Here is a 72,089-nt window from a genome sequence, read left to right on the forward strand (position 1 = left end):
ATATCTCACATTATCAATGTCATTCTACAATGTACTTTTAGTAATAAGCGGTTGGTATTTGTAAAGGAAATCTTTAATTGTGTATGGAACTATTTGGATGTAAATGATTTATATATATCACTGAACTGTGGCTTTTTATACCTTTGTACTTGTTAATTTGTGTAACAGTTAGTTAGAAGAAGTTGGTGGGTTATGGCAAGAGTTGTTGTGAAGTGACTGTCTTGAAGCTGATATGAAATTGTTGTGCTGAAATGAATGCATTGTATCGGAATGGAAACAATTTGTGACATATTACTAAAGTATGAGATGAATAAAATAACAGGAAGAATAAAATTTCATCATGCAGTAGTGTCCTTATTTTACAAGCAGACTTGATCATAATCCTAGATGTGACAATTACTGTTTCTGTGAGCCATGATTTTCAATGAGTCACAAATTCGACAAAATGCAGCCAGAAGCAGGTATTGAGTGACTGTCCTCCTTGCCTATTTATTAGCTGTGCATATCTAGGGATGTAAGCTAGAAAAGCGAACATGCTCTGAACTTTTACTTTTGATTGTTTTATATGACAGTAGAGGGGAGGGCCTCTTCATATTCCACAAGTCAAATCAGGAGAGAGATGGGAAGTCTTAGAAATTCTGTCCCCAGTACTGGTTCACTGACATCATTATGAAAAATTGCCAAGAGAACATGCCCTCTATGCCATAGTCCAAGGTTCAATATGTGGTTCCCTACATTGCAATGTGTGAATCATTCACCAAATGGAGTTGCTGGAGGTGAAGTTTTTCCATTGATGGTAGTTCACATGGGATAGGACTCATCTCAGACCCAGCCTCAGCAAGAAAATATTGGATCCAAGTGTGATCCAGGACAGAGTCTACTGCAAGAGAACAGTGTGCAATGAGATTGGCTCCTATATCAATGCCGTAGGTGACTTAATTGGTGCAATGATCTGTATTGTTTATCACATATGGGTGCTCACAATGTGCTGTGCAGTTACATGCTCCATCATCAAATTAACCTGAATCCAACAGAGACGTGGTCATATCTTCTTGTAGGTGAGTGATGTGCTGTTGTTAGTTGGCTGTGTATTTGTTTTGGCTGGCTGGTCGCAGTCCGGGCAGGTGCAGGTGACATCATCCTGATGATGTCCGTGCATGCTCAGAATTGTTCTGCTGCCTGCTGCTGAGCACCGTAGCATGGTTCCCCACTGAGGGAGGACTCATCACTGTTTTTCAGTGAATTAACACATTGTTCTTCTCTAATGGCTCATCTCACATGAGATCTTTTCTAGTTGGAGCTGGGCAACTGTATGATCCACAGTGTCCATAGGGTCTGATCTGGCATAATTATTGTGTTGACCGATGTTTGGAGACATCCTCAGAGTTGCAAAGGCATCTTGGTGGCTAAACACTCATTTTAAATAACCAGATTCAACTGTTGTTCCAGCATTCAGACTAGATGCTAAATGAGCACTACCTTTGCTGCATTGTTTTTGTTGGTAGCCAGGGGTAACAAAATATCATCACTAATGAGGTTGATGCTCACCAACTCAGCACAGTAATGTGATGAACATGGAGCTATCATCAGAAATGCCGTGATTGTGAGCACACATTTGATTATAGAAAACCACATAGCTGGTTGTTTTGGCCAGAATGGTGGTAATGAGTCAAAATTCTGGTATGCATGTGGCACCACAGCTACATGTAGAGCATCAGTGGATGAGCTCTTGTGTGATGGGTCCAGCTTGGTGTTGTAAACAAATTCAGCAGAACTGTACTCAACATGGTAGGTGCAACACAACTGAGTGAAGTCATCTCTGTCTGTCCTTGAAAGTTTGTTGAAAGGCATTTTGCTGGTATGTAAATCAGATGCATTCATCACCAAAGTCACTCAGAAGATCGGTAGTCAGTACCCATCATTCAGATTCATGTAGGTCATTGTTGACACCAGTAGCACTGCACAAGAAAATGTCACATTTGCATTTAACCCAAGGCAAGGGTTGTCACCACTGATGCAAAACACTGACGCAAACTGTCGCAGATTTGCTTGTCCTCTGGCACTCAGTATGCAACATGGCTGCATTGTTGTTGCAGCAAGATGAGTCAAGGAATGTGAAATAATCCATAGCTGATAGCATCGTCTGATTCTGCTTCAACAACGAATAGTAGAAGCAGGTTAAATAATGGACATTGTGAATACTGTGAATATATACTTTATTAGCAGGCAGAGATGCATCAGAGAACATGCATACACCACAATAGCTCAGGAGAGAGTAGTTCAAATATTGTCCTGTGGCAGAGCCTTAGTGCTGGCCAGAAAGTTCCCTTACACTGCATCACAAGATTGGTGCTAGATCTCCATAAACATAAAGAAAACAAATAGTATAGACTTCAGCATATGGAGGGAAAACAACTCTGTCACATTAAGCATAGATGATAAATCTATAGACTGTGTAATAAACACAAAGTTTTTAGGGATGAACATTGATTGTCAGCTAGCATGGAATGAGCACACAAAGATGCTGGCAAAAAGAATGTCATCAGCATGTTATGCTGTTAGGGCACTAGCATCAGTTTGTAACAGCTAATGTATTGTCGTGGCATACTGTGCCTACATGCACTCCATTCTTAGCTGTGAGATTCTTTTCTGAGGGGTCAAAGGCACAAAACATGAACACAGTTTTGAAAAGCCTGTAAGAATAATAACTGGAAGATGTAATTGGGCCCATTAACAAATCTATTTATAAAAATTGCATATCTTTTGATGCACCAATAGAGGACATCCATAAATCTGTGGTGCATATCAGGGAAAACATTATGGAGTAGTTCAGTAATAGTTCTACATTATAGTTATGGAACACAATCCAGGCTATTTGCCTGGGAAAAACAAATAAAAAACTCAAGACAGCATTTTTATATCTGGGGATAAAATTGGATAATAAATGAAAGAGATTACTAAAATATACCTGTTTAAAAAGGCAGGTAAAATGTTATGCATAAATAATACATATTACGCAATTAACTTAGAGGACTTGGAGTAGTGGGTGATAATGAAAGGGGATACTAAATTACCTTTCACATTTCAATCCATGATCATGGCTTTCTGTTTTCACAAGGAAGTCATGGTGTCTAGATGTAAACTGCATGATAGTAGTGTCTGCTGACTCAGGTAGAGTGAGCATAATTGAATATGGTAGGAATGGAGTCTGGTGTTGATGCAGTCATCAGCGGCTGTCCTTGGTGTATGCAGCAATGAACAAAACTGTGCTTTATATTACAAGCTACTTGTAACAAATTGTGTGTAAACCAAGGAACATTGTACAGCAGGGACTTACCAAATGAGCAGTGCAGCTGTTATGACACTGACTTCATATTTGGGAGGATGGAGTTGCTCTGTCTCGCCATCCTGATTTGGGGTTTCTATTGCTTTCCTAGATCACCAAGGCAAATGCTGTGATGGTTCCTTAATCAAGAACATGGCCAACCATTTGTCCTATCCTCGTAAGGCATGTTGTGTATTGTATAACATTATGGATATGATACTGGCAGTTTCAGTAAAACTTTCTAGTTCATCTTTGCAGTCTGTTCAAACTGTTCACACAATATTTTCACGCAATATTTTGACACCCTATAAGTTCTGTAGACAAGAAATATAATATGGATTTTACAGCTTATCAAAAATTATCGTCAGTGTAGACTTACAACAAAATTTGCAACTACACAATTATAAAAAAAAAACATAAATTTTGAAACAGGCAAAATTCATATTACACGTAAACAAACATCTGGGTGCTAATGAAATAGCCATGTTAATTTCAATAACAACCCAAAGGCAAAGGTTACAAATTGTGAAGGAATATTAAATTACTAATTGAATTAGCTGTTGGAGCTTTGTGTTTCATCTGAAAACTTAGGAGACGGAGAGATTGCAATGCTTCCTAATTTTTGTCAGTTCTATCCCAAATAGAAAATAGCCAAATTTGAAGTATAAAGTAGGGTCATAATTTTGAATTCAAAAGCATAGTTGATTCTCAAAACTTTTCAAACCAAAATTACTTTTATTGTTTGTAAATCATGATAAGGAACATAAAGCATATCTAACCTATTCAAAGAAAATACAAAACTGCAAAACACCTGTTTGACAATCAGAGTGGAAAATATGCCCAGATCAAATTAAGTTTACCACTGACAACATAGTATAAACATCACATTACCATAAAAAATTATCAGTAGTTGGTGTGAGTGTTGTTCTCAACTTTCATATTTCATATTTTTCTAGTTTTTAAAATGACACTAACCTGTCTCAAAAATGTATAAACAAAAACCAGAATAACAGTTCCAGCCTGAACCTGGAGGTTCTGTGAGGTCTTTGACATATCAATGCAAATGATGCAAGTGGTTGTCAGAGATGCACAAAAGCGGATGTGCGTTAAAGGGTTGCTCTATAAACTGTTGTCACTAATATATGTGAATATTGCAATCAGTTGTGAAAGTGTATCAGAACCTATAGTTAAACCATCTGGTGGAAAATGACATCAGGGCCAAGACTATTTATTTGAACACAAACGTCAACTTAAACCTACTACCAGAACATATTTTTACAAGCTTGCACAAGAAGAAGAAGCAGCAGCCTGGGAGACTATTGTCAAAACTTAATCAACAAAAAACTTAGTACCATTTATTCAGCTATGCCTTCTTCACTTTGTCCAAAGTTTGATGCTTTAGAGCAGAAGACGAGTACTGGAATCTGGTCATATCCAAGAGATATTTGGACAGGCAGATGAAGTGACGTAAGAATTGTATATTTTAACCTGTTGATTTGAATTTTATTATCTTGGCAAATCCCATGTCATTCTGAGAAGTTCCTTAGATGACTAAAGATATTATAAATAAAAAATAAAATAAATAAACCCACTGGTAGAACTTGGAGAGCATGATGACTTTTGTGTGTCAGTATACCAGTTCCTACAAAACATCCTCCTGAAACCTAATGTAATTGTCATGAATTGTTTTGAAACAGATTTGGTGTACATATTAAACAGAAGATTGTGAAAGAGAATTCACAAAAATTTATGATTTTCAGGAGTGTCCACTACAGTGGACACTGGGCCTTGTTGACATATAAGTAAAATCAGACAATGGAAAATCCAGGATGGAATAATGTAAATATTATGAAAATGGCAGTCTGCTATTCACCATAAAGTGGAGATGTTAAGCAATGGACAGATACAGCAAAAAGGCTATTAAACATGTAAGCTTTTGCCAGGACGGCCTTCTTCTGAAATAGACAACGTGCACACATACATTCATGCAAATTCAGCTTACACACATGACCACTGTCTCTAGCCATCGAGCCCAGACTGCTAGCAACTGTACATGATGGGATAAGCAGTCTGGGAGGTGGGGGTAAGGAGGAGGCTGGAGTAGGGAGGGGAAGGGAGAGAAGGGTATGGGTGGTGCGGGATAGTAAAGTGCTGCTTGAGGGAGCATACAGGGGGCGAGGTGTAGAGAGGGTAGGGCAACTAGGTGCAGTTGAGAGGATAGACAGAGGGTGGGGAGGGGGGGGGGAGCATGGATTGGGAAAGGAGAGGAAAACAGACTGTGTGTGCACTTGTGGAGTAGAAGGCTGTGGAGTGGGAACAGGGAAGTGGATAGGTGGGTGAAGGACAATGACTAATGAACAATCAGGTCAACAGGTCAAGAGGGTTACAGGAACATAGGATACATGATGTCCGTTCTAAAATTCCAGAACTTTGTCCACAAAATTTTTCTATGCTTACCTTTTACGTATTGTGCATGGTCTCCTTCGAAATACTCTCCTTCACAACTGATACACCATTCCCAACGCCGTTTCCACTTCCACAAGCAGTCTTGGGATGCCTCTTGTTGGATTGCAGGAATTTTCTTTTGTTTCTTTTATCTTGTCTATCATTACAAATCTTCACCATTTCAATGGGGTTTTCAACTTTGGAAATAAAAAAAAAAGTCTGTAGGGGCCAGGTCTGGAGAGTATGGAGGATGAGGCAGCAGAGTGATTTCGTTTTTTGTGCAACAGTCATGCACCAACAGAGTTGAATGTGCAGGTGTGTTACCATGATGCAAGAACCATGAACTATCTCACCACATTTGAGGTCATTTTCTTCTTTTCTCGTAGGCATCGCAACGCATCTCAATAAGACCATCAATTAAGAGTTTCTCCGTGTGTCATGAATTCATGATGAACTAATCCTTCAAAGTCAAAGAAAATATCAGCATGGCTTTGACATTTGACCTGACCTGATGAGCTTTTTCTTCTGGTCTTGGAAAATCTTTCCCGGCCCATTGTGAAGATTGAACCCTGGTCTCAGCATCATAACTATAGGCGCTCATCTCATCACCAGTTATGATTCTCTTACGGAACAGCTCATTCTCATCTGTGCGCTCTAAAAGCTCTTCACAGATTGTGAGGTAAAGGTCTTGACTTAGGAGCCATGAGACGAACATGGCGGCAACATGATGCATTCCGAGATGCTGTGTCAGGATTTCATGACATGAGCCAACTGAAATGTTACATTCTTCTGCAGTCTCTTGGACAGTCAGTCTTCAATTGGCATGCACAATTTCATTGACGTTCCTGTAATGAGTGTCCTCGGTAGATGTCGAAGGCATCCTAAATGAGGGTCATCTTTAACTTCCATCTGGCCATTTTTAAACCATGTGGGCCATTTGTAAAACCAAGTACAGCTTAAGTACCCAACACTGTAGGCTTCCTGCATCATTTGGTGTATCTCTGTAAAGGTTTTCTTGAGTTTTGTGCAAAATTTAATGCAGACACATTGCTCCTCTAACTCTGCCATCTCAAAATTCACAAATTATGTGACACAATGTTCTACTCAATATAGCACTGAACAATAACTAACAGACAGACAACAATGAAATTTCCGGCAGTTACACATTAAACACAGGCTTGTGCAGGGATGCCAATCACATTTCGCTCCAACACACCATTGGCACGAAATTACAAATGTTACAGAATTTTTTGAACAGATCTCATATTGCAGGAAGACTTCCCACCTGCACAATTCAGAAAAGATTGTGTCAGTAGGAAGGATCCAGATGGAACAGATTGTGAGGCAGTCATTGAAATGAAGAATGTTATGTTGGACAGCATGCACATCAATGGGGTGGTCCAGTTATTTCTTTGCCACAGTTTGTCAGCAGCCATCCATCTGGTCAGTCAGCTTGTTGGTTGTCATTGCCAGCTAGAATGAAGCACAGTGGTTGCAGATTAGCTTGTAGATCACATGAATGATTTCACAGGTAGCACTGCCTTTGATGAGATGGGTGATGCTTGTGACAGGACTGGAGTAGGTGGTGGTGGGAGGATGTGTGCAACCACTGTGCTTTGTTCTACATGGGCATGACAACCAATAAGCTGTCTGTCCCCAAGAATGGCCACTGACAAACTGTGGCCAAGAAAACACTGGCCACCCAGTTGCTGAGTAAGCAGCCCAACACAACTTTCTTCATTTTAATGACTGCTTTACAGTCTGTGCCATCTTGGTTCTCCCTACCAACACCGGCTTTTTTTAATTGCACAGGTGGAACTCTCCCTGCAATACTGATGTCGTATGTTCCCGTAACCCTCCTGGCCTCAACCTATGTTGGTCATTGTCCTTCACCCGCCTATCCTCTTCACTATTTCCTTTCCATAGCCTTCTGTTCCCACATACCCACAATCTGTTTACTTTTCTCCTCCCCCCCACCCCCTCCCCCTGCCCACTGTCTAACCTTTTGACTGTACCTAGCAGCCCTACCCTCTCTCCACCTCATCCCTGTATGCTCCCACAAAAAGCACTTCACTGTCCCCCATCTGTACCCCCTCTACCACCCCCTCCCCGCTGCTGCCTCCTCCTTACCCCCAACACTCACACTGCTTCTCCCATTGCAAGCCATTGCTTGCAGTCTGGTGTTGGCAGCCAGAGACAGCGGTCATGTGTGTGAGGTGCATTTGCATGAATGTGTGTGTGTATGTTGTCTATTTTAGAAGATGGCCTTCTGGCTGAAAGCTTATGTATTTGTAGTCTTTTCGTTGTTTCTATCTGCGACTCAACATTTCGGCTATATGGTGAGTAACAGTCTATCCTTTTTATGACATACGAGTACACATTACAAAGAAAGTGAAAAATGTAAAAAAACATAATTTTATTGATAGTTTTCTTAACAAAATATAGTTCACTTGTATCATACACTGTTTGTAATTTTTTTTTTAAAAAAAAAGAACATAAATTGTGATAATTTTATTTCTGGTGACACACAGAGACGCAGTTGTTCTGTGTTGTTAGACACAGGAAAGCTGAACAGCCTTGGCACCTTACTTTGGTTTTCATCATATAGCCAGTGTTGTTGCACCTCGTGCTATTTTTAAACTCAAGTCATTTCTGGCAAATGGGTTACAGTAGGTGAGCATGATTATAATGCCAATAATCTTCACCTTTTAAGAGCTGGAATGTCACAATAAATTTTTTTCAATCTTGACATGTGTAATTCATCTCAGGTGAATAATGATATTTGGTCAAATGGAGAATTATATGTTTCCACTGAGTGACGAAATCACATGATACTTAAATAAATACACATCTCATATTCATGTAGTTCTTTTATAATGCTGATTAATTTTGTTTTTTTGTTTCCATGAGTAAAAAGAATCTCTGGCAATTTTGTTACTTCATTTGCTTCTTATTGCTTGAATTGTTGAGATGAACTGTCCATGAAAGTGTTCTGAAATAGTAGGAAAATAAATGTATCTCTTCATTTCAGTACCATAACATGCTAACTAAAGGTTGATTTTTCTATAGCTCATGTAGTTGATCAGATGGTGAGTTTTTGGGAGAAAAGTTAGCTGGCTTGATCACAATTTGCACAGCTGCATTGTGGCTATCTCATTGAGATGACTGTCATTTATGTTTATTACATTGAACTGCTTGTTTCATCTTAATGTAGTCCAATCCGTCAGTGAATAGAGGTTTACATGCCCATAATTTTGAAATTTCATGGTTGTAAAATTTTCATCTAAGCCAGTTAATTCTAAAACAAATATTTCATGTTCACATTTTTGATGATGTCAAAAGGGGGGGAGGGCAGAGAGAGAGAGAGAGATTCAAGAATAGTAGAATTTAGTATTATTGTTGTGGAAAGCTCTGTACAGTTTTCTCTCTCACCAATGTAGCAGCTGTTTTTATGTGGTCTGAAACCACACTTCATTATTGACATAGGACATTCTTTAAGCTAAAAGATTTTTGTAATTACGTTGATACCCAGACTGCATATAAGCAATATTACAGAGCTGAGTCCTCATGTACTTCTTCAGAATGTTGTTCCTCTTTAAAAAATGCTCTGAAATTCTTAGATAGAAATCAAGATATTGCAGGATACTCTTCTTTGGCTTATCATTCCTAATTCTGTCAGTCCTGTGCTGAATCCAACTGTTTGCAATTCCTAGATCTATGAAGTGAAAAATAGTTTTTACATCCACTTTCTGGTTCTGGTGCAGATCCTGTAAACACACATTTCCTGTCAATTAGGTATGTGCCACCCATATTTTTATTGTAGTAGCTGATTACTGCTGGACAGGGAACCTGAATGATCTCCCATCTTTCTTTGGCCACCTTTTGCACTGATTCACAGTTTGCTTCCCAGTCTTAGTCGATCCATTTATGATTGGTGTTTGAGCATACAAATTTTCCAATAGAAATTTGGGTAATAGGAAATTAGTTTGTCTTTGTCACTGTCAACAGATCCATGTCCCTAATTTGCAAGAATCAAGTCTGTTGTCAGATGGACTGCCCTGGGTACTCTTGACTTTATTATTGTTCCAATGGCAAGCAAAGGTTTTTTTCCCCCAGCCAATGAGCCCAGTAAAGAAATGGAGGTAAAATATCTATCAAAGAACACATGTGTTCCTTCTGTATGACTCTGGTAAAGCCTATGGACTGCTGAGGTAAATTCAGGCATTTCCTTAAAAAAGGCCAAGTCAAACTGTTGCTGAAAATAGTCCATGATCTGCTTCTCATTGTGTTTTGCAGCCTGTGTGGGTGAGAAGAAAACCTAGAGTCCATCAGACCTGAAATCTGGAAAAATAGCATGGGGAAAAAATCTGAAATCACAGGGACAGTAGAAAATTACTTACAAGAAGGCATCACACTTACCTTTCACTTTCCTCCCAGTGCATCTTGTGATTGTGCAAAGAAGTATCATCACTGAGCATCGATGATCTGTATCCTTTAAGAAAATGATTGTATTAACATAGAACCTATTTTGCTTACAAAAAATAATAATAATGTGTCACATAATACCATTTAGCAACATTCACAGCAAGAAGTGTGTTGGATATCGCCACTGATGCCTCAGAACCAGTGTTTGAAAATGTGACACAACGTCTCAGTGTCCATTACAGTGGACATTCTTACTCTATAACCACAATTAAAGAAACATTTAGTACTACCAAAACTTATCACATAGCAAAGCCACATGAACAACACATATAGATATTGTCTACAATAGATAGATATTTTCATGAAATAAGTTTCCAAGAATACATAACAATGAAATAGTATTCACCTGTCATAATAACATGTCATAAAAAAGTGGTACTTGGCACCAATGGATGATAGTGACTGTCTCACTCCCCAGATAACTGCTTCATCCTGTCAATTCAAATGGACCACTCCTTATAATGGACACAGGTATTCAGGGCATGGTCAACTATTCTTTTAAACTTAAACCTGCATGCTCCTGCCCTCTGTTGAAAATTTTCAAGTTCCTCTTTGATGTATGACACTAATGATTTTTTTCTAGTTTATTGACCATATATACCTTTCTGCTTGTTTTAGTTTTCTTTTATACTTTGGTAATCATTGTTGCTACAACTGTTTCATGGTCACTGGTACCAGTTCTGATGTGGACATTGTCAAAGAGGTCACGTCCATTCATTGCCATTAGATCCAATATATTACTATCATGAGTGGGGTTCCAAGCTATTTATTCAGAGAAGGCATTTATTAATGTTTCTGAGGATGTCTTATCAAGTCCCCTGCTAACAAAACTGTTATTTTCCCAGTTGTTTGATGGATGATTGAAGTCTCCATCAGTTATAACATTACAATTGGGGACTCTGTGTACAAGCAAACTGAGGTTTTTCCTAAAGTTTTTGTTACATCATGAGATGAATCTGGTGGGTGACAAAAAGGCCAGTTACGATATTATGTCCACCCCTGATACTGAATCCTGCACAATCAATCTCACATGCAGCTTTAATTTCTCTCTTGGTGGATTTTGTGTGTCTTATCTACTGGGACAAATATATCACCTCAATTTCCCATAGCTTACCCTTTCGACATACACTTAAATTTTTCCCAAAAATCTCACTGCTATCAGTTTCAGGTTTCAACCAGCTTTCTGACCTAGTATTAAGTGAGCTTCACTGACTCTTATGAGCACTTCAAACTCAGGCACTTTGTAAGAAAAAATGTTTATTGTACAAGGAATTTTGGTTTCGTATTTAGTATCCAAATTTATTCAGTTTCAATTATCTCTACCTGATTTTCTTGTTTCTGCTTCATTGCCTTTCACCAACCCTGGACCTTCAATCCATCCACATGACTGCCTCAAATACCATCCTATGCCTACTTTTACACTTTCTTTAGTAGCTAACATGCTCAGGTTTGTCATCCTTGTTCAAATTTTTCCTTCTTCCAAATCCCATTACTCATTGCAAATGCTTGAACTCCATGTTCTTCTCCTCATATTCTGCACCTTGTAACAGCCCCAGGGTGGGTTCCTCCCTTCCAAACTATCAACACCTGTTTCGCTATTAATGAATTGCTTGATATATTTTCATTTTCATTCAACAGGCTAAGGGAATAGAAGTGATGGCTAAATAGAAGTATATTATCTGGGTACAAAGAGCATGAAAACATTGCTCATTTGAATAAATAGCCAAATAGAAAGCTCATATTTTATGAAGTAACTGATGCAAACTTGGACCATCAGTAACAAGAGGTTAACGTTAAAAATGTATACCTTGAGACGATGATGCCAAAGCATCTGTAATCACTTATTAAATGTACTCCACGCCAAACTAATTCGAAGTGTAAAATAAAAGTTGTCAACTCTCAAATTTCTTAATCTGACTCATTAGCTCTAATATCACTGTAGGATGTGAGTATACTTCAGTTTTCATATCCTTCCCAACTCCCCCATCATCATCATCATCATCATCGTCATCATCACCACCACCGTCTCATGTACAAATTAGGATTTACCAGTCCCATCTACTTATAGATTTATCAAAGTCCTCCCACTTGGTTTTGGTTCTCCTTATTTTTCCTTGTCCTGTACTTGTGTGGTAGTTTTGGTACTTTTGTCATTCTGTAGATATGTTCTTTCCATTTCCTTCCATAATCTTCATTTTTTTTTTTTTCATTTGGAGATAATCCTAATTATGTTATTTGTTTTTCACATTTGATCTTGTTTTGTGAGAAGTCTCATTTCTGCACTCTTGATGCTTAGTGTGTCTTTTTCTGTTGTTAACTGGTCTCCAGCTCCACCTGGGGATGATGATATTTTGTGAAATTTCAGAAGTTTCTTTTCTTAATCTCCTGTGTAAGGTTCTTTTCATATTACCTTTCACTGAGATAAAATCCTCTTTCTTATACTGAAATTAGTCTGTCTTCGTGTGATATATTGCATCTTAAGTATTTAAATTTCCACCACGCATTACTAATTTAAACAGCAAAATGCCACTGTGTCCCAAATCTCAACTAAATGAAGGCAGTGACAAACCTCTTCCACTGTCCCTCCCTACACTTCTCATCATTTCCCGACACAACGTAAACCAATTCCCACTTCTGATTCATAAACCTGTAGTCAAATTTAATCATCCTATGATATGTAGCCCCTCTACTGCTTATCTCCTATAACTCAATCCTCCATTACCCAACTTTAATCTGCCATTTCGTAAAAAACCTAATGTCCATAAAAAGAACTTCACAACCTTTCTATAAGTCTTTATATAGCTCGTGACACTCATATTACCCCCTTCCCATAGAGCCATTCATCCATCCATCTACAGTTACCACGAGCAATTAATCATTTGTCACCATTGTACAGACACCTCCCTCTATTAATTTGTTTGCTGTGAACCAGTTGGATGCTTATTCAAATATAATCAGCATCTTATCTACTATAGCTGTTTTGGAAATTGATTGAAAAGTTTACAATATGTGCAGATACTACATTTCGAAAGCAATCCTTAGTAAGGGCATTTAATGCAAGAGAAGTAGGTAGAACATGAAACTTCATAGGAAAGTTAGTTAGTAACATATTCCATCATTTTGCATGATAGATTGTAATGATGTGGAACACGTCATTATACATTCACATCGCAAATTAATTTGTTCATTTTTTCAAACACCGCCTTAACGTAGAGTAATGAATGTCATTTTTCCTTCTGGTATTGTAATCATGTGTCTCATTTTTCCTCCTGAGTTGTAATGGATTATTTACAACAAACTTCATGAGGGAATAAATATAATGTGAAGCAGTAGTCAGAATGCCCAACTCCTTAAACAGATATCTACAAGGTGACTGTGGTTGAGCACCACATATTATTCTCACAGCATCTTTTTTCATAATGAAGACATTCTTACTTACTGAAGAATCACCCCAGAACTTTATCCCATGTGACAGTATTGAATAAATATATCCAGAATATGTCAACTTACTTATTTCTCTCACCCCAAGATTTGCAGTGATTCTTAGTGCAAATGTGGCTGAACTAAATTGTTTTAAAAGTTCCAAAATGTGTTTTTCTCCAGTATAAATTCTCATCAATATGGACTCCTAAGCACTTTTACTTACTTTACTTTTACTTACAAAAGCTAGTATTTCTCTTACTTTGTTAAGGTCTGAAGTTATGTGGAAAAAAAAGAGGCTTCTCCTATATTTTACTGTTTCCTTAATTTTAATAAATGTATTTAGTTGTTACTGGAAACAATGAAATTGGGAAACATACGTATGTACTAGTTTGGTTCGTGTTAATTTTACGTTTTGTTTTTACTAAATGAAAATTTGACCTGGGCACAGTTTCCTTCAGCAATTCATCCTTGTCTATAGGTTGTAGTGCACAAGTTCAAATAAGGCCACCTACTTTGTACACATGTTCTGATACTAAGTAGGCTGCTTCTCTTACACAGCATTACACTATCTGCAACTAATTCCATTTCTTAATTTATTTACTGTAGTAAGTTTCAAGGAAGGCCTGAAAACTGGAACCAGTCTATATATCTTGTCTCATTAGCTCCTCAGAAACTCAATATCGGCACTGAATTCACTTTATTACCACCCTCTCTACTACATAGTATGATGTCTGTTTTTCCAGAAGCTTCATGTATCTGATACTAATTCAAAATATAACTAAAAGTTATTAAAAATATTTATGACAGAAGAGCATTGCCATACCAAGTAGTATTGTCACTAATTTTTCAGCTGTTGCACAAATCTTTTTCTAACAGTAATATATCTTGAGCTTGGAATTTTTATTAAAAACATTTTTGTAAAGTTAAGGTGCATTTCACTGACAGAAATTTCAAAGTCAACATTTCTTCACAACGGACATGTATTTATTGCATTTCCAGTAACAACAATAATCTCTCTCTCTCTCTCTCTCTCTCTCTCTCTCTCTCTCTCTCTCTCTCTCTCTCTGTGCACCTGCAAGCATGCATTACTTCTTCTGTTTTCAAGCTTACAAGAAATCGAAATGCTGTTTGCGATAAAGGGGAAAAACATTTCAAAAAAATAAAATAATTTCTGTAGTGTTTTGTAATTTTTATAACAACGTTTCTCACCACATTTTATAGTTTATGTTTAACAAATATAAATAAATAAAAACACCGGTGACAATGAAATGTGAAATGACTGAAGTGAAAAATACAACTAAGATAAAAGAATTGTGAATATGAAATGGATTGCGACTGTGAAATGAATTAGGAGTGAAATGAATAATGACTGTGAAATTAATAATGATAAATGGATGTGAAATCCAACTGTGAAATGAATTATGATTATTAACAGAAATATGAGAACGTATTAGTGGTTCTATGGCATGACAAAAATAAAATACAGATGAAAATATCCAACTCAGTTTACAAATTTTCTCTAAAGTAGTTGCCATTTCACTTTAGTATTACACACTGAAATAGAAGGTCACAATAAATTGTTTCTGCATCCAGAACAATGCCACTGAAACGGAAGTTGTAAGACTCTCCCATTTCTTTGTACAATAGCTTAGAAAATTTTCTTTGGAGTTTAACACATAAAGAGAAAGATTGAGTCTTTTTAAAGTACATCTCTGTACATTCAATATGCGAAAAAGTTTGTAATGTACTGTACAGAAAGTGTCATGACAACATAAGTTTTTGTGTATATACAGTACTTCACATACTATTTCTGTCTGCACTCTCAACACAGAGCTGATCTTATCACATTATAATCACTGCTACGATCAGAGGTTTTCAGAATAATGAAGAATAGCATTTGTGACTAAGGACAAAAGTGAGATTGCTGAATCAGTCTTTTAATTTTTTGGTGACCTATATACACCCATAAACAGAACAGCTTGTGACATACGGTCAAACAAGAAGTACACAAAAGGATGGTTGCACACGAATTTTGTTGGATTAAGAGGCCTTGCTGAACGGAAGAGGAATATGGCTGTTGCAGCAGCAGCTTCCGTTCCTTCTTCATTCACTTCTATCTTTGCTTGGTGTATGGCACTATTAAAGAACACTTCAGGTTTACCAGTAAACCCTGAATAATCAGCAGTTTTCTCAAAAGCATCACCTGCTCCAAGGGCTTTAAAAACCTGCAAAAAAATAAAAATAAAAATGAATAACCTCCACTGCATCTGCTCTTTACACACACCTAGAAATATATCAGTGGTTAATGCTGAAATATTAAAGCACTTAAACAGAAATAATTGCATGTAAGAATAATGTATACTGGGTACCTAAAGTACATAATAGACTATTTTTATTCAAGAGCTCCAATGCAGTACAGAAATGTTTATTCTGGAATAACAACTTTAACATGCTTGTAAGCTCAATCTGCTGCCTATCAATCTCTTATTTTCAAAAGACATAAAATATTTTCAAATTCCTGATAATTTCTGTTGTTTGGTTTAGCAGTATCTACATCTACGTCAACACTCCGCATGCCACTATTACAGTACACGGCAGAGGGCATCTGTTCATTTCACAAACTGAGAGAGGGAAAAACGACTATCTATATACCTCCATACAAGCTCTAATTTCTTCTCTTATCTTTGTGGTCCATATGTGAGATGGTCATTGGTGGCAGTAGAATTGTTCTGCGGTCAGCAGCAAATGCCAATTCTCTAAATTTTTATCATTAATATTTCTCTAAAACAATGTCACCTTCTCTCAGGGATTCCCATGTGAGTTTATGATGCATCTCTGTAATACTGATGTGTTGATCAAACCTACCAATAACAAATCCAGCAGCATGCCTCTGAACTGGTTTGTCTTCCTTTAATCTGACCTGGTGGGGATCTCAAACACTCTCCAATGAACATTTACTATCCACGTGAAAGTACTGGGTTCTATTAGTTAAGAAGCCTTCGAGCCACTCACATATCTAAGGATCTATTCTGTGTGCTCATACCTTTGCTTTCCAGAAATATAGGAATATGAAATCGATCTGTTGCCCTACATCCTTGCTTTACAGGTTATAGTGCGAGAAAAGGGAAGCTGAGTTCCGCATGAGTGACAGTTTCTAACGTCATGATGGTTTGTGGACAGAAGCTTTTATGTCTCAAAGAAACTTATTAGATTTGAGCTTAGAATATTTGAAGAATTCTGCAGCAAACCAAAAATGATATTGGTCTGTAATGTGTGGGCCCAGTCTTTTACCCTTCTTATACAAAAGAGACACCAGTACCATTTTCCAGTTATTACAAATTTGCGAGAGATTCATTACAAGTGCAAGTAAGAGGCCAATGCCAAAGAATCCTCTCTGTAAAACCAAAGTGGAATTACATCCAGACCTGCCAACTTACTCATTTACAACCCTTTCAGTCGATTGTCTGCATGATCCCGCCAATGAATATTTTATTTTTTTAATGTGGCATTTAAAACTTCAGATTTTTCTTTCCTTTCTTCACTACTGCACCAGACTGGTCACTGGGTGATTAAATATAAGCCTTCAGCATACTTAGTGATTTTGCACAGGACCACAATTTTCTTGTGTTCTTGGCAAGGTCATTTGCTAAACAATAGTGGCAGTAGTTGTATGCTTTGTGGATCAACATTTTTATACAAACACAAGTTTCAACTAACTTTTGTCTGTTGATGTTTCTGCGTTCTTTTTTAAACAGTTATAATTAAAGTTAAATTTATGACAACACAGCAACATATTCTTACCTGCTGCATTTCAATTCGGCTTTCCACAGTGAATTTTGGTATTTCAACTTCCACAGTCTGTGGGTACATGGCATCTTGTTCTGTGATTTCCCTCAGGCTGTCCACATCCAGCTGCTTAATTATTGCATCCACACCATTGCTCTTTAGAAATGGTGGCAGGAGAATGAACATACTAATATCCTCTCCTTTGTATGGCAGTTCCAGCACATGGGCTCCTAGCCTTTCAGAAATCACTAGAAAAAAAAAAAGCTAGATAAATATATTTTCACATGGGGCATTTCCGAAAAGTCATGTGATGAAGCTATGGTACAACATGAACAGCATTTATTTTTTTATGTCACAGCTATAACATATATTTCTGGAAACAAAACAATTTCTCAGATGTTGACTGTATCATTCTTACATTTTTGGAATGAATTTAGTGCCTCGAATAAAGAGAGTACATGTATAAACAGAGAATAACTTACTGTAGTTAAATGTTCCTTTTTGTTTCATCATCTCAACCAAAGCCTGTTTTGAATGTGAGATATGAAAGACTTCTTTGTGGGTGTTTTCAGGCTGGAATTGTGACTGCCATTTTCCTTTGAAATATGCAGCATTCACCTAGAATGCAATTAAACATTTACTTAAATGCAGAACTATGTCTTAAAAATTTATCTTATTTTTTAATTGCTACTGGTGTACATATTTCAGAATTAATTTCCAAACTTATATAAGATATTATAGTACATTATTTTCACTTTCAACTCTTCAAAAGTAAACAATTTATGTTTTAAAAAATGACAAAAAGTATGGTCCACAGCTGCAGGTAACCACACCTTACAAGAGTTAGGGAAACTGCTTGACAAATAAAAGTTTAAAAACTATCAGAGTCAGAGAAAAGAGCATGAGAAGTACCCACCTGTTATGTGGACAAGTTTAGACTAGGATCTTTGCCTACCTTTGTCCTCATAACATGTGGCTTCTCTCAGCAAGGGGTCTGAGTGACCTGCCTTCCTTTTTAAGGTACCCCAACCTATCCCTCTGTCCTCTGAGGAAGAAACTATTAGTTACAAAAGCTAGGATAGTTTAAGTAACTTTATACGTTTATTGGCAGTACTTAAATTTTGCCTCTTGAAGGTAAGAAGGAGGTCAGCAACTTTCCCTCATAATTTTTTAATATCAATTTATAATTTTCTTATTTGACTTGTGATTTAAATAACACGTTTATGACCAGGAATACATTTTAATCTATAATATACAGAACAAACTACATACTACATATGGTGGGTGACTGGAGAAAGACGAAAATTTTAGGATGTAATATAACAGGATAAAAAAGGAAATTAACTGATGGGAAGCACGAGAGAATGATGTGGGACCACATTAATCACAAGAGGGGGAAGTTTTGCATAATAGTCGCATCCCAATGTAAAATTTCTGTTACAAAATATGGAAGCCAGACAATACAACACTGGCGCAAATAAATTCACAGCTAAGAACTGTTACGGCCAAGTAGAATGAAATGAATTAGTTGTGGTATTTGTGACTGCTTACCAGTGTAACAGTAGAAGCTGGAGAAAGACCTTGTATGAGGTTGTTTATCTGTCCATGTGTTTGCTCAGAAACCCAAGCATTGATGGCTTTTTGTGCCGCCTCCACATTGGTTTCATAGTCAATGGATGCAAGTTCAGTGTCAAATTTCTCTGCAAGGCACGGCCGCATCTTCAGCTTGTCGGAGATGTATACCCTGTTTGAGCTGGTGAAGAGATGGCCATCCGAAGTGTTGAAATTGCGAAGGAACTTCTCTAGTCTGTAGGCCTGCCATGTTGCTGCTTTACTCTGTAACAATACAGTGTAATTTATTACATTACTTGTTAAATAAGATCATTTGACCAAAACAATACAGTTTGCATGATATACAATCATAATGGGCATTCAGCATTGTCAGTGTCTCACTTAGCACTACAGTTGTGAACATGGGGCTGCTGACTGTAGCTATGTGAGAGTGTAATTGGGAGGGAATACCTTTTTTTTCCAGTCATTTCTGCCTACATCCTCCTATGTTTCTTTGTGGAGGGTCTTTAGCTTTCTGTCTTGCCTGGTTAATAAATTTGTAGATATTTAAAAGCATAAAGGGTTATAGTTAATTTTTTTTTAACCCCAAGAACCTTTCACTGCACTTGGGACACTTGATAAAAGGCAGGTGATTGGTAACTATATGCCATGAGCTCTACTCTGGTGTTGAAAATTTCTTCCACTGCCAAAATTTGAACCAGCTAGAGTTTGTGCAATATAACTTTGCCCCTACACAGAAACACATTCTCATCCTAGCTGCTAGTTGATCCCGTCCCTTTGTTCCAAAAGAGTGGCTGCCTCGCTTGACCTCCACACTTTGAATGTTCTCTTTACTCCATAGCATGGCACTGTAACCTTTGTACACTGTAGGAGCAGGGACAATTCTTTGTAATCAGGCATTTGAGCTTATATGCAGTGCCATTAAAGTTTTGTCAGAAGACACAAACAAGCAAGTGAAAGCCTCACTGGAAAGTATACTTCGGAGGGTTGCATGAAATGAACAAGCAATAGAATAAAGAAAGAGGGGGAAAATGTAGCTACTAGTACCTCCCACAGCTTCACTATTTTGGAAAGATGCGGAATAAGGAGAAAAGAATTTTTTACTTAGATAATGATGATGAACATGTTCTCAGAAGGTTGACACATAATTTGCACATTGCAAATATTCTTTATTTACATTGTCAGCTATTTACCTTTTTCATGCCTTTTTTTATCAAATTTCCTTTTGGAAGTACAGATTAGAATTGTTTTGCTTTGTCTGATTATTCATTTATATGATCATTTCTTTTATGATACTCTACTAAGAAGTTATTGACTATGGAGATTTATATTTGTTGAATTGTTTGTTCAACTGCATCTCTCCTACCTCACAAAGGGGTCCCCACTACTACCCTTGTCCCTCCCCCTGCAACAGAGCATATGGTACAGCTATGGTACAAGCAGGGAACACGTGTGGTCCGACATGTCAAATGACCGCCTCAGCAGTTATCCCTTTCGAAAAAAGTACTTGAGCCGGTATGATTTCTCTCACCACAATGGACAAAGCACTGCCAAGAGTGCTTTTGCATTGCATCTGCTGCACCCTTTAACTCTACTGGAAAATACCCATTGCCTTGAGTTCTTGGGAACAGGCACTTTTATGGATAAATACTGTACAGCCCGCCAAGGGATTTCATTCTCAAGACAAAGGGTATCAGTTAATTTTGTATCCCAGACCACTGCATGACCCAACATCTGAAAAGGACTACGCTAGTGTCAGTCAGTGACAAAGCCACATACTGCTGTGTTAGTAACGTAAGACTCACTGTGTCTGATTACTAACTGCCAAGCTTGCCCACACAGATCTCTACTGCACATTTTGTGCTCATCAAGAGAATGCACAAAATAAGAGATTGGGTGGTACAAGACAACTATTTAGGGATTCAGCTTGCAGTGTACCAAGGGTTATGTCATGTCAGTACACATTGGTATTGGATAACTGATGAATCCAAGTAAAACTTCACAAATGATGGGCACATCTGAATTACCTGGATCACCCAGTCTGGAGCTGCTGCTGAGTATCTCATATAAGCTACTTATATGAGATACTCAGCAGTAGCTCCACAATACACGAGGTCTCCCATACCTGGCACCTGTAGGGCCACCCAGCTAATGTGTTGCAGCTCAAAGGCCAACCCACTTGAAGAACTGGATACTTGAATAACAAACAAAATCTTTAGGAAATGTTTACTTATTATCAGCCACCAGCTCTAGTATGAAAATGTATCTATTGCACTTCAATGACTCCCATGACTGATAGCACCATACTATTACTCAGAAATGGCAGTAAGGTGGCATTGGAAGCTGCCAAGCCAAACCGCTCCACTCAGCTATGGAGGCAGGTTCTCTGAAGAGTGACCTGAGTACAAGCAATGTAGGAGAAAGTGAGAGAGCGAAGGAGGACCCACCTGCTGTTGGGGGACACGGAGAGCACGTCGGAGTGCGGCGTCGGTCTGGTTGGCAGCACCGAAGTATGCAAGCAGCAGTGCCTGGTGCGTGCTGTAGGGCGAGAAGAAGAGGTTGGAGGCAGGCAGTGTGGCAGCTAACTGCTGCAGCAGTGCCACACTGAACGCCTGCTGGCCTGCCGACAGCTCGCGCCGGTCCTCACGGCCCGCACCCACTGCCGCATCATCTGCAGTCAGGCACTGCCCCCGTGCACTCGCCACCACCACCATCAAACAGCTCAGTGTAAACACCCACCACATCCTGTCAAAACAAGAAACACACACAATTGTAAGCAACACATCTTCAGGTTGTGTGTGCAGCACTTCCTCCTGCAAAAAGCATGTTTTACAAGAGCAACATTCTGGTCAAACTCAAGTAGTCAATGTTGGTGCACGTCACATGCTTGGAAGTGAATCAGTTGTCAACCAAGTGGTGAGTGGGTCAGTGACGTCAATGATCGATTGACTGGCCAAATATGTTCCAGAGTTCCTTTTACCCACACAGCTCTCTTGTCTCACTCTACCACTCGGGGCAAGTGAGTTTACTGCCTTTTTTCCTTTACCGTTATTTATTTCACCCCATAACCCATATGAGCAGGGGAGGGGGTGGGGGAGCTGTCAGCTGTATAGGCAACCTGCTCCTCAGCCAACTGACAATAAAAATTAAATGAGATGATAAAGAAAGAAACAAACAGGGGAGACATTTACATTGAATTTTAATACTTTTTAGAGGTGAGAAATTAAACTGAAAGTTTTAGATATACGAGAGATATGACCTCTTGCACTGGTAGTTAGAAGCAGCAGCAATAAAAGGTGGAACAAGACGCAGTAAGTGTACATTTAAAACTTGATGCCGAAACCTAATGTTTAAAAGAAGCAATTTCCTGTCATTAAGAATTGGAAGGACCAGCCCTGAGCTAAGGAGTCTTTTGTTGAAGGGGGAAAAGTTAGCTAGTGAGGAATATAGGAATGTGGTGGTATTAGGATGAAGGGCTAGTGCATAGCAATTATGGGGTAAGAGTGGCTGCTGGGATAGAAGAAGGAGTGGAGTAGAGGGGGGAATTGGTGATGCTAATAGTTGTTGGGAAGAAGGGGTTCAGGAAAGAAAGGCAGAGGGCAGAATAAAGGTGGAGGGGGGAAGGAAATGTGAGGAGGGGAGGGAGAGGAAGCCTTGATGAGGTGGAATGCATTGGGTGGGCTTACAGATGGTAGGATGGGTAAATATCGAGGTGGAGTTCATAATCTCGGAAGGGGAGATAGCTGAAATTTTTTTGGAAGAGCATGTGTGGTGGAATGTGTTTGTAAACATATGGCAGTATAAGAGGACTGAAAAGTAGAGGGGTAAGGATATGATTATTGGAGCCGAGCTTGCGGATGGTGCAGATTGTTTGGAGGTGTTCAATGCGAGTGAGGAGAGGTTGGAATTTGATATATTGGTAAAGTGTCCTTGTGGGGGAAGGTAAATGGATGCAGAAAGTGAGGTGGAGTGCATGGCATTCTAGGATCTGGAGGGACTGATAGAACTTGGATGCAGCAGAGATCCATGCAACATTTACAAAGCAAAGGTTGGGTTGGATCATTTTATAGGTGCCGAGCACAGTGAAGGGGTGAAGTCCAGCCACTGTGTAGTTTTAGTCTATTGTGGGCGTCCTGTTGGATGTTTAGGAGGTAAGATTTCCATATTAGTTGCCTGTTGAAGGTTAGTCCAAGGTATTTTAGTGTGTTTAGCTAGATAGAATAGTCGTAAATGATGAAGTAGAAGTTGTGGAGACAAAAGGTGCATGTGGTGTGTCCTGTAATTATTGCCTGAGTTCTGAAGGCGTTAATCTTAAGAAGCCATTGGTTACAACAGGAGATAAACTAACTATGGTTGATTTGGAGGGATCATTGGGATTTCTGTACAATAGGGTGAGGAGAGCGGTGTCATCAGCATACTGAATGAGGCGGACAGGAGGGGGTGTTTCTGGCATATCAGCAGTGTATAAGAGGTAAAGGAGAGAGAAGAGAATGGAACCTTTGGGCACGCTTGTAATGGGGTAAGGGAATTCGAGTTGTTAACAATGACATAGAGTGAGCAATTGGAGACAAAGGATGTAATAAGGGAGGTATACCCTAGTTGAGTGGAAGTCTGGAGTTTGAAAAGGGGAATGCCATATGCGGTCATAAGCTTTCTCTTGATCAAGGGAGACAAAGGTGGCGGATTTACAGTAGCTGAACTGTTGAGATATGAGATGAGTGAGTTTCAGTTGTTCATCAGAAGAGACAGAGGGACAGAAGGCACACTGGGTAACAGGAAGCAAATGGTGTTGGTGCTGAGTTTAGTGTAACGCCCCTGGCATTTTATTGCTATACTTAGTCTGTTACGGGTGATCTTTTTCATTCACACCCCCAACACCAAAGCAAACTACAACAGCGAATGAGACTCTCTCTGGAGTAAACGCAAGGTATGCATTAGAAAACAGCATTTGGTCTTGTTCGGTTCACATTCATCTGCATTCGTTATTTTCTGCTGGTTGTCTGTATTTTAGTGAACCATCCAATGAAGTTCGCAGCCTCTCCACTTCATCGCTAGCAGTACAGAAAAGTCCTGTCTGATATCTCGTCTATTGCACTATGTAATGTTCTGACAGAAGAATATAGACGGCATATGTGCTTCTGGGATCCAACAGATCTACAGCATGACTGCCGCCACAAAAAAAGTTAGGCAGAAAATTGCAGAAGCACTAAGAGGTCCTACTGGGGACGTGAGAAAGAACATAAATTCATTGGACACTTGCATCAGGCAGGAATGTAGTGAACAAGCACAACCTTGGTAATTCTTTTTACTGGAAAAGAACAATAATCTTCCCTGAAAGTAAACAAGTGTGATTATGTTCCTTTTATGCTAACTGAAATACACATACCATGCTTACGTTCATGGTATCTAATTATACGGTTGATATATTCCTCTTACTTTAGAGATTTCTGATGATAAATACTGTTTACCCAGCATCACGCTATCTACTCTCTAACAAACATTACCACACATTTCATCAAGTAGCCTATATGATGAGTCGCAAGTATATTTAATTAATCACGTTTCGTTGGCATTATCTTCCTTATAGTTCATTAATAAAATCCTCTAAATGCTTCGTATGTCACTTCATACATAATAAACTAACATATGGCAGCTCTTGAAATGGGAAACAATCACAAACGTAAATTTCTCCAATTCTTAATAACGAAGAGCGTAAATGTCAGCCTTTCCCCCAATTCTGTTCGTCATTGGTAAGAAGTGTTCTGCTTTTAAATTTCCTCGTCAACTGTAATGAGAAACCAGCGAAATGTGTATATCGACATATGCCCAAAGTTTTGGACTGATTGTAAAGAATACAAGAGCCTCAAGTGCACTACCTCCACGCGTTTCACGTTTTACGTCCAAATTGAAACACCTAAATGCTTCCTTTTCGGCGCCATTTTGATTACTTCATCAAAACAGCGCACTCAACATACGAAATAATCGTCTCTGAATACCAAAGTTTTGCATCGTGGCTCTAACGGTGTGGTGTTGTATTCTGTGGTGGTGGTTATTGGCGCCAAAAAGCAATAACGCACCATTCATAGACTATGTTTGTAATCTAGTGTTCTCTTCCATTCCTTCTTGTGTAAATCCTTTTTAACAGATATATGCAAATTGTGGTGAACACTGGCGAACTGTTTGCGACTGCGCATTAGCATGTGTTCGCCTCCATTTGCTACGGTGCTCCTTTTTGCTCTTTTTCGCGTTGTGCGTTTCTCTGTTTCAACAGAGAATTCTGTCGATACTGGTTGTCTTTTCGCCCTCTTTATCAGATCTCGGGAAAACAGACTTATGGGACGTAAGAAGTTTTAGGTTCATTCGATGGTAACAAAAGGGCTAAATGAACATCGGGCTTTTCAGAACACCCAAGCTGTCTTTTGTTTTTGTGGCCTCCATTTCGCAGTCGCAGTTTTAAAAAATTCATGTTATGAAATCTTTTGAGACAGAACAAAGTCTTATTTGGGACAGATCCATTTCGCTCCATTTAAAGCAGGGATGCCGGTAAGCCGTTCGTTCCCGTACTTTTTTTACTCATATTGCATTACCGCCAGGAAATGAGACGGTGGGCCGTAATAGAACTTAGTTCTTATGAGCCACGCCAGTATGTTTGGAATCGGAGCACGGGGATCGAAAATCGGAATAGCTTGTCTCAAGGCACCTAATTTTTGAACTTGTGCAACAATGCAGTCGCGGCAACAAGAGCCGCATGTAAGGCTGCAGGGAACGTAATTGTTTAGTTGTCTATGGTTCGTGCATTCTGCACTATATACGGGGCTTCAGAGAGCTTCATGAACGTACACATTAGTGCCTCGAACCTATTGCGACAATGCGGCTGGTCCCGGCGGAGTTTCGAGTCCTCCCTCGGGCATGGATGTGTGTGTTTGTTTTCTTAGGATAATTTAGGTTAAGTAGTGTGTACGCTTAGGGACTAATGACCTTAGCAGTTAAGTCCCAGAAGATTTCACGCACATTTCAACATTTTACGACGAAAGTAAACAATAATATTATCGAAATTACGAGAGAGCACATTCCGGGAAGAGATGGGCAACATATTACTACCGCCCACATATATCTCGCGTAATGATCACAACGAAAAGATCCGAGAAATTAGAGCAAATACGGAGACTTACAAGCAGTCGTTCTTCCCACGCACAATTCGTGAATGGAACAGGGAAGGGGGGATCAGATAGTGGTACAATAAGTACCCTCCGCCACACACCGTAAGGTGGCTCGCGGAGTATACATGTAGATGTGTAGATGTAGATGTAATGTTTTTTCCGTACGATTTTTTGTTTTTTGTTTCCCTCGTATATATTGCGTTTTTGCGGCATTAGCAGGTCTCTCTACACCCCTGATTTAAAGCAGGTCTCTACACCCCTGATTTAAAGCATCAACGGATCATTGTAACAATTGTGGTTTTCCTTACAAAAGAGTTTAACGAGATTTGGATCCAAGTAAGACTTTATATCTCCCATACACGTCTTCAAAATGTTTCTGAGAACATCGAGCATGAGTGAAGGGATATGCGTTGAGCTTCAAAGATTTGTTGGATCTCACAGTATCTACCAAAATACCCTGCTAAGGAAATGTAAATCGTCAAAGGAGGGACTTTTGAGGTGAGTGCAACGACTTAAAAATGATAAAACTACACATTTCAAAAGAATTAGGGAACATGTGTATCAACGTCCGATATCTTAAATCTATTTTGATACAAGTAGTACCTGTGATCTTACTGAATGGCTTGGGACCTTCGCTTTCAATGTAGGCAACAATTAAAATCATTTGCCATATATTGGCTCTGTTATGCACTACAGTGCAGAGTAGCGGTGTCTCAGTCTTTTTTAGTGATGTACACAGATGGCATTTGTTTGTGGACATTGTATTCAACCAAGCACATGCAATGTGACATCTTAATGCAGTGCAAGTAGCAAGGGCGGTCTGTTTGGTACAAAAGGACGAACTTTCGGTCGTATTGCTGTAAATGCCACCGCCTCTCCGTGTGTTATTCGTAGGTTGTGGGTACACTACAGAGAGAAAGGTCAGTACATAAGGCGAGTTGGACAAGGTCGCCGACGCATTAGAATCCGAAATGAAGACCGATATCTGGCCATGTTTGCGTTGCGGCGTCGCACGGATAGCGCCAGAGCACTGCAAGACGATCTCAGAAAGGGCATTGGAGCCGCTTTGTCCGAGCAGACTAATGAACAGGTTAGAGAAAGGACCTTACGACCCACACGTCCTGTTCAGAGTACCTCGCTTGACACGACATCCTGCAGCTCGCCTTCAGTTCTGCTACTCCCATGTCAACTGGCAACTTCGTCACTGCGAAACGTGTTATTCATAGTATGAACTGATAAAGCATCCAGTCCTCAATTATTGTTCAATGGGATATGGCAATCGCCTAGTCATGTTACCCTAATTCTTTTGAGGAGTGTATCTAACGTTCACGTAATGTTTATCAACTTGGTGGTATTGTATTAAGCTGCTCTTTTCTACGCATCGGTGCGCGCCTAGCGTTAAACGTGGCTTCCGTTGGATCCACGCTGCGAAGCAGATGTGGAACAGGACTGGGTGGCTGTAAGTATAAGATTTGCTTCTAGCTAGTTCATACAGGGATATCAAAAGGACCCCCTACGATCATATACCAACACCAGAAAAGGTCACGTTGGCAGAGTCGCGGGCGAGACCAGTGGTCGCGATCACAATGCGATTATAAACAGGATCCAAATAAACTACTGGCCTTTAAAATTGCTACACCACGAAGATGACGTGCTACAAACGCGAAATTTAACCGACAGGAAGAAGATGCTGTGATATGCAAATGATTAGCTTTTCAGAGCATTCACACATGGTTGGCGCCGATGGCGAAACCTACAACGTGCTGACATGAGGAAAGTTTCCAACCGATTTCTCATACACAAACAGCAGTTGACCGGCGTTGCCTGGTGAAACGTTGTTGTGATGATGCCTCGTGTAAGGAGGAGAAATGCGTACCATCACCTGTCCCACTTTTATAAAGGTAGGATTGTAGCCTGTCGCCATTGCGGTTTATCGTATCGCGACATTGCTGCTCGCGTTGGTCGAGATACAATGACTGTTAGCAGAATATGGAATCGGTGGGTTCAGAAGGATAATATGGAACGCCAGGCTGGATCCCAACGGCCTCGCATCACTAGCAGTCGACATGACAGGCATCTTATCCGCATGGCTGTAACGGATCGTGCAGCCACGTCTCGATCCATGAGTCAACAGATAGGGACGTTTGCAAGACAACAACCATCTGCACGAACAGTTCGACGACGTTTGCAGCAGCATGGACTATCAGCTCGGAGACCATGGCTGCGGCTACCCTTGACGCTGCATCACAAACAGGAGCGCCTGCGATGGTGTACCCAACGACGAACCTGGGTGCACGAATGGCAAAACGTCATTTTTTCTGATGAATCCAGATTCTGTTTACAGCATCATGATGGTCGCATCCGTATTTGGCGACATCGCTGTGAACGCACATTGGAAGCGTCTATTAGTCATCGCCATCATCGTCATCACACGGCGTGGTGGTATGGGGTGCCATTAGTTACACGTCTCGGTCACCTCTTGTTCGCATTGACAGCACTTTGAACAGTGGACGTTACATTTCAGATGTGTTACGACCCGTGGCTCTACCCTTCATTCGATCCCTGCGAAACCCTACATTTCAGCAGAATAATGCACGACCGCATGTTGCAGGTCCTGTACGGGCCTATCTGGATACACAAAATGTTTTACTGCTGCCCTGGCCAGCACATTCTCCAGATCTCTCACCAATTGAAAACGTCTGGTCAATTGTGGCCGAGCAACTGGCTCGTCACAATACGCCAGTCACTACTCTTGATGAACTGTGGTATCGTGTTGAAGCTGCATGGGCAGCTGTACCTGTACACGCCATCCAAGCTCTGTTTGACTCAATGCCCAGGCGTATCAAGGCCGTTATTACGGCCAGAGGTGGTTGTTCTGGGTACTGATTTCTCAGGATCTATGCACCCAAATTGCGTGAAAATGTAATCACATGTCAGTTCTAGTATAATATATTTGTCCGATGAATATCCGTTTATCATCTGCATTTCTTCGTGGTGTAGCAATTTTAATGGCCAATAGTGTACATATACACTCCGTAACCCACCGTAAAATGCCTGATGACGAATGCTTCGTACGTAATGTTATTAGCCATTATATTCTCCATTCTATCTCGCATGGAGGTAGGGAAAAACGACTATCTACATGCCGTTGTATGCGCCCTTATCACTTATCATATTATCGTGATCTCCGCTTCTGATACACGATGAAGGCAGCAGGTTGGTCGCACAGCGTACCTGAATACCGATTTCTTGAAGACAAGGCCGCCTTTGCTTCCGAAGCTCGTCAATTAAGCCCTCTGCACATCTCTGTACCACTTACTTACCGGGTACGCTGACCTGTATGGTCCCACAGAGATCCTCTGAATTAGCTCGATGTCTATTGCCGCACCTACTAGACAAGAACTCCGAACGCTGAAGCAGTAATCAGAGTAGGTCGTACCAGCGTCTTGTATGCGTATTCCTTTCCGGTTGGACATGCCACATTTTTTCGAAACCTTTCAACAAAATAGTCACCATTCGGCTTCCTTACAGATGATTTTACAAGTACATCCGATTTCATGTCGCTTCTTATCATTACTCCAAAATATTTTAACGATGTCAAGATGTCCCGAAGTTTATCATATATTATAGGATATTTTCTCTTTGTTAGGGTATTTCCTTCGTTTTATTCGCAGTTAATGAGAGGCGTCATCCAATATACCGAATGAAAAAAAATGGTCTCTGTCATTTTGCTTTTCTGGGGCTACAGTAAATAGTCTCACTTGCACACTAGACAGAAACATCACTGCATCCATCCACTAACCGGTCCGATGTAGGTGAAAGAAAATGGTGCACCTCAGAGCACTTCCATAAGGAGTGATAGTTGAAGTAAGGGCAGCTAGAAAAAGTATACTAGGAGTATCAACTGTAACAGTGTCTCAAAGGAATACATAACCGCACTGAGCGAGTTGACTGAATGGCTAAGACATCGAGCTCCTCATCGGGAGCATAGCGGTTCAGATCCTTAATCAGCCCCAGGCTCCTTTATGTTTTTTGTTTGCCTACACCAATTTACGCAAATGTTCTTCCTCAAACACTGTCTGGCGGAGCGTATGCATTGTCCTGGCCTAAAGACACGTGCGAGGATGTAAAATGGAGTGGGCCCTATGTCTAGCTGCGGAAAAATAAAATAAATAAAAAAAAAACGTAATTTGCGAAACAGGGCGGTTAAAATATTTGCGTACCGTAATACAGCTGAAGTATATGGAATCCATTTCAAATTGGGCACAAGGGGGTGTAGTATATGAGCGAACAGCGCAAACAGTCACGTGTGTGTAATTCCCGTGAGTCAGAGAACTGCCATAGAATCCTCAAGCAGATGCTCTAAGAAGGAAACCTAATACAGAAATAAATTCCAGACGTCTTTCTGTCAGAGGGGAATATATTAAAATCATTCAGAATTGTACATACAACTCCGGGATGGTTAATGCCTTATCTACCAGGTATCACATTTTGATTTGTGTGGTGTAGGTGTAGTTGCAGAAAGTAGTTGGAGGGGGGGGGGGGGATAGAATACAGTAAATTTTGCGAGTGACGTGCCTGACATCATCTTTCACCTACCAAGGGACGTCGTGTTCAAGACGTCAGCGTGTGTGCTGTAGCCGTAGCTAAGGGTGAGACAGTCAAAAAAACAAAAAAAGGAGCGCCGTGGGCTGCAGCTGCTGGCGCCGAAGCGTCGGCAGGCGCGCCTGTTTGACATTCCGGAGAAAGCGGCCGTGACGTAGCGATGACGTCACGCACTGGCCACGATCCAGTCAACTAGGTCGCAGGGTGCCTACGCAGCACGGGGTACAGCGACTGCTGGTTTTGGCAGCGTGGCTGCTTACACAACTAACGAGCGAACTCCACCTGCAAATGCGTCACGCTAGCTGATTTCACTTTCTGTCTCGCGCTTCATGCTGCTGCCGTGCTGTCGACGGTTGGGCGAAAAAGTACAACAGCTGAACACAATAAGTCTGCAAACAACACAGCTCAAGGCGGGGCAAAACACACAAACGGAAAACTTTCTTACCCTTGACCCTCTGGAAAGTGATCAGTTACCCAACAAAACCTACAACGTGTTGTGAAAAACACTGGTGATTTCAACGCACGGTTTGAACAGTAACCCTTTTCCCATCGCATCTGCGCACTTACTGGGAGCGGACGGCGATCAAGAAGTATTATCACATCATCCCCCCTTCCTTAAAATACTAACAGATCAAGGCAAAATGAAGCGCTGATTACTTTAAATCTACAAATATAAGAACGAAGTCTTTCCCGATGACTTCTATGCATTTGTAGAACTCATCCCCTTCAATTCGGCGCACTGTCAGACGACCGAAAACAAATTTTTAATTGAAATTTCGTTACGAAAGTTATTACAGAAAAGACTTATAGAACAGAGAATACAATCCGGCCGGGGTTGCCGAGCGGTTCTAGGCGCTACAGTCTGGAACCGCGCGACCGCGACCGCTACGGTCGCAGGTTCGAATCCTGCCTCGGGCTTGGTTGTGGGTGATGTCCTTAGGTTAGTTAGGTTAAAGTAGTTCTAAGTTCTAGGGGACTGATGACCTCAGAAGTTAAGTCCCAAAGTGCTCAGAGCCATTTTGAACAGAGGATACAGATTGATGCTGAAACCAGCGTACTTCTTGTGCGTTCTCAATTACGTGCAGTGGAAATTATTTTTCACGGAGGCGCTAGAGGGGCGAAGAAGTTTCTTACATTGTTTCCAGACATCTTATCGCCACAAGGAAAATTACATTAACATAAAAAAGCGAAGATATTTAAACGGAAGTTATGGCTTGTGCACAATACCGTTTTACTACGCAGGGTCCTACTGCAAGAAGTAAGGCATATTAAAGTGTTTAACAGCATACTAAACAGAACATATCCTCTAGCATAAGCGTCCGCAAAAGAGAGGGGCGGGGGTGACGGGTGGAGAAAGTGAGGACATTTGCCCCCTCCTGAAATCTGGGCGTAGATTTTATATGTATCACGAAATTCTCGCTTATTGTCTGTAATTATAGAAAATCGCAGATTTGGTATTGGCGAGCGCTACAAGAAATGCTTGGATTTTTTGAAAACTATTTCTGTTTCTTCGGTTTCATGAGTGTTAATTTGGCATTGTTCTTGACTGCTTTTGTTGCTATTCAGCAAGGGTTTACTCAACCATTCAGACATCTTTCTGTTTCAGATTTTTTAAATTTTCAGTGAAAACTTAACACCATTGGTTTATGAAGAAATATTTGCTATGAAAATCTCGTTGAATACTCTGAATCTGACCTTTATGAAGATGAAATTTCAGATCGTTGGATCAAAAATGGTGGCATTCATATTCATATTAATACTATAAAAATAAGTAACAATGAAATAAGCTAACCATTTATGCACCATAGTAGTCTACCTATAAACACAGAGTGAATGTTTATCAGTCGTTTGAGATTCAATGGGTTTTGTGCAATTCCTGTCAAATTTAGTTTTTGGGATACTAAGTTCTCAAACTCACAGAACAAGTTATAAAAAAATAGCCGTGTTACTATTTTCTCCCTTCTTGGGTGAATTTCTGCGGACACTCACGTCCTCCACATAAGTAGTATGACTGGAAGATTATCTGAAATCTTTCGACGTGAATACAAGTCCTATGTACAGATATCTGCTGCACTTCTTTCTCAAAAACCTAAAAACTAGCTTAGACAGCTCGTAAATAGTTGAATATGATACTGTAGATGAATGACGAGGCCAGATTAACTTGTCGCTGATATATGGGAAAATAAAGATTTTTCTGAAATACATTTAACCATAAAGAAATGAAGTAATGATGAACATGTACTTCACGAACATCCGGTACAGTACTTTTGGATTCCACCCGCCTGCTCTCTTTCGGTAGGAAGTCCCGAATGAACTTGTTAAAGAAAGAACGCGATAGACTGACCACGACGATCACAAGCAGGAGACTATTAAATGTCCGTCGCTATTGCTGATACGTGTGAAGCAAGGGACTTAGGAAAGAAAGCAGAATATGATAACATTATTTTGAGTAACTGCCCTTTCACAAATTTTGGTATTACGGTAAAGTGACAGGTGTTGTGCGTTATGAGTAGAATTTAAATGTTTGCAACTTAGAGCGGAAAAGTTCAGATGTGTGTGTATTCCTAAGGGACCAAACTTCTGAAAGCAGTCCGTGTCATGGCGCCTCAAAGCAGGCGGCCACTCCGCGCAGTAAGGGTGGCACTTACACATTGGTTATGTGTGCTTCAACTAAGTGGAATACGCAACTTTCTAGCGATAGTGAGAGCAGTTCGTTCCAAGCGTCTAGATGGCAGTTTTACACAAATTGCCCCTTTTTTTTAGGGCAGGTAAATAAACACGTTCCCCAGGAGAGATACCGATTTACAATAACACAGTACATCGACACGGTGCCCTTCTCAGACAGTAATTCCTAAACCACTCCATTTGTGAGAACAGTTTTATTTACACTGTAGACTATGATGAAACTGTGATTATTATTGTTCAAAACTGGCCACAAGTGCACTCTCCCACGATCTAATCCTATACAGGATGGAGACGAGAGCAGTTTGATTACCGCCAGCCTGGAGCATTTAAAAAGTCGTTCTTCCAACGCGCCGCATATGAATGGAACGGGAAGAAGACCTAATAACTGGTGCAGTGGGGAGTAACCTCTGCCATGCACTACACAGTGGTTTGCGGAGTATGGATGTAGATGTAGTAGACGAGACATGACAATGCAAACAGGACTTACGTCACTGTCATTACACTTATCATTATTTATAATTGGAATACGGAAATAATTCACTCAGAAATAGGACATAAACATCACAAAGGTTAACGTTTTTAAAGAATGTTCTGGCAGAATGTAAGTAGTTGAGCTGTAACGGAGACCACTCACCGAAAACCAAACGCGTTGAGATGTTGACGGCACACATAGAAAAGAAAGCAAACTTGCTAGCTTTCGCAGTAATGGTTTTCCGAGCTAGAGTACACACACACACACACACACACACACACACACACAAACAGAGGTTAAAAAATGATATCTCCGAAAGCAAGCAAGTTTGCTTTCTTATTTGTGTGCGCCTGTCGACGATTCAACGCTTCTGCTTTTCGGTGTGTGGTCTCCTTTACTCCTAAAGAATTTACAAAAGTTGTTTCCCGCTTTTAAAAGCAGTAATCTCATTTAACTTTCTTGTCATGTGAGCTCCATCTACAAACTTCGAAATTCGGAAGTGAGTTCTCCGACTCCCATGTTGTCTACACGACTCGGAAGCTTCTTGGTGGCCGTAGTAGGATCTAGTCAAAAATATTAAAAAATTAAATGAAATATATCTATACTTTTAAGTAAATAAATGAATTTGATCAACTAAAGCTCTCTTGATTCTGTCAGACCCCTTTCCTTTCTTGGCTCTGGGAGAGCGGCAATGGGAAGACGTCCCCTGCCTTCTTTGCCCCCGACCCTTCTCTCGGGTCAAAAAAGTGGCTAGGACAGCTGGTTTTCCCCAGCAGGCCCGAGTTCGATTCCCGACATGGGAATGAATTTTAATTTCCTGTAAATGACCACACACACATTTCGTCTTCCGATAATACTTACATGTCAATCCGGCATTATCAAACTGCATATAAGTGTCAAAGTCACCGTAAGAGCACATGTTACTAGCGAGTTATAGTTTGAATGCTTTAAGACCGATAAATCTGCCACAACAGATGGTTTACTGGTTAGAATCCCGAGCTATCGAACTCGTTTTAATTGATCATCACGTAAATCAAATCGTCTGAAACTTTCCTACTAACGTGATTATTCATTCAAGACATGGCTGTTAGCTATACTATCTACGATTGCTTCCAGCGTATTACCAACAACACAGACATAAAACTGCACATTTTCAGAGCAGTAAAGGGAGCCAGTGAGATGTGAATAAAAATAAGTTTCGGATTTCGGCAGTTGAATGCTCACGGGGCTTAGTCACCAGACATGTGGTGGATTGCGCCAAATTTGAACTCTGCAACAAATAAAGTTTCATTTCGAGAACAAGTTAGAGGTAAGGAAAACATTTTTAATTGTTCCAACGTTCAAAAGAAAAAAGTGATCAATGTTTCATGTCTATCAAAACATTAAACAAACGAACCTTGGAATGCAGTTTGAAAGGACTAGTTTACCTTACAACGCCATGATTCAACACGCCTTCGAAAATTTGGTTTCGATGGAACTCAAGCAGAAAACAGTAAACAGAAAAGCTCATCATGCGAATGAGAAGTAATTCTCTGTGAAACACCGTAAAAATTTCCAGGAAAATGTCTTGAGTCAAATTGCGAAGCCCCATTAGCGTGGTATTCACGGTGTACGTACGAGAAACAAACACTGGAAATAACACCCCGTGATATTAAACAGTTTTACGCCAGACCTCGTACGTGCTATGCTTCTTACCCTGCCTCGCATATCAGGAAAGGAGCCGTAAAAAAAAACAGCGACGCGTGAGTCAAACAGCGTTTGTTTTTCACGCCACTATTTGTGCAGAATTCCGAGTAGGCGCACCCTCACTCAGTTGCATTGTGAGCAGAGTTGGTTCATGACTGTGACTCACGCACGCGCTATTCAGCAACGCGGAAGCGACCGGCAATTGTCATAAAGAGAAGCGCCGCTTTATGCGTCACCACACACGTATAGATATAGCGAAGCGATTTCATAAATTCATTGTAGTTGTATAGTTGACATATTGCCTCAAAACTCAACACTCATATAGAAAAACTCAAAAAATATTTGTATTGTTGCAGCCGAATTTCAGATTTGTCACGAGAGCGCAGCAGTGACCAGTTTGGCAAGATGGCGACAGGCGCAGAGAAAGCGTACGTTGTGCTTGAAACGCATTCCCATCAGTCTGGCGCTAACAGTGCATCGACGCTTAAGAGCAAAGTTCGACAAGATCCACACACTGCCAACTCTATTCGGCGATAGCATGCAGAGCTTAAAGTTCAAGATGCCTGGTAAGGAGAAATCAACGGGTCGGCCTGCAGTGAGTGAACAAACGGTTGACCGCGGGTGGGGGCGAATTTCGCACGCAGTCCACAAAAGTCAATGAACAGGGCAAGCAGAGAGCTTAACATGCCACAAACTAACGGTTGACCGCGGGTGGGTGCGAGTTTCGCACGTAGTCCACAGAAGTCGATGAACAGAGCAAGCAGAGAGCTTAACATAAACTGACTTTTTGCAAGGACTTCAGGAAACGACTGAAGCCGAAGCCCTGCTGCTTACAATTATAGCTACAAGTCCTGGCTCCCGATGATAAAATCAGACAGCCGGCCGGTGTGGCCGAGCGGTTCTAGGCGCTTCAGTTCGGGACCGCAGGTTCGAATCCTGCCTCGGGCATGGATGTGTGTGATGTCCTTAGGTTCGTTAGGTTTAAGTAGTTCTAAGTTCTAGGGGACTGATGACCTCAGATGTTAAGTTCCATAGTGCTCATAGCCAATTGAACCAAAGTCAGACACTTTGAATTTTCAACACAATTGCAACAGCTTATGGAAGAGGAGATGGGTTTCGTGAGAAACACATATTCGGTGATGAAGCAACAATTTTTTTCTGAATGATACAGTGAACAGGCACAATGTGCAAATCTGTGGACAGAGAATCCCCACGCTACCGTGCAGCACATTCGAAATTCACCAAAAATTATGCGTTAAAGTTGACAACCCCTTTTTATTCAGTGAAATGACCGTGTATCTGGACATGCTGGAAAATTGGCTAGTGCCACAACTGGAGACCCACCGTGTGGATTTCATTTACCAACAGTATAGAGATCCACCCCACTTCTATCATAATGTTCGTGAATTCTCAAACAGGAAATTGGAAACCGCTGGGAGCTGATGAGCAGTGGTCTTTTGTGTAGGGTTATGTGAAAGATTCAGTGTTTACACCTCCTCTACCAACAAACGTACCAGAACTGCGAGCTTATAGTTTTGAACAGATTGATACGGACATGCTGCGCCGAACGTGGGAAGAACCTGATATCTGCAGAAATATTGTGCGCCACATATTGAGCACTTCTAATATGTCAAATACAACTTTTAGAGTTTTTCTATGGGTGTTCAAAGCTGTGTGATAATATGTCATATAATGTAGCTACAGTAAATGTGTGAAATCGCTTCAGTCATTTAAAAAAAGCAATAACCATGTACTAAAGCGACCTTTATGTGCAGGGTACCTTTAGAGACGCTAAGAGGCTGCAAGACTGCTACACAGCAGAGAATGTACGTTACTGAAAAGATTCAAGGCGGTGTGGCAATGTGCGCAGAACCGAGATTTTTTGCAGTTCCGCAATTTGTTCGTCATGTTCAATAATGGCATATTGGGCTGTAACTTTATGTGAAAACTATGATCAGAAAACTAATCATAATTTTCGCAAAGAACCAGAAACATGTGAACATTTGGTTCTGCACTGCAGAAGTTGTGATGTTCATCGTTAAAAACACTACTATCCTTAGCACACCTATTGAAAAGGACGGTTATTTACGTGATCTCCAGTCCGCATTACTGAAACTGACACAAAAGATCTTACAGCAGACTGTAATGCACCATATTAACGCCACGTAGTCACTTCGGTTGCTGTTCCACCCTGCAGCCAACAGATATTTAAAAAAAAAAAAAAAAAAGATACAAGGGAAACTCTTGAAACACGTACATGTGCGCTTAACACTCTCTTCAGTGTCACCGAAAAAGAAAAATTATAGAAATAAAAATGAATTTTTAAAGCACCATGTTTTTAAATCGGGCTACGAACTATAAAATAATTTCTCCTAGCGCCGTACAGGTATTCCTCAAAATTCGTGATTGTGAATTTTTAATAGCTATGAAAAACTTGTAAGAACTGAAACGTAAAACGTGGAGCACATGCAATAGACAACAATAGTACGTAGGTGAACTACTCGTGCACCATTAATGAAGGCAAGCCAATCTTGATTCCATACAAGAATTTTGCAAGCTACGTATTTCGTATATGAACTGCAGTTTTCCAGTATCTTTCCAATAAATCGAAGCTTTCCATTAGCTTTAACTGAATTACAACTCAGCTTACGTAATCGGCCCGCAGGCATCTGTATGATCTGACAACTAGGGATGCGCTTCATTAAGCGAATAGCCTAATCCAGGGCCGGCCAGAAATTCTGCACGCGTGCGGTGCTCCTGCACATGTGCAACTTCCGGGTCACAGCGTGCACGCCGCAGCCGTCAGCGTTCATGTAGTGCGTGTTTCTACGCACAGATGTCGCTTTATCCACTTGTTGGGATACTCTGTACCGGCGAATTCTAGTGCTCTTTCCACAGCTCGCAAGCCAACAATAGGAAGGTATTTCGCGTATTAAACATTTAAAATACTGTCACAGTCTGCTCATTGAGACGTCTACTTTTATGTTAACAGTTTAACAGAGTAAGACAAGCAATACAGTTAACAACCGTGGGTTTTTATTAAGGCAGCTTGACTGACGGCACTTAAATACGCGTAATGTTTTTGATCTAGTATTTAAGAAAGGGAGCACTCAGCGACTTCCAACGAACCTTATGATTTCAAATAACATTAAACTAATGCAAGGTTTCCTATAGCTAATTCTCGGTGCCCTCAGTTATACGCACATAATTTGTCTCACTGACCTCTGAACAGAATGATAACCGCAGACCTCTCTATGATCACCTGTTATTTCAATACCATTGTTGCTATATCTTTCATCAGTTCCGTCTGAAATCTGCATAATAACCGACAATTAGATGAATGTTCTGTTTTATCGACTTCAGCTGAGCGTAGCCCTTCACACATTTGTAAAAACCCCTAAATGCAAGTATACATTGGAACAATCGGTTTAATGACCAATTTTCCTGATAATAATGTAACATGAAGCAGAATGAGGCAATAATGCACAATTAGTAAACAATAATTTTTAATTATGAAAGGAATAAATCCAAACACGTTTCCCACTGGTCATGAGAAATGATATAGTTAAAATCGGGCGCAAAAGCACGGCTCATTGACAAACGCAAGCAGTTGCGAAGATTTTCATCACTTATGCTTGATCGAAACCTTGATTTATTCATTTTCATCACCGAGAAAAATCTTTCACAAACAAGCTCTTGCGTGTACCATATAAACAGGGAAGTGGAGCCGCCGCCGTTCATTTAGGACACATGTCTAATAACAGATGTCGCTGTCGCACACGTGCGCACATGAGCAGCACTTCCGCACGTCTGCACACTGTGCAGCGTTTGGCCGGCCCTGGCCTAATCATTTCCTAAAGTGCACAACCTTGATAAGTGCAGACGAAATACGAAGCGAAACTGCTGGTATGATTGAAACTGGCGAGAAATGCGGACCGTGGAAAACCATTAACAATTAGACTGCCTTGCAGAACGAGACTACGGGATCGACAACCCACTAACTATAGAAAACGGGTGTGGTACATCAGAAAGTTAAATGAAGACAAATCTGAACCACAGACTTTTGGCAGCGCTGGGCGTCAAGTTTGCAGTGATATAGAAACTGATGCGACATATATTGTCCCTGGTGTCCATTTTCAGCTTATTTTACACGTGATGGGAGAGTGTCACATGCCAGCATGTAAATCAGCCGCCAATCACCTCGCGGTCGGTTCAGTAACCTCAATGATCGATTGATTGTGCCGAGTGTGGAGTTCTAAAACAGTGCTGACGGCTGGGCATGCATCTGCTAGCATCAGAAGTTAGACATTTCTCGCCACTTCTGAAAAAAAAGGTTATTGTGTTCTTGCAATATCTGAAAAAAGAAATGGTCTACACTATGCCTAAATACAGTAAAGAGGCGATGTGATTTGTACTGCCATCTAAATATTATTTAATATACTATTTTATTTGCTCGGTAAACAAATGTACTGAAATGTCTGGACACTTCCTATTCTTCCAGTTCTGTGCAGTGTGGAAAGTTTACCATACGACTTTCTGCTACGATTCTTCTCTTCGTCAATAAATTCTATTACTATTGTAAATTCCTCTTTTTAATTCTGTTACTATGATCAGACTTTTGTCAAATGGGCGTTGCGTGATGACCTCACTGTCTTGGTGGCGTGTCAGACTGCGAAACAATTTTGGTGCAGACGTATAAACGCAAACGGCCACTCGTGACAAGCGCGTCTCAGTACAGGAACAATACGGCCCCCGTCAAAGGGGCTTGTAAGTCCACTTTTATCAACTGGAGACGTACGTCTACCGATTACGACTATCCAGCCAAACATGATTCAGTAGCGACGCGAGCTGATTAAACAACGGCGCAGTGTTGTCTAAATTTATTTTTTTTTCGTACTACAGAAAGCTCAGTGGAAAATCTCACGAATGCCAGAGTTCCAGCACGTGCCAGGCGCGACCAGAAGTTTCCTTAGCGCGGCCGCCAGATGGCAGGCAGGTGCTCTAAGGCCGCCCGGTCAGCGTCGCCGTATACCCTGCAGATTCACCCCGGCGAACTTCGGTGAGCCTACCGCACGTGTCCTTGGTAGCATCGCGTCCCATACATCGACGTAATATCGCTTCTGGCAAACCGGTTTGGATTCACAGCGACCTTTCGATGCAAGTAGCTGACTCCAGATAGCGTATTGACCGCCAAGCGATAATTTTACTCGCATCTGACAATACCTGAATTATTGAGAGTCAGCAACTTAACTGCTTAAAGTAATGACTGACTTAAAGATTACTCACAATCCTTTGTTTTTGAAGCGGTAGCAGCGACTGCGTTTGTAGATTTCAAGATGGGGATTCATGTCCTATTATGCAAACAAGTATTCATTTTTATGTCCAAACCTGTTTAAGCATATCAGAACTGGTTACCGGCACTTTTATTCAGTTCTTATTATTGTGAATCTCGGGTGCTAGAACCATTTTTTGATTGCAGTACAGGGTGTCCCAGGAGGAGAGGTCAATATTCAGCGATACGACAGGAACGATCTTTTGAAGCAAAAAAGGATGGTAAGCATGGAAGAGGTGATACCATGGATCAAAGCAAGAGAAAATGTCCAATGAACATGAGCTGTAAAGTGTATTTCTTAAGAGCTTTGAGCACTTGTTCATCTTCACTAATGTGAAACATCTCTTTTGCTGAAAAAGTGTCCACTTAACGTATGCATTTTAGAGCTCATGTTTACTAGACAATTTTTTCCTGTTTTGGGCCATACTACCACCTCCCAAAATATGGAAAGCAAAGAGCTTGCAGTAGAAGAGATTTGTTTGACAGTATAGAAGCTGAAAAAGTGCCCAATGCTCTTGAGGCGTGCGTTTTAGAGTCCAAGTTTAAGTAGATTTTTTTTCCTTCGAGTTATTGTTCCTGTCATATCCCTAAATACTGTCCATTCCTCTTGGGACGCCCTGTATAGCTTGGCATAGTAAGGTCTTGTAGGAATACTCACGGAACCCTGGTAATTTTCTTTTTTAAGGACCACATTTGCACGTTGCAACTTCGAAGCTCACAATACTTTTTTTGATTTTTTTGCTGCAGTGTGCTTGGGTTTCGGTGGAAACAGCTGAATAGCAACATGGACCAAACACACAGCAAAAACAACTTATTTTGTGTAAGTTTGACGTTATTACATGCAAGTATGGCCGTTCAAAAACATTTACTGGATTTCTGCGTGTGTATTCCTACAACAGATGAGTAAGCAGTTGAGAAAACGTAAAACAAAGTAACTATCGCGAGCTATATAATTCAATAATGGTACTACAAGACCTAGCACTCTACATAAGAAGACCTGAATAAAAGAACACAATGTTGATGGCACAAATGTGCTGAAATTTGTTTGGATATAAAAATGAAAAGCTGGCTGCATATTGTGCAGAACTGAATTTCCATAATTCAACATTACTATCCTCAACAAATTACATTATTGTATGGCATTAGTGGCCGGGAGGCCCGACGTTATGTTGATCGAAGTCAAAAACAGTGAGACACCACCAGTCCGAAGAGTACCGCATCTCCTGCACAAAAGAACATTATTTGGTGCGTGTAATCGCCTTTGCTTTCCTCCTACCACAGAAATAGGTCACTTGGACAGTTCGTGGTGACCGAAGTTCAGAACAACGTAACATACATTACTGGCCATTAAAATTGCTACGCCACGAAGATGACGTGCTACAGACGCGAAATTCAACCGACAGGAAGAAGATGCTGTGATATGCAAATGATTAACTTTTCTGAGCATTCACACAAGGTTGGCGCCGGTGGCGTCACCTACAACGTGCTAACATGAGGAAAGTTTCCAACCGATTTCTCATACACAAACAGCAGTTGACCGGCGTTGCCTGGTGAAACGTTGTTGTGATGATGCCTCGTGTAAGGAGGAGAAATGCGTACCATCACCTGTCCCACTTTTATAAAGGTAGGATTGTAGCCTGTCGCCATTGCGGTTTATCGTATCGCGACATTGCTGCTCGCGTTGGTCGAGATACAATGACTGTTAGCAGAATATGGAATCGGTGGGTTCAGAAGGATAATATGGAACGCCAGGCTGGATCCCAACGGCCTCGCATCACTAGCAGTCGAGATGACAGGCATCTTATCCGCATGGCTGTAACGGATCGTGCAGCCACGTCTCGATTCCTGAGTCAACAGATGGGGACGTTTGCAAGACAACAACTATGAGTTTGCAGCAGCATGGACTATCAGCTCGGAGACCATGGCTGCGGTTACCCTTGACGCTGCATCACAGACGGAACGCCTGCGATGGTGTACTCAACGACGAACCTGGGTGCACGAATGGCAAAACGTCATTTTTTCGGATGAATCCAGATTCTGTTTACAGCATCATGATGGTCGCATCCGTGTTTGGCGACATCGCGGTGAACGCACATTGGAAGCGTGTATTCGTCATCGCCATACTGGCGTATCACCCGGCGTGATGGTATGGGTTGCCACTGGTTACATGTCTCGTTCATCCGTTGTTCGCACTGACGGCACTTTGAACAGTGGACGTTACATTTCAGATGTGTTACGACCCGTGGCTCTACCCTTCATTCGATCCCTGCGAAACCCTACATTACAGCAGGATAATGCACGACCGCATGTTGCAGGTCCTGTACGGGCCTATCTGGATACACAAAATGTTCGACTGCTGCCCTGGCCAGCACATTCTCCAGATCTCTCACCAATTGAAAACCTCTGCTCAATGGTGGCCGAGCAACTGGCTCCTCACAATACGCCAGTCAGTACTCTTGATGAAGGGTGGCATCATGTGGAAGCTGCATGGGCAGCTGTACCTGTACACGCCATCCAAGCTCTCTTTGACTCAATGCCCAGGCGCATCAAGGCCGTTATTCCGGCCAGAGGTCGTTGTTCTGGGTACTGATTTCTCCGGATCTATGCACCCAAATTGCGTGAAAATGTAATTACATGTCAGTTCTAGTATAATATATTTGTCCAGTGAATACCCGTTTATCATCTGCATTTCTTCTTGGTGTAGCAATTTTCATGGCCAGTAGTGTAGTATGACATACGTTTAGTGTTAGTGAACGGCGATTAGCCAGTGCGTGCAGGGAAGGCTTAGCGTGAATGCGTTAAATCAATTCAATGGTCATGTGCTAATTACGGTCACACATTACAATGCCGATACTCAACAATCTCCAGTGGGAATATGTCACAAGTAAGGAGCTGCTGCTTCTTGAAAAGCCTTAGCCACAAAATTCCAAAGGCCCACTTAACAATTATTCAAGAAACGTGTCACTTCGCGCAACATACGGCCACAAAGCAAAAATCAGAGAAATTCTTGCATATACTTGGGGATATCGACAACCGGTCTTTCGCGCATCACCTGCAAATGGTATGTAAAGGTGGAGAAATGTATCTTATTCAGTCTGGACGGTGGACAGTGCTACTGTTTAAAAACAGTGGTTGATTTGGTCTCAAACTGCAACCAGTCTTTTGAAATGAGATATTGTTCCACAACAATAAATTGTGCTACACCATGTGACCTGAGCCCCACACGTATGGTAGCTTGCATAGAACTGACAGGACGTACATGTTTCCACTGAAATGCTGAGCGCTTTCAATGAGACCTTATCAGGCGTTTGGCACTCACAATTATATTTCCTCAACCTATTTAAGGGCGCTATACAACAATGCATGGGTCAAGCTTCAGCTTTACTTTTAGAGCATATGTAATAGTTCTGTATTCTGTGCACCTGATAATGAGGGCAAATCTTGAAACGCATTGGGTTTTTACAAGGGTCGCTCAATAAATATCGAGGAGGTGGCGCAGTAGTTAGCACACTGGACTCGCATTCGAGAGGCCGACGGTTCATCAAATCCGCGTTCGGTCATCCAGATTTAGATTTTCCGTAATTTTCCTAAGTGGCTTCCGGCGAATGCCGGGATGGTTCGTTTGAAAGGACATAACCAGACTTCTTTCCCCATCCCTGGTATGTTCCGTCCTTGTACTATGTCCCTAAAGACGTCATCTTCTCTTGAATAAATAATGCCCTGTTTTAAACAGATAAATGGCAGTGTCCTTTTAGGTGCTCCAAATTTGACGTTTTTCTGGATGTGCAAAGTTCCGAACAATTCCGACAGACGGCAACGCTGACGCATGGCCTTGGAACCCGATGGAGACTATGTAGAAAAATAGTACATGTAAAAAAAAAATGTTGACTGATATTGTCATCAAATTCAAACTCTTAAGAATAAGTATGTTCTGAGAAAAAAATTGTGGGCCGTTATTTATTGAACTACTCTCCTATTGCCATAACGATATAGTAACGTAACAATTTAACTGAGGTATTTGTTCAAATTCGTAGAAATATTGCGTGCAAATGTCTATATTCAAATAGTCCAAGACCCTGATTTCAGCGAACACTCGTTGAACGAACAATTTGCAGGCACCTACGTATCACTCGCATATTAATCGCTACGACAAACTTGGATCAAACTTCAGCAACCAGTAGACAAGAATGTAAACAAGGAAGGACGATTGTTAATTCAATGTAACTTCGACTTCTAGGGCCCCTTGAGACGCGTGAAGATGTTGAAGGATCCGCCCACGGCCTTGGCGAAGGAAAGGTAGAGACTTGGAAGGAGAAAGAAAAGACAGTATAAACGTCTCTACCCACACAGCAGGTGCCCAAGTAGCTTTCCACTGCTCAGCGGAAACAATCCATCATACCATTCCCATCACGTAACACATGCATATTATGCAACTTACATAGCTCGCATTAAATATAATACAAATTTCAGCCTATCCTGCGAAAACAATGTAACGAAGCTGTCCATATGGCATGTTTTCTCTCTGCATATGGAAAATATGTACACAAATACTTTCGTGAATCGTGCAAAAAACTAACGCATCCCCTCCTTTTTTCCAAGAAGTAACCAAGATCGAAACCGGAGCAATACACAACTGTGGTCATATGATAACAGACACTCTGAATCAGAAGGGGTCGGACCGAACACACAGCTTTCAAGTTTCAATTAGCTGTTCGAGCATCATTGATCCCTCCCCCCTTTCTCCGCCCCCCCCCTCTCATTAGCAGTGAGAGCCCCATAGTCGACGGAACATTAAGCCTCTCTGATAACCAGGGATTTACAACACACACAAATCACATTTCCACTTTCGGAGATAATTTACGTACGGTAACTCATGTAGCAGCCGAGAGACACGCGCTCAGTCCATTCCGCAGAGAGCAACTGGTTTTCCCTGGGAGCTGACCTTGACTGCAGAAAAACGTCAAGTACTACGCTTCGCTGCATGTAAAATTTAACGACCTTCGCTTGCTGAGTTAGTCAAAACCTCAGGCATTCAAGCTGGACCATTACTTGCTTTATGAACGAAGCAGAAGAGATCACGTTTTATGCAGCTGTTACGATCCATTTCGGCAGAACTACGCCCTCGTCATATGTAGCATTAAATTACAGCAATTACAACAGCGAAGTGAAAGCAACACAATCAGAAATTACGCAATGGATTTTAGTCCAAATTTCCACAGCTAAAAAAAATCAATGGGAAACGGGGAATCATATTTACCAGCGTTGAGGTCTGGCTTTGCATAAATGAGGTTTATGATTCGAGCGAAAACTGAAATATTCACGAACAGCTTCTCCTAGCAATGTTTAAATAAAATGTCAAAAAATATCAAATGACACCATAAATCGGAACCTCTATGCTTCTTGATTATTACATGCTTAATAATAATAGAATACTGATCGATATTCGAATGTATTTCGCGCTTTCAAAAATACTGAAACAAAAGGTCAAATGTTTTGTGACATGAATGATGCCCAAACTTGTATATACAGCAACTGAGATGCCGTCAAATGTTTCTCGAATCGATCTCATTTCTTACCTTATGCTGAATCATTTGACAAAACTTTCGACTTTTTTTCAGTGTTTTTAATTCTCAAACGTGAAGATGGTCTACTTCGGCCGAAACCATTACCTAAAGCGTGATCCGGGCCGCTTTGCGTTAAAAAAAACAAAACAAGATCTGAGTCCTCTTGCGACATAATACGGCCTTTCTGTAAACACTTATCTGTTAAGAGTGTACAGTATTACACTAAGACATGATCACACAATCTTGGTACTGAGCGAAGCGAGCAGAAGACCTCCATCTACAAATAGTTAGGATACATGGAAACTGCACTACGTAACTAGCATTATTGCGAGGCATTCTTCCCGCGCTCCAGAACAATTACCGTAAGTCTGATTCTGATTCGAACACATGAGTGCTTTATTAGGCATACTATTATTCGCTGTGATATGCAAGAAGAAACCCAAATATGTGGTACAACGGGAAATAAGCTCTGCCATAAACTTCATAATGGTTTGTATAGTAAGGCTGTAGATGGAAAGATTGTTACTCAAAATGTGCAAGGAACACGGCCCAGGAATACTAGCTAAAAAGAATTACAGAACATCTGAGTTTTACACGACATTCACTGGACAAACCATGCCCATCTCCGCGTATACCGTAGATCAAAATTTTAATTAAATACTCTCATCTTTTCCCGAGAAATCAAAGGACATCTTGCACGATGCAGCTTTGTGGGTGAACCGGAGCAGAGTAATTTCCGTGCGCACGAAACGGATAATGGCCGGACTGTTATTTCATTTGGGGCCACTCGTGCACAGAATGCAATGACGCAGAAGATAAGTATTTTCTGAAGAGGCTGTGTCCCCACATTATGAAACCATTGATACGTTCGCGCCCAGCTAATGGCATGCTGCTGGCGTGCTTCCGGTTCTCCGGACACACTCGTCAAACTTTCCAACGTTTCGACAGCACTAGCGGCCTACACTGCAGCCGCTGGGGAACAGTTCTTTGAAAGGAATGTCACACTTGCTGACGAATGAGTCGAAAGTCTTCTCAGCACATGTAGGCCGAAGGACTTGCAGAAAGCGTCATGACAGTTTGACGCTGATGCTAACAACTGCTGACTCTCACTTTTTTTGTTATGGGTCCAACGTAGTTTTCTGTTGATAGCTGTGGAACATCTCTCAGTAATCCAATCGAGATATCAAATGCAGGGGCCATGCAGGTCAACAACAGATCGAATGTGATTTATGACGAAGAAACTTAAGTTTCCGAAACGTATCGCAAGCAAACAGTTTGGAAATGAGATATTGGTGTTTAATTGATAACGCACAACGAAACGACTACATACTGACAGGAACACAAGAGGAATTCCAATGAAATAGATTTACTTACAAAATGGACAATAATCCCCAAAATATTTTATAGTTATAAGTTCAAATTTCACGATCTGCTGGACAGATCAAATACAAAACGAATATGTAATGAGCGTTACAGAAAACTTATCGTGTAGCCTAGAAAAAGCAGCATGTAAGAACAAATTTATGGAAAAGAGTACAAAGAAAACTTTTTTGACAAGTGAAACAACTACAGCCACATTGTTTTTTTCCTCGACCGTGCCTGTTTGCTAAAATTAACAAAAAGGCATTACAGTAACCGCTACGGTCACGATTTATTAGTATCTAGCTTGGACTTTCAATACCGAATAACACGCAGTGGCTTCTTAAAACATTAACGTTGACCGTTAACGAATTAACACGTTCTTTCACATGCGCTTGGCATACAGTGTCACAATCATGTAGTTGAAATGCGCGTACTGCCGCACTCGCTCGATCTTGAGATTAGAAAACTGTGAAACAACGAATAAATTGTAACTGGTAGCGGGTATTAACTAATTGTTAGAAGTGTTCAGGGCAAGGAAACACACTGTATTCACGAAAAGTTTTTTTTTTTTTTTTTTAATCAGACCGTGCCGCGGACATGCGAGTTAAAATGCTCTTTTAACAGGCAAATAGAGAAAATAAATACAATATGGACAGAATCAACTATGAGCTCGAAGACTATCGGTTCGGTTGCTCACATTAACCGGATTAACTTTCCAGATTTCGCGAAAGTACGAAGGCAAGGAGGTGCTGGTTTTTCTTGCTGGTTTCCCCCAATCTATTGTGGAAGGACAGATACCGAGCTGTTACGACGTGTCCTATACCGTAGAACCTACAGCACGAATGCGAGTTCACAATATAATAGCCCACAGTGAATGACGGAACTGCTACTTTTAAAGTGAGAAATACGGATACTACACAGATCCGAAAATGCTGATGCATTGTACCTGCTCTTACGACAACGCGGTTCGAACTGCTGTTGGTAAACCACAGAATGCGACGCGAAAGAACAGCTCTCGCTACGAGCGAGACTGCAGCTTATAAAACACGCACACTGTCCGCTTGCGAGGACGACCGAGTAGCGAAAGACGCACTGCGCGCCGTGACCTAGGTCACTGCGACCTACCTGTCGAGTTGCGTTCTGCGCAGACGGTGCGTCGCTGTGGGGTGGTGTTCTCTGCAGACGGTGCGTCGCTGCCAGAGGAGGGAACTGGACTAGCTGTCGCCGGCAGGAGGGCGCTGCTCATAGCCGCCGCGAGAGCTGCAGGACTTCCCAGCGCTTGCGTAACGTCCCCCACCACCTCAGTCCGACCAATCAGCGCGCGCGGAGAGGCCTGCGCTGAGTGCCGACTTCCCGGTCAGTGGCAACGGCTCATCGCGCCTCCTTGGCCCTTGGGGAACGCCCAGCCCGGAGCAGCCACGACGGAGGCCATCCGGCGTCTGATCTTCTTGAGCGAAGAAGGGGTTCCCGCCTACAGTAGACCTGCGAAGTTGCAATTCACCGGGAGAAAATTCGCACACCAAGTACATTTACCCAATTCATTATTGTGCAGATGTGTGTGAAGTGCGTGACAGACTGTGCCCCCAAACTCCCCGCGCCGGATCGAACTAGGGATGTTCATAAAATACCGATATTCTCCAAAATATATCGATATATACTGGCGTTATTTTCTTCGCCGATATGTCGAAATCGAAATTTCTTTCGCAATTTTCCATAAATATTGGAAGTTGTTCTCTTCCAATATTTATGGAAAATTGCGAAAAAAATATAATATAAAATTAAAATACCGGCACTCGATACTGCCATTTCGAAGTTGTTCTCTCTGCCGACCCCACATGTGGGAAAAGGCAGAGATGATGATGATGATTGGAAGTTGTTCTCTTGATATTGTAGTAGAACATAATTTTCTTGCACTGTTAAGGACTCGTACTAGTTTTTCAGCTTTCATCAGGTCCAGTCTTTCTCTTTGATTGTGTGAAGCAAGTATATATGGCACAAAGAAGAAACACGATTGCTCTGGCGGTTGGCGGTGTGAATGGGTAACATCATATTCGACGTGTAGAAATAGCACACCAGTTGCATTAAAAACAATTTTTAACGCCACTAGTGTGCTATTTCTTCATATCGGATTTCTTCAAAAACAGTTGCTGAAACTGATGAACAAAAGTCTAAATGACAAGATTAATTTTTGCGATGGACGGGGACATGTGAGGAGATACACTGAGGTAATCGGCGCTCTGTGCTACCAACAGAAACTGCAACGTTTAACTTCACCACGCAGTTTTGATACTACAGCTGCTAGGTCGCCGGCGTTTTCAGAAATGAAAAACAGGGTAGTCGGCGCAAAATGTTTCAGACAAATCCGATACGTGACGAAACCAAGCGACGGACCTATCGGACACCTATTGTGCCACTTACCTCCAGTTACCATTGTTAGCAAAGTGGATATCGCCATGCGTGAACGTGCATCGGTTTCCTTTCAATACTTGCTGTAAGGGGGACAAGCAGGCTGTTAGCTTGTTGATGTACCGAATATCTAATAGGAAATCAATACTTAAATGTAAAGCTCTACAACTGGCAGTGTATTTACAGTGTGCAGCCGATACTTTTTTTTTTTTTTTTTTTTTTTTACCAGTGGGTCTATATGTCTTCCGTCGATATATCGATGGTTATTTTCGGTATAACGAGGGCTCATAAATTAATTTTTTAAGTATCAGGTATTTTTAAAAATATCAACAATCCCAGAGCGAACACAGGCGAATGGGCATCCGCAAACAATTCACCAATGTTCACTACTATTCGCCTGTATCTGTTAACAAGCGTTTGCACCAGAGGAAACAGAAGGAAACACGAGATACCGCTACGTTATCGCTTTTTGGTCCTAATAATCGGGACGCAGCGTACTTAACCAAAGAGGGAAGGTTCATGAAATAGACCGAAAATGGTAGTTTTCAATCTATTTTTTATTTATTATAGTAGAGCTCATGGACAATAAGTTCCCAAAGTTTCAGTGGTGATGAATAGCATCTGCAATCCAATAAAACAGTTAAATGCATGACACGACCTTCCTGCCACACACACATTTTGAAGCAACACTTCAATACTAGCTCAGTGAACAATGATTCTGCGAATTATATTCAAAACCAGAGGCTTCCAATTTGTATCCCGGATGTTGTCAAGCCCACTTTTAGGTTTCTGGCCAAACCTGAAATTCTAAAAATGTGTGTTCACGCCAAAACGCAGAATACATATTGTTGTTGTGGTCTTGAGTCCAGAGATTGGTTTGATGCAGCTCTCCATGCTACTCTATCCTGTGCAAGCTTCTTCATCTCCCAGTACCTACCGCAACCTACATCCTTCTGAATCTGTTTAGTGTATTCACATTTTGGTCTCCCTCTACGATTTTTACCCTCCACGCTTCCCTCCAATACTAAATTGGTGATCCCTTGATGTCTCAGAATATGCCCTACCAACCGATCCCTCCTTCTAGTCAAGTTGTGCCACAAACTCCTCTTCTCTCCAACTCTATTCAATACCACCTCATTACTTATGTGATCTACCCATCTATCTTCAGCATTCTTCTGTATCACCACATTTCGAAAGCTTATATTCTCTTCTCGTCTAAACTATCTATCATCCACGTTTCACTTCCATACAAGGCTACACTCCATACAAATGCTTTCAGAAACAACTCCCTGACACTTAAATCTATACTCGATGTTAACAACGCTTTCCTTGCCATTGCCAGCCTACACTTTATATCCTCTCTACTTCGACCATCATCAGTTACTTTGCTCCCCTAACAGCAAAACTCATTTACTACTTTAAGCGTCTCATTTCCTAATCTAATTCCAACAGCACCACCCGATTTTATTCGCCTACATTCCATTATCCTCGTTTTGCTTTTGTTGGTGTTCATCTTATATCCTCCCTTCAAGACACTGTCCATTCCGTTCAGCTGTTCTTCCAGGCCCTTTGCTGTCTCTGACAGAATTACAATGTCATCGGCAAACCTCTAAGTTTTTGTTTCTTCTCCATGGATTTTATTTCCTACTCCGAAATTTTCTTTTGTTTCCTTTACTGGTTGCTCAATATACAGATTGAATAATATCAGGGATAGGCTACAACCCTGTCTTACTCCCTTCCCAACCATTGCTTTCCTTTCATGCCCCTCGACTCATATAACTGCCATCTGGTTTCCGTACAAATTGTAAATAGCCTTTCGTTCCCTGTATTTCACCCCTGCCACCTTCAGAATATGAATGAGAGTATTCCAGTCAACGTTGTCAAAAGCTTTCTCTAAGTCTACAAATGCTAGAAACGTAGGTTTGCCTTTCCTTTAATCTATTTTCTAAGATACGTCGTGGGGTCAGTATTGCCTCACGTGTTCCAACATTTCTACGGAATCCAAACCGATCTTCCCCGAGGTCGACTTCTACCAGTTTTTCCGTACGTCTGTAAAGAATTCGTGTTAGTGTTTTGCAGCCGTGGCTTATTGAACTGATAGTTGGATAATTTTCACACCTGTCAACACCTCCTTTGTTTAGGATTGGAATTATTATATTATTCTTGCAGTATGAGGGTATTTCGCCCATCTCATACACCTTGCTCACTAGATGGTAGAGTTTTGTGAGGCCTGGCTCTTCCAACGCTGTCAGTATTTCTAATGGAATGTTGTCTATTCCCGGGGCCTTGTTTCGATTTAGGTCTTTCAGTGCTCTGTCAAACTCTTCACGCAGTATCATATCTCCCATTTCATCTTCATCTACATTCTCTTCCATTTCTATAATATTGTCCTCAAGAACATCGCCCTTAAATAGACCCTCTATATACTCCTTCCACCTCTCTGCTTTCCCTTCTTTGCTTAGAACTGGGTTTCCATCTGAGCTCTTGACATTCATGCAAGTTCTTCTCTTTTCTCCAAAGGTCTCTAATTTTACTGTAGGCAGTATCTATCGTACCCCTAGTGATATGCGCCTCTACATCGTTACATTTGTCCACTAGCCATCCCTGCTTAGTCATTTTGCACTCTCTGTCGATCTCATTTTTGAGACGTTTGTATTCCTTTTCGCCTGCTTCATTTACTGCATTTTTATATTTTCTCCTTTTATCAATCAAATTTAAAAAAAAAAATGGTTCAAATGGCTCTGAGCACTATGGGACTTAATATCTATGGTCATCAGTCCCGTAGAACTTAGAACTACTTAAACCTAACGACATCACACAACATCCAGTCATCACGAGGCAGAGAAAATCCCTGACCCCGCCGGGAATCGAACCCGGGAACCTGGGCGCGGGAAGCGAGAACGCTACCGCACGACCACGAGCTGCAGACAATTAAATTTAGTATCTCTTCTGTTAACCAAGGATTTCTATTAGCCCTCGTCTTTTTACCTACTTGATCCTGTGCTACCTTCACTATTTCATCTCTCAAAGCTACCCATTCTTCTTCTACTGTATTTCTTCCCCTCATTCTTGTCAATGTTTCCCTAATACTTTCCCTGAAGCTCTCTACAACTTCTGGTTCTTTCAGTTTATCCAGGTCCCACCTCCTCAAATTCCCACATTTTAACATTTTCTTCAGTTTTAATCTACAGTTCATAACCAATAGATTGTGGTCAGAGTCCACATCTGCCCCTGGAAATGCCTTACAATTTAAAACCTGGCTCCTAAATCTCTGTCTTACCATTATATAATCTATCTGAGACCTTCCAGTATCTCCAGGCTTCTTCCATGTATACAACCTTCTTTTATGATTCTTGAACCAAGTGTTAGCTATGATTAAGAGTTATGCTCTGCGCAAAATTCTACCAGGCGGCTTCTTCTTTCATTCCTTAATCCCATTATATGTTTACCTATTACGTTTCTTTCTCTTCCCTTTCCTACTATTGAGTTCCAGTCACCCATGTCAATTAAATTTTCGTCTTCCTTCACTATCTGAATAATTTCTTTTATCTCATCATACATTTAATTAATCTCTTCGCCGTCTGAGGAGCTAGTTGGCATATAAACTTGTATTACTGTAGTAGGCGTGGGCTTCGTATCTATCTTGGCCACAATAATGCGTTCACTATGCTGTTTGTAGTAGCTTACCCGCATTCCTATTTTCCTATTCATTATTAAACCTACTCCTGCATTACCCCTATTTGATTTTGCATTTATAACCCTGTATTCACCCGACCAAAAGTCTTGTTTCTCCTGCCACCGACCTTCACTAATTCCCACGATATCTAACTTTAACCTATCCATTTCCCTTTTTAAATTTTCTAACCTACCTGCCCGATTAAGGGATCTGACATTCCGCGCTCCTATCCGTAGAACGCCAGTTTTCTTTCTCCTGATAACGACATCCTCCTGAGTAGTACCCTCCCGGAGATCCGAATGGGGGACTATTTTACCTCCGGAATACTTTACCCAAGAGGTCGCCATCATCATTTAACCATATAGTAAAACTGCATGCCCTCGGGAAAAATTACGGCTGTAGTTCCCCCTTGCTTTCAGACGTTCGCAGTACCAGCACAGCAAGACCGTTTTGGTTAGTGTTACAAGGCCAGACTGTTGCCCCTGCAACTACTGAAAAGGCTGCTGCCCTTCTTCAGGAACCACACGTTTGTCTGGCCTCAACCACTTTTTCATCTGCTACACTTGTCGGAGCTGCAGTTCTTGGATTTAACTACGGGAACGGATGAATTTATTGGAGAAAATGGGCTTTAAGATAGGAAATTTGACTGAAGACATCTTGAGAAAACTAGGTTTACAGCGCTTCTCTGCAGCTGAAAAGTCAGTTGAATGACTGGTCAAGGAAAGAAGGCTGAAAACAAGAAACAAGAAGAGAAGCCTTGAAGGGGAAGAGGACCCCAAGTACAAATATGCGGCCTTCTGAAGAGGTGACGTAGGAAAAAAACATTGGGTTGAACTTTAAATTGCATTTCCTGAAAATCACGTTTCTTAAAGGTACGCCTCTTTTCCGCTGAATATACGAAGGTTAGAATTATGAAATTTTGTACACTCATTTCTATAAACACTACAAATGATGAATTTTAACGGAGTGTAAGCTAACGTATGGGGCAAAGTGCTTGGAATTTTGCATGAATTTTTATATCATGCTTACAGAATTATAATTAAAAAATTATTAAAATTGTCGCGTCGATATATTCAAAAGAAGTAATGAGAGAAGCTTACCATATGAAAAGACATTAAACAGAGAAATTTTTGTAGAAATCTGTTGAATAGTTTCTGAGTAAAAGGGACATATATTATTTTTGAGAGTAAAGATTCCACGGAAATTAACAATAAATGTGTTAATTTTACATAAAGCATGCTACAAAATTTCATCGTCGTTAAATGTCGTTTTTTTTTTTTACATTAAATACAAAGTTACCTAATGTACAAATTTTCAGCGCTGGATCAACAAAAGTCAATTGGTTTTTGAGCAAAATATCTGGAGATTCCATTTTGGACATTAACCACATTTTCTAGTTTTGTTGCCACTTAGCCAATGTTGCAGCGATCGAATTAATGGAAATCCGATGGCGCAATATTGGGCGAGTATGGTGGGAGAGGCATTACTTCTGACCTCAGTTCATAAATGTTTTCCACGGTTCGTCTATCGCGGTGCGTCTTGCATTATCGTCCTGCAGAATAACGCCTTTTCTGTTGACAATCGCTGGCCACTTTTCAATTAAAGATTGATGTACTCGATCAAATCGTTCACAGTAACTGCATCACAATTTGTCCAGGTTTCAGCACTTCAAAGTGAACTAACCTGTGTGTACTCAACAAAACATGCAAATGCGCCTTTTTGGGGATGTCAATCTAGCTTAGCTCTACTTCGTGGCGATTCACTGGGAGACAGCCACTGCCTTTTGTGTTTTGGATTGTCACAGAGCACCCATGTGTCATTTCCAGTGATCAAGCGATGAAGAAATGCTTCTGCATTGTGCCGCTGAAGTTATAAGTTGCATGTAGTGGATCGTTAGCTTTTTTTGTCTTTAGCAACATGCTGCGAATGTTCTTGGGTGGTCGACCAAGGTTGGTTAAGAGGGTTTGATAGTTTATCGATTGTCTGACACGGATTTGCTTTCACTTCCGCCCTTAATATGTCCTTGTCTAAAGTAGTTGGTCTTCGTAATCGATAACAGTCGGAAAGTTCAAAATTACCAAATTTGAACTTAGAAATCTGCCTTTGGCATTTACAAACGTCTAATGCACTTGGATAAACAACCAAATGTTTTTAGTAGCAATTGTTGCGTTACTACCCGCAGGAAACTCAAAAAACACACGATGCCGGAAATTTGGCTAGTCATTTCACCATACATTTCAAAAAATTTAAGATTTAATTATTTACCGCCAAACAAGTCACTCAATCTTAAAGTGTCTTTGGGAGGACTTTGATGTACACAATGAACTGTTACAAGAAAAACGAATATTGATAAGCGCAGGAACGACATTGCTTTCCGGTCGCCCTAATAGTTAGACGCATGACGCCAAAACTTCAATAATCAGAGGATTATTTCGCATGACAAGGTGCACTGTGTTTGGCTAAGTTTTGCATCTCAATCGCTGTTATATATAGGACAGTTGCTGATCTCTGCAATGACATATGTGAAGCTCTCCAAAGAGTTTTTTAAAGGACGTATAAGGAAGTTATTGACAATAAATGGTGATAAATGAAGTGTGGAACATGTAAACTGCGAGATTGTGGTGCCATCACACGGAAAGATATACTGAAGAGTCAAGGAAACTGGTAAACCTGCCTATTATCGTGTAAGGCACCCGCGAGCATGCAGAAGGCCGTAGCGCGACGTGGCATGGACTCGACTAATGTCTGAAGTAGTGCTGGGGGAAATTAACTCTATGAATCCTATAGGGCTGTCCATAAATCCGTTAGAGTACGAGGGGGTGGAGATCTCTTCTGAACAGCACGTTGCAAGGCATCCCAGATATGCTCAGTAATGTTCACGTCTGGGGAGTTTCGTGGCCAACGGAAGTGGTTAAACTCAGGGGGGGGGGGGGGGTGTTCCTGGAGCCATTCTGTAGCAATTATGGACGTGTGTGGTGTCGTATTGTCCTGCTGCAACTGTCCAAGTTCGTCGGAATGCACAGTGGACATGAATGGATGCAGGTGATCAGACATGTTGCTTACGTGCATGTCACCCATCAGAATCGTATCTAGACGTATCAGGAGTCCCATATCACTCCAACTGCACACGCCTCACACCATTACACAGCCTCCACTAGCTTGAACAGGCCCCTGCTGACATGCAGGGTCTGTGAATTCATGAGGTTGTCTCCATACCCGTACACGTCCATCCGCTCGACAGAGTTCGAAACGAGACTCTTCCGACCAGGCAACATGTTTCCAGTCATCAACAGTCCAATGTCTGTGGTGACGGGCCCAGGCGAGGCGTAAAGCTTTGTGTTGTACAGTCATAAAGGGGACACGAGTATGTCTTCGGCTCCGAAAGCCCATATCGATGATGTTTCGTTGAATGGTTCGCACGTTGACACTTGTTGATGGCCCAGCATTGAAATCTGCAGCAATTTGGGGAAGGATTGCACTTCTGTCCTGTTGAACGATTCTCCTCAGTCGTCGTTGGTCCCGTTCTTGCAGGATCTTTTTCCGGGCGCAGCGATGTCGGAGATTTGATGTTTTACCGGATTTCTGATATTCACGGTACACTCTTGAAACAGTCGTAAGGGAAAATTCCCACTTCATCGCTGTGTCCCATCGCTTGTGCACCTACTGTAACACCATGTTCAAACTCACTTAAATGTTGATAACTTGCCATTGTAGCAGCAGTAACCGATCTAACAACTGCGCCAGACACTTGTCTTACACACGCGTTGCCGACCGCAACACCGTATTTTGCCTATTTACATATCTCTGTATTTGAATACGCATGCCTATACCAATTTCTTTGGCGCTTCAGTGTAGTTGCTGCAGTTCAATCCACTGATAATGTTTAGTAATATGGTTGTTCTAGGCCTACCTCTTCATTTCTTTTTCCCAGAAATTTTCTTTCCCAGGTGGTTTTTTAAGCCGTTATGTCGAATTAGTTGCCGAATTAATGTAGTTTTTCTTCTCTATATCATGTTAATCAAAGTCCTTTAATCTATAATTTCTTTTAGTTTTTGTGCATAAGGATTCCTCAAAACCAGGATGTTTTCACCATATCAACATCTACACTGATTCTAATTTTCTTCCTTTTCTTGTCCCTGGTGTCCACCTTTGACAACCATAATTTAAAATGTTCCATTTAAATAACTCGGTCAATTCCTTTCTTGTTTCTCTATTAAGGTGATTGATTGTTAATAAATTACCTACTCTTATTAATGAATGCTTGTTTAATCACTGCAGTTCTTCTTTTAATTTCCATTGTAATCCTTACCATTGAAGTGTGGTGTCTTTTCAGTCGGGTATGTCTAAAACGACAGGTACAACACATATAATAGCAATATCAAAGCCTTGACGGAATTTCATGATATCTTCAGTGTGGATGCACCCTAGGTCCGACCTCTTGATGACGCGAGCAATGAGGAAAATGGACGGGCAGGGCTACGGAAGTATTGTTCGACAATTTGGGAATTTGGGTTGGACGTGAAACGGTGCACAGATCGTCCAAGCTGTCAAGGCGAACGCTCACGTGTAGCGGAAAATGCGGTTCGAGTCCGTCCGTCACAAATTTTCACTTCTTGCAACTGAATTATTTCGAAGCCCTTAACCGGCTGACATCGTTATTTCTCTTTCATCATTACACACTGATGTGCCAATAGTCATGGGACAGCTATAGGAACATATTCAAAATGGTTCGAATAGATCTGAGCACTATGGGACTTAACTTCTCAGGTCATCAGTCCCCTAGAACTAAGAACTACTTAAACCTAACTAACCTAAGGACATCATACACATCCACGCCCGAGGCAGGATTCGAACCTGCACATATTCAGGTGGTGCTAGTATCGCGTACTCAAGTTACAGAAGGGCATTGCATTGGCGGAGCTGTCATTTGTAATCAAGTGATTTATGTGAAACAGTTTCTTTCGTGATTATAGCCGCACGACGGGAATTTATAGACTTTGAAAGGCGGAACATTAGTAGAAGCTAGACGCATGGGAAATTCCATTTCGGAAATCTATAGGAAATTCAATATTCCGAGATCCACAGTGCCAAGAATGTGCCGAGAATACCAAATTTCAGGCATTACCTTTCACCACGGACAACGTAGTGGCCGACGGCCTTCACTTAACTACGGAGAGCGGAGCCGTTTGCGTAGAAAAAAAAATGGCTCTGAGCACTATGGGACTCAACTGCTGAGGTCATTAGTCCCCTAGAACTTAGAACTAGTTAAACCTAACTAACCTAAGGACATGACAAACATCCATGCCCGAGGCAGGATTCTAACCTGCGACCGTAGCGGTCTTGCGGTTCCAGACTGCAGCGCCTTTAACCGCACGGCCACTTCGGCCGGCTAGGTTTGCGTAGAGTTGCCAGTGCTGACAGACAAGCAACACTGCGTGAAATAACCGTAGAAATCACTGTCGGACGCACGACGAAAGTATACTATAGGACTGTGCGGCGAAATTTGGCATTAATGGGCTATGGAGGCAGACTATCGACGCCAGTGCCTTTCCTAACACCACGAAATCGCCTGCAGCGTCTCTCTTGGGCTCGTGACCATATCAGTTGGTTCCTAGACGAGTTCAGTTGGTAAGAGCTGATGGTAGGGCTAGTGGGTGGCGTAGACCTCACGAATCCATGGACTCAAGTTGTCAATAAGGCAATGCGCGAACTGATGGTGGCTCCATAAAGGTGTAGGCTGTGTTTACATGGAATGGATTGGGTCCTCTGGTCCAATTGAACCGATTATTGTTTGGAAATGGTAATGTTCGACTACTAGGAGACCATCTGCAGCCATTCGTGAACTTCACGTTCCCAAAAAACGATGGAGTTTTTATGCGTCAGGCCACAATTGTACGTGATTGGTTTGAAGAATATTCTCGACAGTTAGAGCGAATGGTGTGGCCACCCAGACCGCCTGTCATGAATTCCATCGAGGATTTATGGGACATAATCGAGAAGTTGGCAGCTATGGTAGGCTATAGAGGCAGTATGGCTCATTATTTCTGCAGGGGACTTCCAACGACGAGTTGCTGCACTACGGTTGGTAAAGTAAGCTCCGACACGATGTTAGGAGGTATCTCACGACTTTTCTCACCTCAGTCTATTACTTTGCAATCAACATTCCGGCGGGTACACCAGCTTTGCACATTTGCAATGGCTTATCTCGCGCATATATTAACCTGTGATCTTGCAAAGTCAATCACTTAAATATGTTACCCAGATAAATGTATTCCCGAGATGTCATTAGTCAACGTTAATTACTTCTCGGTGTTCCTATTTTTTCCGTCAGTGTATATGTAAACGTTATGGCTGCGCCCATAATGCACGCATCAAAGGTGTACCCAATTGTTCAGTGGAAAAGATGTTTTCTCTTTCGGATATATCTAAAAATTATCTCCGGACCACTGATTTGCAAGACAGACACGAAACACTATCAGTTTCGCAAATTTTAAGGTAAACTGGAATTTTTATGATATAATTGATGACTCTGCTGAAAAAGAGTGTGGATGAAAAAATTTCTTGATGTAATCCTACAGGATGACAATTATTTAACTATATGAAACAAAATCGTCATAACTTCTGAACGATTTCGATCAGGGCGTACAAACTGCACTGCTGGCCGCGGGGCATGATGGGAATTTCATTAGGATCGGTTCGTCAATAGGAAAAATTGGCGCATTTGCGGGACTGAGAATCCGCATTTCGCGATCGAGAAGTCTCTTCATCCTCAACAAGTGACTGTGTGGTGTGCAACGTCCAATAACGGAATAATCGGTGCGATATTCCTTGATGGCACAGTGGCTAGCGAATGGTACGTGAAGGTTTTGGAATTTCATCCTCATTATCCAAAGTGACCCTGATTTCGACGGGATATGGTCCACGCAAGTCGAAGCTCGACCCCATCGAAGAGGAGAGTGTTTGATGTCATGGAGGAGCACTATGGGCCCCGCACTCTGGCTCTGGGGTACCCAGAGGCCACTGGGGCTTGGGCCTCGATTGGCCGCCATATTCTCCGGATCTGAACACATGTGACTCCTTTTTGTGTGGCTTTGTTAAAGACAAAGTGTAGAGTAAAAACCCCAAAACCAATGCTGAGCAGAAAACTGCTATTCAGGAGGTCATCGACTGCATCCATGTTCCGACACATCAGTGGATAATGCAGAATTTCGCTATTCGGCTGTGCCACATCACCAATGATGGCAGACATATCGAAGATGTCATAACCTAAATCCGAATATCTGTAGTGACGTTTACATGTTGAATAAAATATGTGCACAGCGTAGTTCGTAACTAATTTACGTTTTTTTATATAGTTCAATAATTGTCACACTGTACTTACTAACGTAGCGGTACTAATCACGATTTCACATTACAATTACTTCTTTTCCTTCGACGAATAAACTGTGTCTGTCTGATTTGGTTCGTTGTCGTGCTAAGGTGAGAATGACTATTGCATTTCCCTCTCAGATCCTCTTTCCCCTCCCCCCTTTTCACTTTTCATCTACAATACGACACCACGTAACCTGAGACTGTTAGTTCCTCACTCTGATAAAGGTATCTCTTTCACCAGAGAAAGATACCTGTAAGCTGAAAGTGCGCTGCCCGTGACATGTCTCTGGTAATTCCATAACTGATTACGTTTTTTGTAATATGAGCTGTTGAAAACCACGTGAAAGCTGTTGCAATCTACGTCCATTTGAACCTTCTAACTGTGATCAATCATTGGTTCCCTCTACAATTTTCACCAACCATATTGCCTTTCAGTACCAATGTAACTATTCCTTGAAGCTTCAGGATGATCCCCATCAACCGATACTTTATTTTAGTCAACTTGTGCGACGAATTTCTTTCCTCGCAGATTCGTTTCAGTACCTCTTCAGTAGCCACCGTATCAACCCATTTTTCTCGAGCATTCTTCTGTAGCACCACATTTCAGAAGCTTCTGTTCCCCTCTTCTCTGTGCTGTTTATCGTTCACGTTTAACTTTGACATATACTTTAAAAAACCTTGACCTCACTTAAATTTATGTAAAATGTTAATGTCTTTCTTTCTCTCTCTCGAAAAGCTTTTATTGCTATTGCAAGTCTGCATTTTGTGTCCCCTTCACTCATGTCATTGTCAGTTATTTTGCTCTTCAAGTAGCAATATTCGTCTACTATTGTCTCTTTCCCAAATTGAATTCCTTTCCGCAACTCCTGATTTAATTCTTTTACATCCCATTACCATTGTTTCACTTTTGGGGATGTTTACTTTCAATCCCTGTCCAAATCACTATCTGTTCCGTTCATCTGAGCTTCCAAGTCCTCCGTTGTCTCTAACAGGGACACAATGCCATCGGCAAGCATCAACGTTTTTATTGCCTCTCCATGGATTTTAATACCTTTTTCCTCGCTTCCCTTTAATGTTTGCTCTGTGTACAGCTCGAATAACGCGGGGGATGGGTTGGTTGCAGCGTGGCCTGACTCTCTTCTCAACTATTACTTCCCTTACATAAAACTGCAGTGTCATTTCTGCATGTTGTTTATGTATTTATCTCTACCACCTTCAAAAATTCAAAGAGCTTTTTCCAGTCAACCTTGTCAAAAGCTTCCTCGTCATCTACAAATGCTATACACTTAGGTTAGCCTTTCTTCAGTCTGTCTCTAAGATAAGTCGTAGGGACATTACTGCCTCGCGCTTCCTATATTTCTCCAGAACCCAAACTGATCTTCCTCTAGGTCTACTCCCACCATTCATCTGCAAACAGCTTGTGCAAGTATTTGGTAACCATTATTTTTTACACTGGTTATATTCACAGCTGTTAGCACCTACTTTCTTTCGAGTTCAGTAATAGCGCACTTTGATCTACTGAAAAACTGTATCTTGAACAGCTTTCACTAACATAATAAAGTAACGCAGCAGCTGGTTTAAACGCCACATGCTCCTATTGAAGGTATTATGCCCTTGGCTACCTCTTGACTTCTGAACTGTCTTACTGAGCAATTGCTGCGGAATCTACTTCCTCTGTGCACTCCGTGGCACAGCTCAAATCGGCATTATTCACAAAAGCAAATCATTGTCAGAGGCGAAAATGTCAATAAATTACAGAGAAACTCTTGGACCGAATGTTTTTCAAAAAAAACTGTTGATATTCTTCTTCTTCTACCAATCCAGGATTAAGCCTTATGGCCCGTCCCGGCCTCACCATCTCTTCCTCGATCTTCCCATACTCCTTCACCGAGCGAGGTGGCGCAGTGGTTAGCACACTGGACTCGCATTCGGGAGGACGACGGTTCAATCCCGTCTTCGGCCATCCTGATTTAGGTTTTCCGTGATTTCCCTAAATCGCTTCAGGCACATGCCGGGATGGTTCCTTTGAAAGGGCACGGCCGATTTCCTTCGCCATCCTTCCCTCATCCGAGCTTGCGCTCCGTCTCTAATGACCTCGTTGTCGACGGGACGTTAAACACTAACCTCCTCCTCCTCCTCCTCCCATACTCCTTCATCCAATAAGGTTGTTTTCCATCGCTTGTTGAGGGATTCCCTGAGGTGACATACGCAATACATTCTCTATCCAATCCCGCTTTCGTTGGATTACTTTTTCAGTTAAAACCTATACACAGTTCTGTCCTTTTTTTCATTTCTTATTCTGTCTTCTCTTGTGCAACATTTTACTGATGTAAGGAACTTAATTCCTAAAGTTGTTTTATATATTTTGATCTTAATGTCCACGTTTCGGCTCCAAATACCGTAGTACTGTGAGTAGTGCCACGACTTGATAAAATTTCATCTGGGTTTCTCTTTTAGTTTTCCACTTCAGTTGTCTTCCTATCGTACCACATATTTGTTGACAGGTGTTATTTACTTGTTTATGTTCTTCTGTTCTCCAGAATTTGTCACATCCCAGATACTGTAATTGGGACTCCTAATACTATGTTATTGATGATTATTTTAGTCGTTATAGGATACTTTCCTAAAAATACCATTGTTTTTGTTGTTATATCTGTTGACAGTAATTTAGGCTTACGTTGTTTAATCTATGAACCGATATTTTTAACTTTTCTTCATTATCCTATATGATCTCCCAGTGGTCGGCAAAAAACATTGTATTTATAAATCTTCCTGGACCAATTCTTATGTCTTGAGGTATTCCGTCCATCATCCATTCCCCGACATGGTCGTCGATATGTGGGTGTTGAACAGTGTGGTGACATACTACTACATTGCCTTTTTTTTTTTTTTTTTTGGCATCAGTCTACTGACTGGTTTGATGCGGCCCGCCACAAATTCCTTTCCTGTGCTAACCTCTTGAAAGGTGGCAACACTGAGTCACAGCGTCAGAGATTGCGCCAAAGAGTATTATTCAGCCGCCTCCACTGGCAGTGCTTGTTGAGATGTGGTAGTGGAGAGTTCTTGTCGAGAAGTCGTCGTGGAGAGAGCATATTGAGAAGTGGGCAGTAGGAGTTCCGATGTAGCCGTGACTAGTTGTGAGCATGTTGTATGCAGCTGTTCTGATGGGCGAGACAGCCGATTCTGTTCGATTGCGGATGTTGTAATGATCAGAGTGTATGTTTCGTCAATATATATGAAGGTAATAAATTTTTTTATTTTTATTTCAAATGTCTTAAACAATAATGCCTCTTGGTCACAGGTTCAGTCAACAAAGCATCTGGCTTGTGTTCATGCATTAGAGTGTAAGTCTGGTTTCTATGTGCAAGTATAGTATTTCAGTTTTATTTAATTAATTCAGTGTAAATGGCATTTAAAATATCTTGTCTTTTTGAGGAAGAACCGTGCCAGATGCGTACGCTGAATCACACTTCAACACACAGAACAGTTACACTTGTGCTTTGTTGTTCGTAGTTTTTGTTTCGTAGCTTTATAGTTGCTAGGGGCTTAATTAATTAATTGTGTTAACGGAAATTTCCTTTCATTCTTGGTTGTTATTTTATGCATTCAGATTGCGTACTAATACTAGTCAGAGCCAACCGGTTACGAGACTTCGCAGCCGGACATTCAGCTACTAAAATTAAAATTATTTGCATTCTATATAATTAAGCCCCCATGCACTCTTCATCTCAGAGTAGCACTTGCAACCTACGTCCTCAATTATTTGCTTGACGTATTCCAATCTCTGTCTTCCTCTACAGTTTTTGCCCTCTACAGCTCCCTCTAGTACCATGGAAGTCATTCCCTCATGTCTTATCACATGTCCTATCATCCTGTCCCTTCTCCTTATCAGTGTTTTCCACATATTCCTTTCCTCTCCGATTCTGCATAGAACCTCCTCATTCTTTACCTTATCAGTCCACCTAAATTTCAACATTCGTCTATAGCACCACATCTCAAATGCCTCGATTCTCTTCTGTTCCGGTTTTCCCACAGTCCATGTTTCACTACCATACAACGCTGTACTCCAGACGTACATCCTCAGAAATTTCTTCCTCAAATTAAGGCCGGTATTTGATATTAGTAGACTTCTCTTGGCTAGAAATGCCTTTTTTGCCATAGCGAGTCTGCTTTTGATGTCCTCCTTGCTCCGTCCGTCATTGGTTATTTTACTGCCTAGGTAGCAGAATTCCTTAACTTCATTGACTTCGTGACCATCAATCGTGATGTTAAGTTTCTCGCTGTTCTCATTTCTACTACTTCTCATTACCTTCGTCTTTCTCCGATTTACTCTCAAACCATACTGTGTACTCATTAGACTGTTCATTCCGTTCAGCAGATCATTTAATTCTTCTTCACTTTCGCTCAGGATAGCAATGTCATCAGCGAATCGTATCATTGATATCATTTCGCCTTGTATTTTAATTCCACTCCTGAACCTTTCTTTTATTTCCATCATTGCTTCCTCGATGTACAGATTGAAGAGTAGGGGCGAAAGGCTACAGCCTTATGTTACACCCTTCTTAATACGAGCACTTCGTTCTTGATCGTCCACTCTTATTATTCCCTCTTGGTTGTTGTACATATTGTATATGACCCGTCTCTCCCTATAGCTTACCCCTACTTTTTTCAGAATCTCGAACAGCTTGCACCATTTCATATTGTCGAACGCTTTTTCCAGGTCGACAAATCCTATGAAAGTGTCTTGATTTTTCTCTAGCCTTGCTTCCATTATTAGCCGTAACGTCAGAATTGCCTCTCTCGTCCCTTTACTTTTCCTAAAGCCAAACTGATCGTCACCTAGCGCATTCTCAGTTTTCTTTTCCATTCTTCTGTATATTATTCTTGTAAGCAGCTTCGATGCATGAGCTGTTAATCTGATTGTGCGATAATTCTCGCACTTGTCAGCTCTTGCCGTTTTCGGAATTGTGTGGATGATGCTTTTCCGAAAGTCAGATGGTATGTCGCCAGACTCATATATTCTACACACCAATGTGAATAGTCGTTTTGTTGCCACTTCCCCCAATGATTTTAGAAATTCTGATGGAATGTTATCTATCCCTTCTGCCTTATTTGACCGTAAGTCCTCCAAAGCTCTTTTACATTCCGATTCTAATACTGGATCCCCTATCTCTTCTAAATCGACTCCTGTTTCTTCTTCTATCACATCAGACAAATCTTCACCCTCATAGAGGCTTTCAATGTATTCTTTCCACCTATCCGCTCTCTCCTCTACATTTAACAGTGGAATTCCCGTTGCACTCTTAATGTTACCACCGTTGCTTTTAATGTCACCAAAGGTTTCTTTGACTTTCCTGTATGCTGAGTCTGTCCTTCCGACAATCATATCTTTTTCGATGTATTCACATTTTTCCTGCAGCCATTTCGTCTTAGCTTCCCTGCACTTCCTATTTATTTCATTCCTCAGCGACTTGTATTTCTGTATTCCTGATTTTCCTGGAACATGTTTGTACTCCCTCCTTTCATCAATCAACTGAAGTATTTCTTCTGTTACCCATGGTTTCTTCGCAGCTACCTTCTTTGTACCTATGTTTTCCTTCCCAACTTCTGTGATGGCCCTTTTTAGGGATGTCCATTCTTCTTCAACTGTACTACCTACTGCGCTATTCCTTATTGCTGTATCTATAGCGTTAGAGAACTTCAAACGTATCTCGACATTCCTTAGTACTTCCGTATCCCACTTCTTTGCATATTGATTCTTCCTGACTAATGTCTTGAACTTCAGCCTACTCTTCATCACTACTACACTCCTGGAAATGGAAAAAAGAACACATTGACACCGGTGTGTCAGACCCACCATACTTGCTCCGGACACTGCGAGAGGGCTGTACAAGCAATGATCACACGCACGGCACAGCGGACACACCAGGAACCGCGGTGTTGGCCGTCGAATGGCGCTAGCTGCGCAGCATTTGTGCACCGCCGCCGTCAGTGTCAGCCAGTTTGCCGTGGCATACGGAGCTCCATCGCAGTCTTTAACACTGGTAGCATGCCGCGACAGCGTGGACGTGAACCGTATGTGCAGTTGACGGACTTTGAGCGAGGGCGTATAGTGGGGATGCGGGAGGTCGGGTGGACGTACCGCCGAATTGCTCAACACGTGGGGCGTGAGGTCTCCACAGTACATCGATGTTGTCGCCAGTGGTCGGCGGAGGGTGCACGTGCCCGTCGACCTGGGACCGGACCGCAGCGACGCACGGATGCACGCCAAGACCGTAGGATCCTACGCAGTGCCGTAGGGGACCGCACCGCCACTTCCCAGCAAATTAGGGACACTGTTGCTCCTGGGGTATCGGCGAGGACCATTCGCAACCGTCTCCATGAAGCTGGGCTACGGTCCCGCACACCGTTAGGCCGTCTTCCGCTCACGCCCCAACATCGTGCAGCCCGCCTCCAGTGGTGTCGCGACAGGCGTGAATGGAGGGACGAATGGAGACGTGTCGTCTTCAGCGATGAGAGTCGCTTCTGCCTTGGTGCCAATGATGGTCGTATGCGTGTTTGACGCCGTGCAGGTGAGCGCCACAATCAGGACTGCATACGACCGAGGCACACAGGGCCAACACGCGGCATCATGGTGTGGGGAGCGATCTCCTACACTGGCCGTACACCACTGGTGATCGTCGAGGGGACACTGAATAGTGCACGGTACATCCAAACCGTCATCGAACCCATCGTTCTACCATTCCTAGACCGGCAAGGGAACTTGCTGTTTCATCTGGACAATGCACGTCCGCATGTATCCCGTGCCACCCAACGTGCTCTAGAAGGTGTAAGTCAACTATCCTGGCCAGCAAGATCTCCGGATCTGTCCCCCATTGAGCATGTTTGGGACTGGATGAAGCGTCGTCTCACGCGGTCTGCACGTCCAGCACGAACGCTGGTGCAATTGAGGCGCCAGGTGGAAATGGCATGGCAAGCCGTTCCACAGGACTACATCCAGCATCTCTACGATCGTCTCCATGGGAGAATAGCAGCCTGCATTGCTGCGAAAGGTGGATATACACTGTACTAGTGCCGACATTGTGCATGCTCTGTTGCCTGTGTCTATGTGCCTGTGGTTCTGTCAGTGTGATCATGTGATGTATCTGACCCCAGGAATGTGTCAATAAAGTTTCCCCTTCCTGGGACAATGAATTCACGGTGTTCTTATTTCAATTTCCAGGAGTGTATATTGTGACCTGAGTCTATACCTGCTCCTGGGTACGCCTTACAATCCAGTATCTGATTTCGGAATCTCTGTCTGACCATGATCTAATCTAATTGAAATCTTCCCGTATCTTCCGGCCTTTTCCAAGTATACCTCCTCCTCATGTGATTCTTGAGCAGGGTATTCGCTATTACTAGCTGAAACTTGTTACAGAACTCAATTAGTCTTTCTCCTCTTTCATTCCTTGTCCCAAGCCCAAATTCTCCTGTAACCTTTTCTTCTACTCCTTCCTCTACAACTGCATACCAGTCGCCCATGACTATTAGATTTTCGTCCCCCTTTACATACTGCATTATTCATGGAGGCTTAATTAAATATAATGCAAATAATTTTAATTTTTAGATTTAGTAGCTGTCTGTTCGGTTACGCTGTCTCATAACCGGTTGGCCCTGACTAGTATTAGTACACAATCTGACTGCATAGAATAGCAACAAAGAATGAAAGGAAATTTCCGTTACCACAATTAATTAATTAAGTCCCCAGCTACTATAAAAGCTACGAAACAAAAACTACGAACAACAAAGCACAAGTGTAACTGTTCTGTGTGTGGAAGTGTGATTCAATGTACACATCTGGCACGGTTCTTCCTCAATAAGACAAGATATTTTAAATACCATCCACACTGATTTAATTAAATAAAACTGAAATACTATAATTGCACATAGAAACCCGAATTACAGTCTACTACATTAACACAAGCCAGATGCTTTGTTGACTGAACCTGTGACCAAGAGGCATTGTTAGTTAGGAAATTAAAAAAAAATAAAAAAAATGTTTTTTACCTTCCTATATATTGACTAAAAATACACTCTGATCATTACAACATCTCCATTCGAACAACATCTGCTGTCTAGCCCATCAAAACAACTGCACACGACATGGCCTCAAATAGTACAGCTATCAACATCCTCTCAGCAAAGCACTAACCACCACAACTTCTGAACAAGCACTGCCAGTGGAGGCGACGGAATGGCGCAATCTCTGCCGCTGTGACTCAGTGTAGCCACCTTTCATATGGCCCTCCTCCACGGGCTAGAATTTGATGGTACTTTTGCCAGCATTGGTGGTGAAAATACCACCAAATTCGTAAAAAAATACAGACAAAAATAAAAGATAATATTAATAAGTAAATATCACATAACTAGATAAATTTTGGCTTCACACTGACCCTTCAATAACCTAATATATAAAATACAGTAAGGAATACAAATGCTTGCATACATGTGATTTTACATAATAGTTTACACAAGTATCATTCAATCAATGGCACCAGCAATGACGAACAGGTGTAGGTAAGAGTCTCATAAAATTTCATAAACAGTAAATACACAAAAAATCAGTTTATACAAATATTTACATAAAATCCTTTCAATAGTTCAATAAACAAGTAGCACTCCTCAGAGTAGTTCACAGTTCCAACAGTAGCACTCGGCAATGGTCAACAGGTGCAAATAGCAGTCTCATAACATTTCATCAGCAGTAATTAAACAGCTCCAACAGTGGCACCCAGCAATGTTGAACAGGTGCAGACACCAACAAGTGACACCATGTCAATAGAAGCAGTTCCATCAGTGGCACCCAGCAATGTTGAACAGGTGCAGACACCAACAAGTGACATCATTTCATTAGAAGCAGTTCCATCAGTGGCACCCAGCAATGTTGAACAGGTGCAGACAGCAACAAGTGACATCATTTCAATAGAAGCAATTCCATCTGTGGCACCCAGCAATGTTGAGCAGGTGCAGACACCAACAAGTGACATTATGTCAGTAGAAGCAGTTCTATCAGTGGCACCCAGCAATGTTGAACAGGTGCAGGTAACAGTCCATAATATTCACTATCACTAATTAGACAGTTCATCAGAGTTCATCAGCAGAAATTAAACATTTCTAAGTGGCACCCAGCAATGTCGAACAGGTGCAAGCACGAACAACAGTTTGAAGGCACACACAATTGCTTTTACAAAATTATTATTAATGCTCTTACACTAAACATACAAATTGTAATAAACACACAAATGATATCAGATAATTGTCATATTAAATATTACAAATACACAAATATCAGTAAACCTATAATATTTATGGTTGTCAGTACAAGCCACAACAAACAAGTAAAATAATATTTAGGAGATAGGTCGGTACCAATTATTTGGGATTGGGAAAGGAAAACACACAAAACACACTCACTCATCTTTCATCCACATACTAAGCACTACTGTGTAATTGAATAGTGTTAACTGTGTAAATGCAATTCTGTCAAAGATTTGATGTTCGCCATGTGTATCAAGTAGTAGTGGCAGCAATGTATAACAGTCAATAATAGTTAGTCAACATCATATTCATCATGTCAAGACCAATGTTTGCCAAGCCAAAACAAAATGTACGGTTTCTGAACAACTGTCAGTGTGCCAAGATATGCAAATGCTTCCTCTCTCCAAAAAAAAAGTATGTACTGCTTAGTGATTTAACAAAGTGTGTGTGTGTAGACAATCTTCCTGCCACTTGAGTGTTTTAGTCTGCCATCTTCATCCTCATTGTTCCATCTAAACCAACAACAAAATATGCTCCTCACTTACTTTACCTCTTATCCACCAAAACTCCAATAATCATCAGCATCACATAATCTTAATACTTCAATAATACCTCTTACGTCGATACATATAAACCTTATCATCAATATCAGTTACCTTACCTCTTGTCCACCAAAACTCCAATAATCATCAACTTCACACAATCTCAATACCTCATTAATACTTCTTCAATACGTCGATACATACAAACCTTATCACCAATATCATTTCACCTCCATAACAACTCTTTCCTCTAGTCAGTCTCCTCGAACAAGTACAGATAAAATCCTAGTGCTAACTTAAATTTATCATCCCATGCAATCCGAAGACACAATGTCCACACACAACCTCTGTGTAATCCATCTGACCCAAATCTTCTACTCATTATGAATTATAAAAATATTTTGATTACCTTGTTCGTCATTAAATAAAAGAAATGCATACATGACCTCTAACAGACTTTAGTTCGAATAACTTTCAGTAAGTAAGTACGAGTACGGAGTGTGAATGATCGTAATATTTCACAGTGTGTACACCACTTCAAGAATCATGGCAAAACTGAAGCAAACATGTGGAGTATTTCTTGTGTCAAGTGTCACTTGCTGTTTCAATTGCTCACGAAGAATGCAGTGTAATAACTGTTAATGGTCTAAACCTAGTGTTGGTATGTAATGTCGTTAGCTTCCTTCGTATTAGCATAAATTTATACAGCTTCCATAAAACCTCCAGCTCATGTGACTTCAATGAAGTTTCTTGTACCAACGTCGTTCGTATAATTATAGCAGTTCATTTTCTTATCTTAAAAATATAAGGCACGGAGCGTAAGGAAAACATGCAACAGCGAGTGAATATACCAGTAGAGAACAGAAAATCAACAAGTGGATGCAGCACAATC

The 72,089-nt window shown here is 41.2% G+C and overlaps 1 protein-coding gene across 1 annotated transcript; it reads right to left on the reverse strand.

Moving 5' to 3' along the window:
* Nucleotides 1–14,640: 14,640 nt before the first annotated feature.
* On the reverse strand, nt 14,641–49,152 carry LOC124594850 (serine protease inhibitor 88Ea-like). The gene is made up of 6 exons (XM_047133309.1): nt 49,028–49,152; nt 21,484–21,781; nt 19,016–19,300; nt 17,947–18,082; nt 17,480–17,712; nt 14,641–15,903 (listed from the first exon to the last, which is right to left on the reverse strand). Exons 2-6 carry the CDS (start codon nt 21,778–21,780, stop codon nt 15,616–15,618), a joined length of 1,239 nt encoding a protein of 412 aa, XP_046989265.1. The 5' UTR covers nt 21,781; nt 49,028–49,152; the 3' UTR covers nt 14,641–15,615.
* Nucleotides 49,153–72,089: the final 22,937 nt, after the last annotated feature.

This window comes from Schistocerca americana, chromosome 2, assembly GCF_021461395.2.
Source record: "Schistocerca americana isolate TAMUIC-IGC-003095 chromosome 2, iqSchAmer2.1, whole genome shotgun sequence".
In the NCBI taxonomy this organism is placed as follows: Eukaryota; Metazoa; Arthropoda; class Insecta; order Orthoptera; family Acrididae; genus Schistocerca; species Schistocerca americana.

Excerpts from the sequence above, each read along its gene's own strand:
- LOC124594850 (XM_047133309.1), bottom strand. The coding sequence starts at position 21,780 with ATGTGGTGGGTGTTTACACTGAGCTGTTTGATGGTGGTGGTGGCGAGT. Across the intron at positions 19,301-21,483 it reads TCCGTGTCCCCCAACAGCAG|AGTAAAGCAGCAACATGGCA; the intron begins GTGGGTCCTCCT and ends GTATTGTTACAG. Across the intron at positions 18,083-19,015 it reads CAGCTTCTACTGTTACACTG|GTGAATGCTGCATATTTCAA; the intron begins GTAAGCAGTCAC and ends ATTGCATTCTAG.